At 39.0% G+C, this 72,089-nt stretch overlaps 1 protein-coding gene across 1 annotated transcript; it reads left to right on the top strand.

The window, feature by feature from the left end:
• Window positions 1-14,001: 14,001 nt before the first annotated feature.
• On the top strand, window positions 14,002-69,092 carry GRIN2C (glutamate ionotropic receptor NMDA type subunit 2C; the record flags this gene model as incomplete). The annotated part of the gene is made up of 12 exons (XM_081316963.1): window positions 14,002-14,409; window positions 21,925-22,520; window positions 25,115-25,229; window positions 30,144-30,355; window positions 35,798-35,966; window positions 37,846-37,999; window positions 52,805-52,930; window positions 56,796-57,025; window positions 58,728-58,888; window positions 60,265-60,452; window positions 63,443-63,675; window positions 67,545-69,092. 12 exons carry the CDS (start codon window positions 14,002-14,004, stop codon window positions 69,090-69,092), a joined length of 4,140 nt encoding a protein of 1,379 aa, XP_081173089.1.
• Between the last annotated feature and the right edge of the window lie 2,997 nt (window positions 69,093-72,089).

The following is a 72,089-nucleotide window of genomic DNA, read 5'->3' as shown; positions in this document are numbered from 1 at the left end:
ATAGCATTACTGATAAAGGTAACTCTAGAAGCTCTGAACAGTTCTAAAAGATATTAGAGAACAGGGAAACTATAGAATTGATTCAGTTAAAAGAGCATTACTGCTTCTATTAAGTAGCCAATAAACTACAGGGCTGGACTGCAATGAAATAAAGCATACAGCATCCCAAATAAACACAAATTTCAAGATAACATAAGGGACAAAATTGTACTTTAATAACAGTAAAACACACCTGGGAGGCACATCTGCAATCAGAGGGATTAAGTGTAAAGCAATATCATTTGTTCCGGTCTTCCAAAAATGTTTCTGACCCATTCTGGTAAAAGTATGGATAAGCTGTTAGACAAGAAGAATCTGCTTGGGTTGCCACTCATTTGTCTTTTTCAGTAGCTGTTTATATTTTGAGGTTTCATTAATATAAATAAAATTTTATTATAAAGAGAGTTTGTCCATATATTTAATTGGCACAAGCCATTTCTCATAAGGCGTACAATCAAATGGAAACTAATAAATTTAACATGAGTAGTGAGTTATGTCACTACTTGGTGATAGAAGACATGCTTTGCATGCAGAATGTTCCAAATTTCATTTCTGGCCTCTCTAATTACAAAGATCACAATAAGCTGCCAAGCCTCAGACCTTGAAGTTCTGTTGCACGTCTGAGTGGACAGTATTGGTTGGTTCAATTCATTGGAAGAATTGTTAAGTTATGTGTTCTAAATTAATCAGTGAGAGCATTTACTCATCACGCTAACCATCATGTATTTTAGTCATGGGTTTTAGTGGTAATCACAAAACCTAAACAATGGTGTTCACACCACAAGTTATTCTGGGCCAAGCAAACTACTTTATGCAGTAATTCATTATTTGAACTATAGCTAATCTGATATGATATTTAATAAGTTTACAATTCTCTTCTTAAGCCAGGGATTCAGTAGTTCTGAGCTACAGATGTCATTCCTCATCTTTAATCATACTGTTTGGACTTGGTGAGACTTGTGGTGTTATAACATCTGCAGATGCTACTACAGATTCTCATGCTGAGGAAGATCTCAGGCAGGAAATATATTCCATGCTGGAACATCAGCAGTGGTGTCTGTGGAGATTCTCAGACATCCAGGTGTGGTCCATCTGCATCTGAAAGACAAAGCTCATTCTTTTGAAGACAGCAAAGTTCACATTTTGGATAGAGAGGACCATTGGTTTGAAAGATGGGTAAAATAATCCATCTGTGTTGGAATTGAACACCCCTTCCTCAACAGAGGGGGAAGAGTAAGACACCTCCTATCTTCAGTTTACAACGCAGCCCATGCAGAAGTTCCAAGATTCCACAACCAATTACATTCTGATTCAGGTGACCCTGAGAGTACAGATAACCCCCCAAAGTGTCCTCTACAGCTCTCAGAGAGTGCTAACGACCAGATGACTTCAAAAAAAAATACAATCCTTTCCAGTTTTTTTTTCTAAAAAAAAAAGGTGCCAGAACTCTCATCTTGGCGGGCACAGGAGGCGGGGGGGCACGGTGCTGCTGCAGTCACAGGGGCAAGGGGTGTTGGCAGCAGGCTGGCACGGCTGGTGCTGTGTGAGCAGCGGGGCCCACTCTACACGGTGGGGCTGCATGGGGCGAGGGGCGGAGGCAGTGCGGGCCAGGCGCTGCAAAGCGGCCACTTAGGCATGCAGGGTGAGGTGATGGTGGTGCAAGTCCAGCACCAGGTAGGCCACCAACCTGGCTGACACGGGTGAACACAAGGAAGGAGTACACATGGACTCCGCAGAACCTATCTCCCACTCCTTGTCCTCTCTTACTTACCTAGTTGAGATGGTGTAGTTGGGCAGCAGGGAGGGGTGCAAAGTTCCTGCCAACTCATCTTCACTGTAGACAATTTGCCTGTGCAATGTTTGCCGGCCGGGTCTTTTGGCGCGCTCAGCAGCAATTCCTATTGACTTTCAAAATCCAATAGGCTTTTGAAAGCCAATAGAGGGAGTAGCACAGCTTGTGCAAAAGCTTTTTTTGTGTGTGTGCAAAAAAAGGTGCCAGAACGCCGTTCTGAGCGTTCTATGAGAAAAAAAGCCCTGATCCTTCCATTCCCCCCAACCCCATCCTATCGGAACCTATCCTTCCATTCCCCCACCATCCAGTCTCAACTGTCAGTACCTATCCTTCCATCCCCCCACCATCAGAACTGATGAAATTTTGGATGAGAAGTGAAACATTTTCTTTTTTCTCTCTCAAGAAAAAAAAAACCCAGTCCAGTTGCCTTTTGAAGAAGATCAGCAGTGTGGTGGTTGCAGGAAGAGAACACTCGGACGATCCCAGTGAACTGATGGAATCTACTCTGCTGGGACATTGTCATCTGATCAAAATTCAGATGCTTGGCAACTGGTTCATATTTATGATAGTTACAGTGTCCTGGGATGATGTGGTCCTCTTTTGCAACCTTCTGACAGGCAAAGCCAAAGGGGAATCCAGATTCACTTAACAACTATGTTACTCACTTAAGAGCTGCAGTGATTCACTTAATAACTGTGGAAAGAAAGGTCATAAAATAGGGGAAAATTCACTTAAGAATTGTCTCACTTAGCAACATAAATTTTGGGCCCAATTGTGGCCGTAAGTCGAGGACTACCAGTATGGGCTGGTGGGATATGCTTAGTGAACATCAGTCCTGGCAGAGACTGGAGGGAGGGACAGAAGGTGCTTGGAAGAGCAGTGAGGAGCAGGCCAGTGGAATGTGCCATGCTGCGGAGGGAAACCTTGCGCTAAGCCCTATCTGTATTTGATGTCATATGAACCCTGAAATCACCATAGCTTTTCAAGCTGTAATTCTGATGAACCATGGCTGATACAGAAAGATTCACCAGAAATACTGGAATCCTGTAGTTTTGGTAACGGCTTGAAACAAAACATTTTCTCAAGCTTATGCACATCTCTACTCAAAAGTATTTGATGAGGGACTTTGTCAAACTTTTGGCATGGAGATTGATTACGTGTATTTGTCGCCTGGATGCAGGTTTGATTCAAACCTTCTCAAGACATTTCAGAATAAAATGTAAATCACCCAGTAGATTAGCTCATCTATTGTTGGAATTCAAGTTTGGAGGCACAAGTTATTTCTACCCATAAACCTATGGATTACTAGGAACAATAAATGTAGGGATAATTAGCTGAGGGATTCTGTAAATTTAGCGCTTTTTCCCTTGAAAGTTTTGCTTTGGATGCCACTGTGAAATGTGTCTCCTATTGCTTTGATGATATTCTTAGGGCTGCCTTTACTTCTTTCTTCTCTTCTGCAAATGTTCTGACTCTGACTTATACAATTTAAAGACTGATTGGGTTTTTTATTCCATAATGAAGAATAACACAGTAACACACTCTTACAGATAGAAACATTTAAATAATTTAGGCTTTCTTATCACCATGTTATTTCCTAAATACAACTGAATCTTCATTTCTCTTTCACACAAGCAGTAGTCTCAAAAATAATACAGTATACTCCTAATTTTGATGTTTCTCTCTGCCTGCATTCTTCCTCCTGATTAATTAACTACTGATCTATGCTAAAGCAGTTAGAATGCTGTGTGAACCCAGGCATTGATTTTGTATTGTGTGAAAATCAGGCCACTGTAATTCAGGAAACCTACATTTTTCAACTTTTGAAGGTCTCTGTGTCTCCTCTTAATTTTCTACCAAGCACTTTTATGAAGTTACTGTTACCTTAGATTAAGTGGCAACCCAAAATTGCCATTTGAAAGCCAATAATATAAACACGGTAACAACTCACATTGATTAGGAAAAGCGTGTTTATAGCTTTCAGTAGGAGAGTGATATTGCTTACAGTGGGCGTATACATTAATCTGTGAAAAGAGGGATACGAGGATCAATTGGTTTTGATACAGATTTTTATCTTTTATGTTCCTCAGGACCAATTGAGAGAGAGGGAAAAAGAGAAAATATATTCTCTAACTGATCATTTATAGATTTTTTTTAGTCATCATTTGATGAATGAAGGCTCTTCAGCTGTGGCTTGACATAGACAACATGTATCCTTGTGGCTTAACTGGTGAAGCCTGAAAGGACCAGTCAGCTAAGGTGGAAGGCCATTGCTCCACATTACACCACTGCCAGCTTCTACCATCTTGACCTGTGGGCATCAGAGCAAGTAAGGCACTTGTGGGAGAGACAGCCAGGAAGACTGAGCCATAGCAGCACTATGGTCATCTTGCCTGCAATCAACACACTGAGGATCTGTGTGGAAAGTGAATCATTTGGGCTTCAGCCTGCCATCGTTATGAATCCATCACTTGAGGTAAAGGGCTTACTTTGCTTCAGGAGTTGGCCAGCCCTTAGGCCAGGGGTAGGCAACCTCGGCTCTTTTATGACTCATGGACTTCAACTCCCAGAATTCCTGAGCCAGCCATGCTGGCTCAGGAATTCTGGGAGTTGAAGTCCATGAGTCATAAAAGAGCCGAGGTTGCCTACCCCTGCCTTAGGCTCTTCAGTGCATACTTAGGACATACCTATCTGTTATGATTGTTATGGGAAACAGTGAACTTTAATGCTGCTGTTTTCTGCTGCAAGTATGTAATGCAAAGGTACAAAAAAGCAGGTTGATGCCCAGGACCACCTGGGAATTCTACAGTTAGACTGGGAAGTCAAAAAACATCCCGGACAATAGCAAAATGAAATCACTCCTTTACCGCTGCCAGTAAAATTGCATAGATGCATTTCCAGAGGTCGAATGCACTTAAGGATGTCTTTTTTATCTGTACATGCCTGTAAGATTTCCAGGTTCATGAGCATGTGGATTTTGGTGCATTGGATGTAGGAAACACCACTGTAATATTGCTGTTTTCTCATAACAATTTCAGCCCTCGGTTGCAGTGCCTCTGTATGAATTGCTTGGATCAGGGCCCCAAACTAGCTGAAGAATCCTTTTCCAAACTTGTTTATATTTTGTATACCCATGATTGGCAGCTTCAAGTGCTGCATTCTCCAAAGTTATTAAATCTAATTTCTTTCCCTTAAAGTGCCTTAAATTTTTTATTATTGCTGCTGCTTAATCTTTCAGTTGATGGAGTTGAAGGTACCTATTAGGCTGTGAAATACATCTACTCAGACATATACAACTGAATGGAAGTCAGGCTGTGCTGTGGCAGCTGACACCATGGGAGACAGAGGAGGAAGGGAATGGGAAGAGGAGAGACAGCAGTAGTCCTCCACAGCTCCACTTCAAAGGATGTAAAATTGCACAAGGGCATGGAACTCCTTGGAAGCAAAGGGCAAGTGGGGAAAGAAGGAGGAGCTATGAGAGGGAAATATAAATGCATACATGCATTATCTATCACCTATCATCTCTTTCTCTCATCTATGATATAAAAAGAAAGGGATTTTAGCACTCAAAAAAATGAGAAGCGTGTGTATGTAGGTGAGTGAGAAGGAAGGAAGGAAGGAAGGAAGGAAGGAAGGAAGGAAGGAAGGAAGGAAGGAAGGAAGGATAGGTGAATGTGTTATCGGAAACAGAATATGTCACACTGTTTCAAGTCACATTCATCTACCTGTGTTTTGTTGGGTTGTAAGAAAACGTGGCTCCACTCTGTAAAATGTGGAGCATCTTAACTTTAAAATAAAAACTCAGAGTCCCTAGTCCCCGTAGAAGAAAATTTTGAGATATATCTGTTCTTTTTCCCCCAAATGATTGCTTTAGAGAAAATGCCAAACCTGATACTATTTCCCACCCACTTGACTAAAATCAATTTGCCTAAATTTTATCACATTTGATGGTGGATATGATTGTTTGTGTTAATGGGATTTGAGTTGTCCATATATAGAATTCAAAAGTGCTTATTTTTTTCTCTTCATTTGAACTTTAGCAAGATATGTTTTTCAAATGAATTTTTTCCTTTGTTCTTTCCTGTCACTTTTGAATTTTTCTGTTAGCCTAGATTTCTTCATGCTTTCCAGATAGGTGCAAACTGAAAGAAACAACGTCTCATTTCTTAACTTTCTTCCTTATCCTTCTTGATTACTCCCAACATCGATTTAGTACTTTTCATTTCAGCAATTGCCCTGGATTTTCTCATTTTTCTCTAGCAAATACTATTGCAATCCATCCAATTTCACCAGATTATACCTCTAGGTTCTTGGGTTGTGAAGTAGGAAGAGTGGGGGAATTCTCAATTCTTTCTCAGGGTTAAAAACCAAAAAGACCAGATAGAAAGAAAAATGAAGAGCAACAAAGATGATCAGGGGACTGGAGGCTAAAACATATAAGGAACGGTTGCTGAAATTGGGTATGTCTAGTTTAATAAAGAGAAGGGCGAGGAGTGACATGATAGCAGTGTTCCAATATCTCAGGGGCTGCCACAAAGAAGAAGGAGTCAAGCTATTCTCCAAAGCACCTGAAGGCAGGACAAGAAGCAACGGATGGAAACTAGTCAAGGAGAGAAGCAACCTAGAACTAAGGAAAAACTTCCTGACAGTCAGAACAATCAACCAGTGGAACAACCTGCCTCCAGAAGCAGTGAATGCTCCAACACTGGAGGTTTTTAAGAAGAGACTGGACAGCCATTTGTCTGAAATGATATAGGGTTTTCTGCCTGAGCAGGCGGTTGGACTAGATGACCTCCAAGGTCCCTTGCAACTTTATGATGATGATGATGATGATGATAATGAAGGAGGAGGAGGAGGAGGAGGTGGTTGTGTTGCACTGAGATAACTATTGTGGCTTGGGACAGAGGGTCTGGAATGGGACAACTTGGTGCAGCCAACTCGCCACAGCCAACTTGCTGTGGCCAACTCGCCATGGCCAACTCACCACAGGACAACTCACTGCGAGACAATTCAAAAATTCAAGTGTTTAAAATAATTTAAAAATTATTTTAATTTCTGTCATTCACATTTCATTTTGTCCCTCCTTTTGCATCCTTTTTAACAATGATTATGTTCCACCGTTTCTTTGATATTAGTGTAAGTTTTGTCCCACAGTGAGTTGGCTGTGGCAAGTTGGCTGTGCTGAGTGGGCTGCACTGAGTTGTACTAGACCCCAGAGAGCCAGCATGATGAATGGTATTGTGACAAAGATTATGGGCCAGATTCTGGAAAGAGACAGACTCAGATTTCAATTGGCCAGAAAGCTAATCACTCTCAGTAGCCTAACCTACTGTAAGTCACATAACTTTTATAAGATTAATATCTTTGTTTCTCTGGGAAGAATAAAACAATGCAAATCATCTTGGAAAAGACAATATGAAATTAATTCATTGATATCTTATACTGCTCAGATTAATTAATTTTAAAAAGAACACAACCAGTAATCAGGAGCAGAAGAGAAGAAAACATGCAAAGAGATCTGTAGTGGATTCTTTGAAATAAATCAAAGCAGCATGTTAATCACATTTAATATATATATACTAGTAAGATTTTGTTGCTTACTTTGTGGAAAACATTTTCCTTTCCCCACAGGAGTATCTTACTTCTTCCATTCAAGCCAATGGTAGGAAAGTCATAAAGCATGTATGCCTAGCTCCATGTGAAAATTTTAATATTGTAAATGCCCAGAAGTTTAATAACTTTTGTGGCAATTCTATTATGTTTCATGGGTATCCTAAAAACATAATTTCAGAAATGTTACAATAGATGGACAATCACTTTTATGTACCCACCTCTGTTAAAGCATCTGCAAGCTATTCACTCTTCATTATTTTCCTTAGGAGGAAAAGATATTTGCATGGATTTTACGGTGGTTTAGAACATTTTAATTTGATGAATCAGTCATTTAATTTCTGTGTGCAGAAAATATATAACTGTAATATGTATCTTGCCAGCAAATATGGGTGCTCTGCAAAATTTAGACTCTACTTGCTCTATTTGTATTATGGGCTGCTGAAATGTTTCCAGATAGCCTAATGTGGATGGCAGATGGAAATAACAGGAGGGCCAAATCCAGTCAGGACTCAGATCTACGTCCCATGAAATGACAATAAGGTACATTGAAAGCAGGTTCATCCCAACCCCTCCCCCTCTATCTCTTCACCCATTCCAGGCCTCTCCCTAGCTGATTTACATTAAGAGGTTATTCAGGCTATTCAGCATAAATCATGTAGATGTTAAATCCAATCCACCATCTTTTCCCAGATTTTCTTCTGATCATAAAGACAACAACCTGTAGAGGTTTTTTTTTTAAAAAAAATACATCTGCGATAATCCAGAAGACATGAGCCCTGATGGATTTAATGGAGAGCCAGCTTTATCATGAAGCAAACTGAGGCAGTTAGATGGATGACAGGTATGTGTGTTTATGATCAGCTGGTTTAATATTATATTTTTGGTTTTAGAATTTGTGATATTAGTTACTTTAAACATTTAGGCAACATGCTGAAAAGAATATAATCATTTTAAACAAATAGCAGTTTCCTATATTTCCAACAAAAAATTAAGCTACAAGAAAATATGGCAGAAGATGGCAATATAGTAATGATGATAATTTATTATTATACGTTATGACCTACACTATCTGAAATAGCAAATCTCTTCACATAATTTCCTTCCAATATTCCATTGGGCTGGAAAAAATAACAAAAAAAGAGTCTGGATTTTAACAATAGAAATATAAATAACTTTCAGAAGAGAAAAATAATAAATATAATAACTGAATAGTGAGGAATATACTGTTTATAAAATTAAAACAAAGAAGTAAAAACTCTTTCAGTATTTCAGAAGCAAGAAATAGTTGGACAATGGGATAACAAGGGAATACAAGGATTATAAGTGAAAATTACATAGGATTGGCCTAAACTTATCTTTCTCTTCCTCTTAGCACAAACGACTTTGTGGTTTTTCCCACTACTGTCACATTCCCTGCACAGCGCTGCTGAAAACCTTTAAGTTGCCCACAAATTTTCTTAACCTATAACCAACATTTGCCTATATGTACTCCAATTTTGTTCTCCTTGCCTTTCTCTCAAAATATCCTACTTATCTTTCAGGGCTTTCTGCATATTCGATCTGCTGCAGCCCTCTAATATTTTTCTTCTTCATAAATTTCTACAAGGGGATGGAGGGTTATTGCTTTTTATTGTTTTTATCCTTATAAGTTGCCTGGAGTAACTGAGAGTAAGTTGAGTGATCATATACATTTTCTTACATATACATATATATCATATGCATTCTTAAATTCTGACATCCCTTAATCCCAACATCTAGTGACGAGAGAGAGAGAGAGAGAGAGAGAGAGAGAGAGAGAGAGATTGGTCATAAAAATACTAAATACTTCTGGTTTGCTTTTAGCTTCTATTTATTCTTTTTCTTTTGAACAAGGGTACAAGGAGGGGAATAAATGTAAAGGAGGAAGGAGCTGTTGTTCACCACAGGGTTTCCTCCCTTAAAGAGGAAATATAATTTTAATTTATTTTGTTTAATTATATATTGTTTATTTCCATTGTACAACACTGAGCCATGTTATGTTGGTTGGCAGCCATATCAATACTTGAAATAAGTAAATAAATTTAAACAAATAAAATATAAATACATTTAAAACTGTTACTTATGATTACTGAACTCATCAGAAAATAATGTAAAACTGCTACCATGTTGAGGGAAGTATGGAAATTTTCTCAATATTACAGTTTAAGTTTAGTTAACAGCCATCAGGACATAATCCCGTATCCTCTAGAACAATGTCCTCAACCTTGGCAACCTTAAGATATATGGACTTCCTTCCAGAATTCTGCAGCCAGTACACTGGATGAGGAATTGTAGGAGTTGAAGTGCACAGATCTTAAAGTTGCCAAGGTTGAGAAACACTGTTCTAGATTATTCTCATGCATTGGGCTTTTACATTTGTATCCCTGCTAAAAGAAAAACATAATTCAGCAAAAGAGGCTTCATTGGATATTAATGTTCCCACTGATATGAACTAAAATGCACTACTCTTCCCATCTGCACAGAAAGAGTTTAACACTCCAGTGAACTGGGTATTTACCTGGTGACAACACTACCATTCAGAAGTGTTATCATTGAGATGAATAAGGAAATATTGTCTTTTACCTTAAATATGTACACTTTATTCAGTGTACAAAGCATCAGCCAATTTATCCTCAAGAACTTTGCACTGGGTGAGGTGAGTGAGAGAGAAAAAGGCTTCATAGCTGTAAAAGCATCATAGTAGCCAGGATAAGGATAGGGAATAAAAATGGACTGCTTAATAGTTCTCGGAAAGAATATAAAGAAATAAAACATGAGCTGAGTGCATTGGTTCAAAGGGATTGTGAATCTATAGGAAATTGTACAAAGAGGAAGCTTCGAGATTGGCCACTGAGTGGCAATAGAGGGAACTTGAGAAGGGAAAGGATTCAAACTTAGAAGAAGAAAAAAGGAAAAAAAGCTAAGTTTTTTTTGTGTGTGTGTGTGTTCAGCCGTATGAACTTTTGTGAAAGTAATTTAATCAAATATTTTGGGAAATAAATGCAGACGTTCACTACTGCAGTGGGTTTTGAATTTTTTTTTTCTTGACGTAATAATTGTACCCAGAGTTCTGTGACTTCTTTCTTTCCCCATTGTTGAGTGCTGGAGTTCTGTTGCTGTATCTTTTTGTTTGTGTGTGTATCTGAGAGAAGAGAGAATAGGCAGCCTAAATGGAGGAAAGGGAGAAGATTAGTCAGCCTAATTTTTACTCTTTTTAATGGGGGGATAATGAAGTGAGTGAAAGATTATCCTGGGAGAAGTCTTCTCTGTGCATCCATTATAAGCCATTCTCTATTTAACCATATAAATATGCACAGCTTAATTTTTAAAAAAAATAAAAGCTGTTCTTGTGTGGCTCAGTGGGGATCCTTTCACAGGTCATCAGAATAACAATGTGAGCTTTTATTCAGAAAGAAACTATAGCTAGCTCTATTCAACCATTTAGGGGGGGGGGAGACTGAAAGTTTCTCTTGCATAAATGGACCCCAGACAATAGAGAAATAGCACCAGCCCCACTTGACCTCTCCCTATTTTATCAGCTTAGAAAACTGTTACCAGGTCTAATCTAGCCAGAGAAAAAGGCAGACAGATAGAAAGGAAGGAGGGGGAAGGATAGAGAGATGCAACAGTTTCACCCACTACAGCCACCAGCCTCACCCCTGACCTTCCAAAGAAAGATTCTGGTCAATAGAAAAGAATGTTTTCTCATTTGACTTGATGGATTATTTTCCCCCCACAGAAAAGATGTTTATGAAATAGAAGAATAGAATTTTATGAAATTCTTCTGGGAGGATGTGGGAATGTGGTGCTTAATAATACTTTAAAGCATTTGTCCTGAATGATTCTGACTCTGTCAGACAATAGTTTGCCTTCCTTGCACTTTACCACACAACAGACACCCTCTCGTGGGCCTTTTTTGGATCGTAAAGCATGGGCAGCTGTGAGGGTGTTCAAGAGAAGCATAACAGGAACAAGAATTATACCCTTAGAAAAAAATATTTGTACCTCAGGGTTGAACTGGGGGTCTTTGGTGCTCTTTGAGTTTGGTGAGGTGTTTTTTTTTTTACAGATGTTTCATTACCAAACTAGGTAACATTACCAAACTAGGTAACATCATCAGTGCTAGCACTGATGTTGTTACCTATTTCGATGTTACTTAGTTTGCTAGTGAAATGTCTGCAAGAAAACCATCAAGCTCAGAGAGCACCAAGGACTCCACAATTACATCTTCTGACACCTTCCAACAATAAAATAAGCTTAAAAGTATCACAAACTAGAACTGGATTTGAAGTTCGAAGTACAGTGAGAAAGTGATAGCTTCTTCAATAGACAAAGTGATTTTCAGAATACAAAAAGGAAAAAATTGGTGAAGCAGTAGCCAAAATATGAAGATAGCGAGGCAATTGAGGGGGCAATAGATGTAATGATGTAATTGTATAAAAGGTGGCTGTAAAAGAGAATACAGAATGTCAAGAGGCCCTCCATATCTAGCCACACGTCTCACCAAAGGTGACTCTGGGTAGTGTACAAAAACAAATAAAACCATAGATAAAACCAACAACTATAAAAACATAAACATCATTTAAAAATAAATAGTATAAAAAAACAGAAATACAAATCCTAGGGAAGAGAGGATAAGAATAGCCAGCTCAGCAATGGACCCATAATATAACCAGGTCTTGAGGGCCTTGGAATAATGCCATGGCAGAGAAGGCACATCTCCTGGGACCCACCAAATGAAAGTTCCCAGCTGATGGTACTGATAGCATGTCTTTTCTACCAAATCTCTTGGGACAGGCTTATATTACCAGGGAGGGGCAGTCTCTCTGATATCCTGGCCCCATGCCATGAAGGGCCTTATAGATCGAAACCAGCATTTAAATTAGACATGAAAGCAAACTAGCAACCGATGCAGCTCATGGAGTAGAGGTATAACATGCGCTGTTCTAACTGCCCATGCTGCCACATTCTGTACCAGTTGAGGCTTCTTGATACTCTTCAAGGGCATTTCCATGTATTTATTTATTTATTTATTTATTTTTATTTTTATTACATTTATATCCCGCCCTTCTCCGAAGACTCAGGGCGGCTTACAAGCTTAGCAGTAGCCTTCATTCTATGTATATGCCTGCTTGTTAGGGCTTTCACACACCCCCAAGCGGCATTATTACAAAGTCAGCTTAATTGCCCCCAACAATCTGGGTCCTCATTTTACCTACCTCGGAAGGATGGAAGGCTGAGTCAACCTTGAGCCTGGTGGGATGCGAACCTGCACTAATTGCAGGCAGCTGGTGTTACTTAAGGAGGCATTAGCCCACTGCTCCACCAAGGCTCTTGTAGAGTTCATTGCAATAGTTCAACTGAGAAAACAAAGGGAAAGCCTTAATAAGGATGAATGAAGGACAATAAGGGAAAAAAAAGGCTATTGCTAAGCACATTGGTTTGTGCTTAAAATTGTAAGCCGCCCTGAGTCTTCGGAGAAGGGCGGGATATAAATGGGATTAAATAAAAATAAATAAATAATAAAATAATAAAATAGAAATGGGGGAGGGAAATGTGATGAACAGAGGACATGCTTAATTATAAAGCAGGGATGGATGAGGCAAGGGTCTCGGATTAGGAGAGAATTGGAGTCAGTAGGGTTGAAATGCTAGATAGTTCAAATGTTGGGCTAGGATTGGGAAACAAGGTTCACTTCATCCATGAAAACACTCTGTGTAACTTTGGACTCTCCCACTCCAATTGACCTCACAGAATTGTTATTGTAGCATAAAATGAGGAGACATCCTTATGGAAGACCCCTTGAGAATGGAGAAATGATGGGTTATCAATCTCAGAAGCAAAAAGCTTAGTAGTATTTGATAGAATTTATTTCTCTATAACTCAGGACTGCCTCGCCTATTACATATTCTTAGATGCTTATTTAAGACTTTCTCCTAAGTCTACAGATAAAACTATAAGTGTCCAAATAAGAAACTATTCAATGTTAGAAAATCTTGATTACAGTTTGATCTAGTGTATAAGGCACCAGACCAGAAATTGGGAGATCGTCTGGTCCTATCAGGTGCAAAAAAACCAGACCTGCACATACAGAGTTTAAGCTAGCTACTGTTGTGGTTATGCAGTGACTCCAGGCTAACTCTGTGCTTGATCCCTGCTCCCTGTCAGCCTGGGTGCTTCTCAACAAGTCCTGTCTTAGGCATGAAAGCTGTATGGATGACTCTGGACCAGTCACACTCTCTCAGCCCAATCTACCTCACAGGGTGGTTGTTGTGGGGAAAATAGGAGGAGGAAGGAATATCGGTATGTAATAATAAAAACAGGATATAAATCAATAAATGTGCTTCTCCTAGAGCTGTGGTTGACTCTCCAGGTTCTGTATGCTAAGAGGTGTAGATAGGTTTCTTGAAATACACTGTGTAAAATGGTTTCCCAAGATCCAACTAATAAAACACATCTTCTGTATTTCCACTCATTCCTCCCTTGGATGCTTTCCATAATTTATCTTTGTTCTGACTTTCAGGGGCTCCTTAATGGCCATGGACAGAACATTGGCAAACACCCTGGTGCTGTCTATGGTGCTGGGCTGTTCAGCTGCCCTAATGGATACTTCGGTGCCAAACTCCAGGGAACCTGTGGTAAATGTGGCTGTGGTTTTCAGTAGCTCTTCATACTCTCTCCATATCCGGAGCCGACTAACATACCAGAGCTTCCTGGACATGCCTGTAGAGGTCCATCCAGTCACCGTGGTGGTCAATGACACTAATCCCAGCACACTCTTGACTCAGATCTGTGACATGCTCTCCAGCACAAAAATCCATGGAATTGTCTTTGAGGACAACATTGGTACAGAAGCCGTGGCACAGATCCTTGATTTCATCTCATCCCAGACCTATGTACCTATCGTTAGTATCAGTGGAGGATCTGCTGTAGTCCTTACACCTAAGGTGAAATTTCATTGTTATTCTGGGAAATTGAGCTGGAATGGGCCTGTAGATTATTCTCAAATATTTCATATGTATTCATTTATTTATCTATTGTCACAGTTTTCTTCAAGATCATTTGGGATATAGATTCTCTTAACTTAAACAGTGGTATAATTCTGTTGCAGTAAACAACCAACAGTAACTGCTGTTCACTAAGAATCTGCCTTTTTGAAACAATACTGAATTTTGTTTATTCTAGACTTGGGTCACACTGTGCAATTAACACCTGCAAGTGCAAGTGCAAATTGGGAGGTTCACTAGTTAGTTAACTGGACAGGAAGGCAAAGCTTGGCAAGGGAAGCTGACAACAAAAGATTAAGCAAAGACCAGGGAAGACAGCCATGCAAGCTCCAGCCATATATCATGCAAGAAGTTAAGTAGATTAGGCTAGGAAGCATCTCTGCAAGGCAAGCTAGGAACCTTAGACCAAGGATACCAAAAAGGATGTTATTTTGGGAACGCTGTCTTGAATACTGGCTGCCTTGGTGGTGCTGCATACAATATTTTGTACATTTACTCACTGATGACAAATCCATGGTCATGTTGTTATGCTGTCTGCTCAATTATTTAGAACCTATTTCTACCTACAGCCACTCCTTGCAGTTAGAGCACTTTCTGTTTTCATTCAAATGGTCTCTTTTTTAAGAATGCCAACTTTTTTTTTAAATGAACTAGCACTTGTGCCTATAACCACAGTGAAATGAATAAGAATTTAAAATGGAAAGGAATTTAAAAAAAATCTCCCACCCTATCTACCAGGATGAAAAGAGCAAGACTTTGGGATTTTACCTAGAGGACAAGTTTGCCAAGATCAGTAAGGAGAAATGTGGAGGTGCTGATGTGAATTAAGGAAGTTTATTTCTGAGTGGTTAAACAACAGTCTCTTCCAATCGGATGCCTCCAGATTTGTTGGATTACAAATCCCCTTCTCCTTACCAACTGTGAGCTACTGTGCAATAAGTCCTGTTGAATACCACATTGACTGAAAGGCTGAAATGGGAAGGCATCTCTTCCCGTTGAGAATTTTTAAAATGGGTGTGGGAACATCTAGGCCTCTGATTTTGGCATATCTATAAGAAGGAGAATGTTTCTTTTCTTCTTTTTTATAATATTTACAAGCGCTGGTAATAACATTAATGGCAGAGTGGCTCCCTATACTTGGAATTTCTTTTTTTAAAAAAAGTAAGGTTCTTGAAGAAAATGTATAGAAAATAACAAAGCAATTAAACAGCATTATGATAAAGGTCCTTCAATCATCAAGTTGATCAATGAATCATTAAGCACAAGTAATCTAGTCTTTGGATGAGCAACTCAGAGAGAACATTTCAATTGCATTTGCAGTTCGGTATCTTATCAGACAGGATTGCTACAGTCCAACATGAGATCTACTAAGTATCTATAGCAACATTAATTCAGCAGGTAGCTTTGCTGAAAGATTCCTAACCTGCAGCCACCTCTGATACGATGAACCCCACCCCACAGCTGCCCTCCTGTTTCCAAGACCCCACATCCGGCAATCTATCTAAAGAGTTTCGGTTCCTTTTGGGGAGTTGCAGTTCTGATAGTGAAAGTGGATTGATCATTTATCTGTGCATGTCTTTGTAAGGGTGGGTGATATGGGGATTCTAAGCATAATCTATATTGTGAGTAGTTTACATAAACTATTTAAAATCTAACTTTTTACTCTCAGAATAAAAAGGTGAAATCTATTCTTTAAATACCACTTCACTCCATATGTAAGCTAAGCCAAGTCATAGCCTTTATGCATGATTTCCTTCCTTCCTTCCTTCCTTCCTTCCTTCCTTCCTTCCTTCCTTCCTTCCTTCCTTCCTTCCTTCCTTCCTTCCTTCTTTGTAAGCCTATTTTTTATGGAAAAAGTTGTATTCTTTTTATGGAATTTATCAAGTTTATAATGTTATGAGTTATGAATTATGAAGGTTTTAAGGCTATTCTTTTAATGGATAAGTTTGTAAGGCGATTCCTTTATGGCAGCGGCTCCCAACTTTTTCTATAACCCACACTCCTAGAATGCTTCTGATATATTCTCACACCCCTTAGATAAGTTTGAAATAACAGCAATGAACTATGCATATAAACTATAATTTTGAAAAGTTTTCGCACCCCCTAGAATACCATCTCGAAAACCCAGGGGGTGCGAGAACCCCTGTTTGGGAACCCCTGCTTTATGGAGACAAACTATAATGTAGAATTATGGAAGTTAAGGAAGAAGGCCCAGTATTTGGACCATCACTTCACCAGATTATTCAGAATTCTTACAATGTGTACGTAGAAACTAATATTTTTGGCAGGCAGGTCATCCAGTGTTCATTGAATACTGCTAAAACTATCATAGCAAGAAAATAGAAACTAATAAATCTTGCAGAATTATGGCAAGCCTTTTGATAACTGTTTATATTGCTGAAACAGGCAAAAAAACTAGACGTCATTAATTTTCAGGAGTGGAGGAAAGTACAGTCAAAGGCTTGTCAATATGTAACATCTGTTTATTGATTTCTGGATCAATAAACCTGTATCCTTGGGATGCAGTCATGTTGGCAAGCACAAAACCCTGTCCCATGTTTTGTTCTAGAAAAGCTGTACTTGTGTCTTAAATCATTAATTTAGGGCACATGCAACTACATTGCAGAGACTACTATAGGACACACTGAAATTTTTTGCAGATGAGCCCTGCACTTAGGTAATTATTTTTAGCTTGCTCACCTGTCACAAGTGTCAATGGTGGTTACTGTCAACTTCTCACAGGAAAATAGGGTATGTTTCTCTGTGCCTTGTTAGCAGCCAACACAATATGGTTTTATTTGTCTAAGATTGATCCTAGATCATTGTGTTACGTATAGGCAGAAGAGCCCATTCAGACATGATTAGAAATAATGAGGATATTCTTCAGCCTGTTCCTCTGGCTTGGCCTGATCCCTGTTAATAATCTTTCCCATATCAGAAAGTTGGCCCATAAAGTCATATATAGGACTGTGCAAAGGTAACTAATGACAAGTTCTTGCTCTCCAGTCAAAAAAAGCTTTAGGTTATTGAAAGGAAATTTCTAACTGGAAGCAATTTATCCATAGCAGCTCAGCTTGGCTGGAGATGATGTGTTTGTGGCAGTAAATGGCAGAAATATTAGGTATACTGTCCACTTGACTATTCTAAAGAGCAAGCTTGCTGCATGGAAGCAGAGAATGTAACAGCCTTATTTAATTTGTTATCTTCCAGATACATTAGGCTTTGGTTCAGATATGTTAATATCTGACCAACCATAAGTAACTAGGCAGCATGAGTATTGGGCTGAATTAATCTACACTACAGAAAGTCACCAGTTTCTTAGCAGCTGTTCACGTTCATTAACTCAGTAGATCTTTGTCTGTTTTGGAGATAGTTACAAAAGTTCCTTCTTGGTGGTCTTTCTCATGTCCCACCTTACAAAAAAGTTTTGTAGAAATGTGCCACATGTTGTGGATGGTTTTTGAATTGCGTTAAGAAAGTATGCTGTTTTATGTAGTCATGAATATATTTCTGTGGCTAGTTATTTTAGGGAAAGAAAAAGTAAGTCATCATAAAGATTATCAATTATGGCAATATGGTGGCATCAGTGGTAGGTAGAGGACTTTTGTTCTGCCCAGTTGTGGAGGAAAAATCCATTTCCTCTCTTCTAAGCAGGCCACATTGCAAATGACCACACTTTTCTCCAGGCATGCTAACAATATAATCCAAGTGATGCCTTTGACTGCGGATGGGTAGAATTCAGGCTTGTGGTATTTACTTTAAGATATTTGCTGGATAATTAACATACAGCAACTGTTTGCATAATAGCTCATTGAGGCATGTTAAAGAATGAAATGTTTGATTTAAGTCTTGCAGAGATTTAAGGCACTTGAAATTAAGAAAGACTACATAGTACTCTGAGCATATATTTAATCCCAGAATATGCCAGAGATGGGCTCTTTGTTTTTTCAATTAAAAATCCATTCTTGTTTCACCACAACTTCCATTTCATCATCATCATCAGCATCTAGAGGGAGACATGTTTATGATCCATCTTATTTAAAAAAATACTTTGCTTCCAAGGATCACATGGAGTATGGTTACTGATGTTAGGATGTCAATGGGGGAGAACCATTTCAACCTTTGGGGATGGGTGAATATTTTTAGTGCTTGAAAGGATGAAATAGTGCCTGAAGCCAATTCTTTAGTCCTGTAAACCAATTGGAAAAATTGGACCATGTCTTGTTGCTTTTCTGGAGTTTCAAGGAGATGAAATAAGTGACTCTAGTTCCCCCTTAAAATCCTCAGGTAGACACAAAAAATCAGCCTCACCTACTCTGGGAATATTCTCAGGGCCACAGAAGTGGTGTTGAAGAACTACATGTGGCCAGTGCTTTAAGACACAGATTACATGGATCTACTGTCCATTTTTATAAGGGAAGGTTTAATAGATTTATGAGCAAAAGAAAAAGACTATATCAAATTCAAGTTAGACCTTAAAATATTGGGCATCTATTCCATTTTAGGGAACAAAAGAACTCAGGCTTAACTTGACACTAAGTTTGACTTTGTTTGACACAATAATCCCAGCTAAACTGGGATGTAGTCTTCGCTTGTTACAAACAAGAATTCCTAGAATTGGTTATGTATTGTATGATGTAATACCATTCAACCTTTCTATAAAATTAGCTGCTTTCTCTCTCTCTCTCTCTCTCTCTCTCTCTCTCTCTCTCTCTCTCTCTCTCTCTCTCTCTCTCTCTCTCTGTGTGTGTGTGTGTGTGTGTAACTAAGCTTTGTCAATCTTTGGGGATGCAATTTCATATCTGTTTTGCCATTATCATTTCATTCAAGTATTGTGATAATAACTGTGCCACTTGTTTAAACATCACCAATGTTGTGAAGAATTGGTTGTATTCACACAACAGGCTCCACTAGGTCAGTTGCATAGCTTTGCTAGTTTTAATTGTTTTATGTATTCATCTCTATGTGTGAATGGTTAATGTGGATAACCTCAAGTTAGTTGCTCCAATGTATTATGAAAAAAAAACCAAAAAACAGAAAATGGGATAATTCAGTAACCAAACTAAATGGACTGTATTTAGGTGCCTATGCTTAAATTTCACTAGAATGTGTATATTTCATAGATAGGAAACTTAAATGTTCCCTACAACTCCTAGATATTCCATTTAGGTAGGTGCATAAGTAGATCTCATTTAGGTACTATGGCTATCTATCGCTATCTACATATGCACGGAACCTGCATTGTATGGAGAACTGAAGATTATATGGAGGTGCTTTAGGTCAAGTCTAATTAAGACTCCAGGAAGCTCAAGAATATCTGCACTGCTTGACAGCAGACAGGTGGGATTTTGATGCGTGCCTCTCTGTAGAGGTGGAAAGGAGTGCATCTGGTTCCTTTTGTCATGCAAAGCATATGCAATACTGCTGAACTATATGTCTTCCCTAAGGAAGATGGCTGCAATTCTGAACCAATGATTTAATGTTATTGGCGTGCTTATTTTTAAAGGAATAAAATCTTCTTCCAGGTCTTAGCTGGCTTATATTGGATTGCAACAATATGTTTTGTTCATAATCGTTACCTTCATTGCTAAATTAATTCGGGAATTACAGAACAATGACACATTCCTATTCTGAAGAGATACCCTTTTTTTCTGTGAGAACAATTTATTCCCCCTGCTATCTCAGGTCCCCTTTTTAAACAAAATACTAAAAGTTTTAAATACAATAGTAAAAGATAATACAAACCAAAAAGGGGGGGGAAAGAAAGAGAGAAAGAAAGAAAAACCCTAAGAAAGCAACTTCACACCCTCATCTTGACAGGTCTAAAGAATTTCCCAGTCTCTTTGCCTCCTCTTAATTAACAGATACGATGCTCTTCTTCCCATAACTCATCTCTTAACTATAGGCAAATCCAATAAGTAATGTTCTCTCCAATCCAGGTGTCGGCAAAAAAATCCAAACAGAGTCTAAAAATATTAATTAACATATATAAAATGCAACACTCCACATCTCAACTCTTATGCACATCTCAACTCTTATGCATATGCACATTTAGGAGGCATAAAATGGTCCCACTATCCTAGTTTGAAGAAAAGACTGAAATTTAACATGACAAAGAGGAATAATTTCTCCTTTAAAGAGAACAAGCTCACAAAAAAAATCCTCACTTTAAGTGAAAGGACAGTTAGAGACAAAAGCAATTTAAATACTGTCATATTAGGATACATAAAAGTACAGTAACTGTACTTAAAAAGGCTTAAAAATCTTGTTAACTGTAAGCTTGCTGTTTTAGTTTCTGAGACAGCTTGTCTCCCACCTTCACTGCCAATTTATTTCATATTATATCTTTGATTTCTAATGGTTCATTTGGCTGGGATTGTTTTAGATCTCTCTTCTTTTAAAGAAAAACAACACAATTTATTTGGAGATTACAGTAAGTTGCTCTGAAAAGTTATGTGGAGCTTCCATTTGAATTTCTGCCAGCAACATAAGCATACCCCCCCTCCCATTTTCTAAATGATTAAAAAATAAATGCACATATATTAAGGGCTTAATTACCATATGTGTATTTTAAGACTATAGCTTTTACCATAAAGAACAATATACCAAGGATAAAGATTGATATACTATCTTGGCCAATTCGTTTAGAAAACTATTAAAGTTTGATAAATGATCTTTGTAAAAATTGTTACACTTAACATTCTTAAATTTGGGAAGGAGCAGTGAAGGTTCATATTTTGTTTTAAAGTTTATGGTGCATTCAGTTGCTGTGTGGTGGCTTATTCAGCAGTTCAGGGTTCAGGAAAATGATTGTTTTCTCTACATGGGTCTTCTATACATGCATGTTTTGTCTACATCCATATTAGGGGGAAATGGTGTGAAATGTGATCAAACATAAAGAGTGGGAATTAGGAATTAGAAAATGCACAATGAGTCAGAATACCAGATACAGGGTTGCTGAAGCAGACCTAGTAGGTGATGGTTAAGAAATGATTACTGTAATTTAAGTTCACAATAGATTTGGAGATTGTAGTGGTGATAATGCTTTCTGTTTGTACTTGGAAATGACTCTATCCTATGGAAGTAGATATCCTGATATGCCCCATTTTTATGAAGCAAATAGATGGCAAGGCTGAAAACCACAATGAATTTTCTGACTTCGTAGCTGTGACATGCTATACCGGTACTCAATTTGAAAACGTTAGGAATAGTAACAAAAATGTTCATCAAGGCCATTAATCTGAGAAAATAGCTAGGATGGCTTTCCCCAAATTTCCAAGTAGGTCGCGTTCACTTGCATAGAGGCCATGCTGATTGAAAAATTATCGAAACGGAAGTACAACAGATCTAGCAAGCACCAGGTTAGGGGAGACTTAGTTAAGATATCAAGAAATATATATTGTTTGCTGAAATCTTGCTTATCCTCTTCACTGATTCTCTCTCTCTCTTTCCTAGGAGCCTGGCTCTGCCTTTTTACAGTTGAGTGTCTCTATTGAACAACAGATACAAGTGATCTTCAAAGTCTTGGAGGAATACGACTGGAGCTCCTTCGCTGTTATCACCAGCCTCTATCCAGGATATAGTATCTTCCTGGATGTGATTCGGTCCTTCACTGACACCAGCTACTTTGGCTGGGAGATCCAGGATGTCTTGACCTTTGAGATGTCCCAGGATGCAAGCACCTCCAAACTGCAGAAGTTGCTGCGCCAAATAGATGCTCAAGTAATGATCGTCTATTGTTCACAAGAGGAGGCAGAGTTCCTTTTCCATGTGGTAGAGCAGGCTGGTTTGATCGGCCCCGGCTATGTCTGGATTGTGCCTAGTCTAACAGTGGGGAACATGGATGTGCCACCTACCTCTTTCCCTATTGGCCTCGTCAGTGTGGCCACTGAAAGCTGGAAAATGAGCCTGAGACAAAAGGTCCGGGATGGAGTGGCTATCATTGCTATAGGAGCTGAGAGCTATTTCAAGGCCCACGGCTATCTCCCCATGGTGGGCAGAGACTGCAATAGCAAAACCCCTTCTAGCGCGCCCATGAACACTTTCTATAGGTCAGTACAAGTAACATTGATGTGGCTTAAGCTGGCACTTGTGAGTGTGTTTTAGAAATCAGAATTTGACAACAATGTTTCATCATGGAATTATGGGTATTTTGAGTTATGTGAGAGGCAGTTTAGCAGCAGTCATAATAAGGATACTTAGATTTGTATAATTTAATAACTAGCTTTAAAAATCAACACACGTCTCTCAGCAGAATTTCTTATACCCAGATATTTGCATGTTCTATAATGAGAATTCTTCAGACTGAATATATATATAGTCAGAATTTCTGAAATGGTGAAAAGGCAGGTTTATTAAATGGAAGAGTGAAGTCAGTGCAGAAGAATGCAGCCATAGCAAAAGAAGCCTAATGATTTTAGGAGCAATTGGAGAAGTTATATGCATTGTGCACATCAATCTCAAGAGCCTAAGAACAAATTCTTGTTTCTGAATTCTGGTTTAAAATAGATAAGCTCCGAATGAGTTCAAGCTTTATAACTATTGATTAAAAAACATTTTCAAGAATGCCTCAAATTCTATCATTTCCGGAATATAAATAGAGACTTTGGGAATGAATGACATTCTCAATCATGCTGCTGATGAAGTGAGTTGATAAAGTGTATCTGCCATGATAACTTTTTAATCTTAAAGGATGACCCAAGTCTGTTATTTCTGAAATTCAGAGCACTTGGTTTTGTAGGAACTAGGACACATTTGACATCAGACCACTAAGATAGTATAAGAGGATCCTGGTTCCTTTCTCTTCCATTTCAAATAAGAGGAATTATAATTACATGTAGTCCTTGACTTGCAACAGTTCATTTAGTGCTGGTTCGAAGTTACAACAGCCTTGAAAAAAATGACTTATGACCACTGTTTGACAACTGTTTCATGTTTATGATGGTTGCAATGTCCTGAGATCATGTGGTCACCTTTTCTGACCTTCTGACAAGCAAAGTCAATGAGGAAGCCAGATTAACTTAACAACTGTGTTACTAACTTAGCAACTGCACTCATTTACTTAACAACTGTGCCAAGAAAGGTCATAAAATGGGACAAAATTCACTTAAAACCATTCTGCTTAGCAACAGAAATTTTGGCTTCAAATGTAGTTATAAATTGAGAACTATCTGTACTACCAAGGGAGTGAAGGAAGAGAGGAATACTAGGATGAAGTATGTGTCACTGCCATCCCACCCAACACTGCTCTCTTCTTGAGATCAGTCACTCTAGAAAACTTCATCTCCAAGAAGTGGTGACAGTAAGAGAGCAGCCCAGCAAACTCCTGAAGCTATGCTATGCTACAACTGATGCACCTCTGTTGAAAAGGTGAACTCAGAATGTAATTAACAGAATAACAGAGTTGAAAGGGACCCTTGAGATCTTCTAGTCTAATCCCACCCCCTGCTCAGGCAGGAAACACTATACCATTTCAGATAAATGGTTGTCCAATATCTTCTTAAAAACTTCCAATGTTGGAGCATTCACAACTTCTGGAGGCAGGTTGTTCCACTGGTTAATTGTTCTGTCAGGAGATTTCTCCTTAGTTCTAGGTTGCTTCTCTCCTTGATTCTCTCCATTGCTTCTTGTCCTGCCTTCAGGTGCTTTGGAAAATAGGTTGACCCCCCTCTTCTTTGTGGCAACCCCTGAGATATTGGAACACTGCTATCACCTCTAGTCCTTCTTTTCATTAAACTAGACATACCCAATTCCAGCAACTATTCTTCATACGTTTTAGCCTCCAATCCCCTAATCATTTTTGCTGCTCTTCTCTGCACTCTTTCTAGAGTCTCAACATCTTTTTACATGTAATGAAAGCTGGATGCAGTATTACAAGTGCTGTCTTACCAATGCATTAAAAAGTTATATTAACACTTCACGTGACATTGGTTCTAATTGCAGCATTCTTGAGTCTATTTTACTTTAGCATTATCTTCATTTTAAAATTTGTTCATCATCTAAAATTAAGAGCTGCATTAAAAAAAACAGCTCTTCCTTAAGTGTGTTTAAAATATAGACCACAAAAAGACAATGTCGTCTGTAGCAATTACAAAGTCTGGGAGAGGCCCACTGAGAATAAGCAGACCAATATTTGCTGCTGGTACTGGGCAGTGCCACCAATCACAATCCACATGGTGATTGTGCCCCTTTTTACATAGGGCAACAAATGGATGGCAGTGCCACTGAGAACTGGTGCCAGGGCAGTGGATGCTACTGGGTTGGCATTCTCGCTTGCTCGTGGTAATTGCTGGGTGGATTTTCCAGCCCAATTCGCTTTGAAGGCCTATGGGGCTAAATGTGGAGAAGCTCCCTTCCTGTGTGCTGCCTTGAAAATCAAAAGATCAGCATACAGCTTTAACGAATAAATGCCTTCTCCATAGCCAAACTTGCAAAACATTACATTAAAACACTTTCTCCCATACATTGGAGACCTCAGAGTTCTTAGCTGGCAGCAAGGATGGGCCTTGGTATAAAGTGCCCATTTGCCATCTTACTTGTACAAGATAAAGCCAGGATGTAAGGCCAAATTTGGGGGCATTTTTTTTTTAAAAAAGAATGTGTTATACCAAAACATAAGATTGATGGCTTTCCTTATTCTCAATAGGCACTTACTCAACGTGACATGGGAAAACAAGGATCTCTCCTTCAACAAAGGTGGTTACTTGGTGAGGCCCACCATGGTGGTGATTTCGCTGAACCGGCATCGACTCTGGGAAATGGTAAGGTCCTTCCTCTGTCCCTCCCTCCCTTCCTGCCCAACATCTTGTCTTAAGTGCATAGCCTCTTAGAACTATAGTTTCCTTGTTCTACAAATGGGTTTGTCTATAATTCACCCCCGCCCACCCCGTTTTAAGCTTACAGTGCAACATCCACTAATACCTATTAGGGCTATGAAGGCTTTGACAATGATTGAAAGAACTGCTTTGGATCTAATGCACTCCTAATTGTGATACATAAGCAGATGAAGCCAATCTGGCTTCATATCATTTGTCTACTTTTATTTTCCAGTTGAATTTACTTGTGACTGGAAACAGTGGAGGATAGCTACATATCTGGGAAATCTTTAGATTAAGATACCGGCAGCCCTCCCTCAGATACAGAGAGACCATGTCTATCTGAATTTCAACCAGCAAGACCACAAAATTAACATTTTTCAATATGCCAAATGGGAAAGACTGACTCAAAAATCTCTTAGATCTTATTTAAAAACCCATATCTCTTATGGATATTAGGGCTATGCACAATGATTCGGAAGAACTGCTCTATTCCTAGGTCAAACAGAGGCAACTCTCTGGAATTCATTAAAACAGCCCTATTTCCTTCTGGCTTTTGCAACAGAAGGCTGGCAAGTCTAAGAATTCTGAGCAAGAATTGGCAATTAACTGTCCCCAAGAGTCACCTCCTATTGTCCTTCTTTACTTGCGCAGTGCAGTCTTTTTTTACCCTGCCATTAAAATAAATAATTTCATTCGATAAACAAATTGAAGCACCATGAAATGAATTTTTAGATTCATTTATTTTGTATGTTCACAACTAATTTGTTAAACTTGCAATGGAGGTTTGATGCATCACATGCCATAAGGCACATAACTCAGTTGGATGAATGCTCGTGGGCAAGATGGCTTTGTTGCTTTTTTCCAGTCATTAAAAATTGAATTAAAAAAAATAAAACTTGACAAATATTGTGAAAGGAGATTGGCTTAAACTGCTTATGTACTAGAGACTAGGTACATGTAGGCATATTAGAAAGCTTGCCAATAAATTACTGTCTTCCAAAAAAAAGGATAAATTTTCATTAAGAGTCAGCCATAGCATCATTAATATCAGTGTCAATCCAAAAGATAAAGGACCAGTGCTTTCCAAATTGCCCTTTTTCTTCAGACGAAAAAGAATTCAATGCGAGAAAATTGTTTAGATATTTGGCTTCAAAGTTCTGCATTTAATTTACATTTTTATATCACATATCATATCCATGTTTGATGTAGCCTATGCTTCACAAGAGTTGGTCGTACCATTAAGCTAAATGAGGAAGCCACCATAGGTCATTGGTATTCATTTATGCTGAAGGGACAACAGTAATTGAATTAAGTTCTATCTCAAGTAGGAAAGAATCTTTACTTATTTTTACTTTATGAATAACCTTTCATGTGCCAAAGACTCCACGTTATGTTATAGGAGTAATATGCAATTGTCCCTTTATTTTCTTCCTCACAAATCAGCCCAAATGATCACATTTTAAAACAAGGTCACCTTAAGCAAAAGAGGGACTATATTTATATGAAATAATGTAATGCTTTGTTTGCTGCTCCATCTCAAATAATAATATGTCCTGAGCCCACATTAATTTCTGCCCTTCCAAGGTCATTTCATTTATTCTGACCAGGTTTTTAATGTCGAGGAATGTTCCATATTTGTTAGCTCTGGAGGTCTAATCCCATTTACCTAGAATGTTGCAGAAAACTGGAGGAATATTAGAATGATTCTAGCTAGCTGGACATTTAGATTGCACCATCAATTTTGTTAGAATCTATCCCTGCAATTACATATTTCTCTTAATGAGAGAATATTGATGAGGTTATTCTCTTGCTCTCCATATGCACAAATGAACATCTAAGCATCTGCAATGTAATTTTCTATATTGCAACTGGCAAAAAAAAAGGAAAACAAATTGCTTGTGGTGTCTAAGTATTTCTCCAATTTTCCCTCTTTGCGGATTATCTAAATATATCTGATTGGGTTTTATGTTATCTTTGGATAATTACAAAAATAATCCAAAAGAGATGAACGCTATTAGTAGAAAGATATTGGTGTTAATTAAATGAGCTACTTGTATAATTGCTTTCCATTATCACTTTTCCTTTATGATATGACTTTCTCTGTTCAAGTATTTTCCATATGTCATAGTAATTTATTACTGAGTTTTCAATAATTCTGTTAGGAGTAAAGAATACAATTCTATTCAAACATTTAAAATTTGTCTGCATTTGCAACTTTAGGATAAACTGCTCTTTTAGCTGCTTTCAATACTCCGTGAAGGAAGGGCTTAGGAGACATGCCGGATCACAAACAACCCCCCCCCACTTTATGTTAACTTTTCTTCCTTATATCATAACAGTCTATTGAGTTGCACTGACAATAAGAGTATAACCAAATTTGAAAGGAATTGTTTAGAGGTCTCAGATCTGAAATTTGGAAATTTCACAACCATTATAAATGAATAGAATTTGGCTTGAAACGTAATGGGGAAATGTAAGGTTTAATTCAAACTTTTTTAAAAAATAGGAGAAATGTTTAAAGAATTTCAAGCTTTGGGAAGGGACATCTGGAAGAGTAATATGTTTTGAGAGCTGTGCTTCAAAGGCCCTTGCTGTCATATGCAGAATGTACACTAACTAAGGAAAAGGCCATATTTGCACCATGCTGCTTTCTTCAGAGAGAAATCATCTACATGTACTTTAACGTTGTGTAGCCACTGAAAGAAGGCCTTTTGATTTTTGCAACATTCTAGTGATGTGTTCAATGTCCATTTTTCTTTTTTTCCTCAGTAGATTTAAAAAACCAAATTAGAAAAGGGGACATACCGGTAATACTCAATCTATATTTAAACTAAGATTTGTGAGTCTGGTAATCACAAACAAAATGTTCGTAAATGCTTCTTATTTTCTTGGGCCATGATAATGCAACCAGTTTTTTTATCATTTTTATTATATGTACATGTATATATATATATATATATATATACAGTATATATATATATATATATATATATATATATATATATATATATATATATATATATATATATATATATATATATATATATATATATATATATATATATATATATATATATATATATATATATATATATATATATATATATATATACTGTATATATATACTGTATATATATGTATGTATATATATATACTGTATATATATATACTGTGTGTATATATATATATATATATATATATATATATATATATATATATACATACAGTATATTTATATATACAGTATATATATATATGTAAATTACTAACAAAGAATTAAGGGAGACTGATATGCATTTCAAACTTATTAGTTTTCATCAGTCAGCCATACCCTTCTGAGATTCGAACCTGGGCTGATTGCACATTAGGCAGTTGTTTTTACCTCTTGAGCCACAGGATCTCTCTCGCTTTGTTAGCTTTAGAAGCAAGGGGAGATATGTGTCAAATACTTGTTAACTATTTAGATTACCTTGCTAGGCCCCAAACATGGGGCAAATTTTTATTTCCTGTTTCAGCCTATCTTGAAGGCTATATATATATATATATATATATATATATATATATATATATATATATATATATATATATATGATGCATGAACTCAACTATAACATAAAATACATACACATACATATTAGCAAGAAATTAGCAAAAATTTTAAGAATATTAAGAATGTTTTAAAAGCTTGAAAACATCCTACTTCCATTTCTGTTATTTCACAAAATCCAGCAAGGCCATATTATAGTGTCTTTTATGTTTTTACAACTTTGATCTAGCCAAACAAAGACTTGGTCCCTCCTTCCTCACTCACTCCCTCCCTTCTCCACATTCCACTATGGGTCTCAAATAGGATTTATCAGGGGGATGACTATCCTAGCATATTGATAAATTGATCCCCCCCTTGCTTTCCATGCATAAGAAGAGTGATTATTTAACCTATGCCTTGATAATATCTTTTCTTGAACAAGTGTTTCTCCAGTAAGGCAAATAATATACTAATCCTCAAGTTTTCTGGGATGATACATTACTCAGTGGTTGGCTGCAGTTCTAAGTAAGAAGAATACAAGTGACAGAGCAAATGGAGAGCAGAAGGCCTAATGAAAACAGGCTTAATGGCAGGGTAGTCCATTTTATAATTAGTTATTGGAGTTGTTCAAATATTCCCGGAACAACAACAACAAAAATCTGTACCCATTATTCCATTTGAAATCCAAAAATTTTCTGCTAGAAATTACATCACATTCATTTCCAATCTTTGAAAATAATTATAATTACCTAGACTATTTCCTCAGGGTCATTTAAAAATCCAGCACAGTTTAAAGCTAATATAGTAATATCTATTTGTGAAGTGCTATAGCTTAATGCCATTTGCAGCATGAGTGCAAAAATGATCACCATCCATGAGGATAACAGAAATAAAAAGTCTGGCTGCTGTATCCATATAAAACAGATGGAACTTTAATAGTCTCAGATCACTCATTATTCAATGATTACTGTCAAACTGTTTGGCAAATTGTTCTAGATTATGACTACCCAAAGGCTATAGATATTTTTCTGGATAGAGCAAAGGCTGTCAATGCTATCCAGTCCCAGAGCTCTAGATGCTGTCCTGGTATATATTCTAATATTGTATAGACTTCAGGGATCACTTCATGCTGCTTTAAACTATAAAGTAAGAAAGAGAGTTGGCTGTTCTTCTGTATGGTCTTCTCCTCCTCTGATGTTGTTGACGATGATGGTGATAATGATTCTCAAGGAGCCCTGTTTACATATCCTACTGACAATAGTATATAAAAATCCAAAAGCACTCTATTTACCTGGTTCAAACAGCATCCCTCACTCTTTGCTACTGCACAGGTGGGGAAATGGGAAAAGGGAATTATCCGCATGGAATATCCAGTGTGGCCACGCTATGGATCCTTCCTGCAGCCTATGTCAGATAATCGCCACCTCACAGTGGCTACCCTTGAAGAAAGACCATTTGTGATTGTGGAGAACACAGATCCATCCACTGGAGTATGTGTCCGCAACACAGTCCCTTGCCGGAAGCAGACCAACTCCTCTGTCAGGTAAATGAGAGGGAAGAATCCAAAGGATGGAATAGGAGAAAGCAGTACTGGAGCCAACAAAAGGTTGGCTTGCTAAAGGGAGGGGGGCTGGTTTCCAATGTATATCTTTGTCCAGAAACCCTAACATGTTTTCTAATGTAAACCAGCTGCATTAATGTTATTCCTAAACCAATTGCTTTCTTCACTGCCCACCATCATTCATTTGGTATTTTTTACTTGCCTTTTGTTTCATCATAAAGTGTTTTACAATCTGGTGTCCTTCAGATGGGAATGACAACTTCTCCAGAATTCCAGATCATGACATCCCTCAGTCCTTTGATTGTGTTGCCTAGGAATTATGGGAGATTTAACCCTACTTACCTGTCATAGAGACAGAGGCATAATCTATTAGCTTTATGGTTACGATAGTGAAATTTGGGACCCTGATGTCCACTTTCCATGATTCACCAAGGGAATCAGATAAATGTTGAAGCAGCTTTAATAATTTAGGTTTAACTCATTAGGTTAACTGAAACTAAAGGTTATCAGCCAAGTGTTTCCCTCAGTAGCAGAACCTGTTTGTCACTTATGCATTTGTCTGTCCAGTATTGTTGCTGCCTCTATCTTCTTCTTATTGGCATCCTAATAAGATGGAAATGTTTATCCAACTTGGGTGAACATCTGAGAGAGGGTGTCCTTGGAACACATCACTCCTTCACTCTGCTGGATTTTCCCTGAAAAAAGTAATAGTGAGAAAGCCTGAATAGTAGCTGCTCCAAGCTTTGAAACCTTTTCAAATTAAAGGATGAATTCAGAATCTAAAGCACGGAGTGAATGGACCAGGTTTAGCATTCAGGCATTCAATTGAATGGCTTTCAATTCAGCCGCATTGCCCAGAAGGAGCTGCTGTGCAGGCTTTCCTAATGTGCTGCCCATCAGATGTGTCGGATTATAGGTTTCGTCCCTCCCAGCCCGCAGGGTCAAAGAATGATTGACACCGGTAATATGATAAAATTTACTTCCTAGTGCCTATTCTGTACCTCTCTGTCTGAAACAATATGAATCCTAATGGAAGCATATAAAGAGCAGGATACCTGAATTGAATTGCTATATTTTAATTGATCTCACGCTGTTAACTAAATTTGCATAAAATGAACACAAACATGATGGATAATAGGTCATGGATGGAAGAATAGTTGCCATTTGTTTGGAATGCCATTTGTGCACTTCCTAAGGTGATACTGGAGGTAAAAGTTGTTTTGATTGATGAAAATGATTAACGGTCAATGGAGATCTCAATTTTGAAACATTTAACAGGGAAAATTACTCATGTGTGCCACAGTCAAAATGGTAGTTAGCTACAAACTGTTCCTACTCTTACCAGCCTTTTCCCCCCTTTTGGCATGATCTAGGGCCTTTAAAATTGCAAGTAAGAAGGAAATACAAAATAAACAAAGTTTTCCCATTGCTATATCTACATGTTAGGACTATTGTCCTTTCTTGGCTTCAAGTTCAACGTATTTTACACCAGATACCACGATCCCTTTGAGAGTACTTCACATAACCATGTTTTTTAAGGGAATATTCATTTTAGATAATGAGACTGAAGTTAACAAACAGTTTTGAAATCTAGAAGTCATATATTATTTTGTTGCATACAGTATACTGTATGCCTTGTCAAATTAAAAGCTAAATTTCAATTATAGGTTATGAAAATGAAGGGTTTTTTCCCCCCATCCTAGTTCATGGACCCCGTGAAATTTATTCATGGATTCCCCATGAGTTTGTAGACCCCAGGCTAAGAATCCCTGTTTCATATTAATAAAAGTAGCTGTAATTTTGTAGTGATGTTTGAAAATAAAACACTGATAGTGTTAGATGAGCAGAAAATGTAGGGGAATAACAGATTACTCTTTTTGTCCCCAAGTTTTAAGAGAAAGGATTGGGAGTAATAGCAATTTTAATTTGCAATTAAATTTGCAATTTAAAGTGTATTGCTCCTATTTTGACCACTATTTCCTGAAATAGTAAGAAACCATGCTATTTTGTGGTTGTGCCATCAGAATTCTGCAATGAAATTCAGGTTCTTGGGATTGCAAAACTGAAATTCTCTAGCTGTGATTTAAAATATCAAGGAGTTTGAAGGTGGATTTTCTTGGTTAGTGTTGAACAGAACCAGGAATAGGTTCATGTTTCTGCTTCAAACTGAGCAGTGAATAATCAGTCATGATTCCTGGAAGCAGTGGTGGGATTCAGCCAGTTCACACCACTTCAGCAGAACTGGTAGCTAATTTTTTGTTGCCCAGGCCCAGAATGGACTTCCAGAAGCGGCATCCACACAGAGAACCGGTTGTTCACATATTTGAATCCCACCACTGCCTGGAAGCATATAGGGCAAAACCTGGTTTGCAGATTAAGGGTTTTGGCTGGTCGAAGGAGGTAAGTGGCTGGCGCTAGCAATCAATCTGCATTCATACATGTTGGGACCCAGAGACTGAGCTTTTTAATAATTTGCCTGTTACTCACCTCTGCAGTTCTCTAATCAAGATTGTGTCATCAATGTTCCTGCCCAATGAAGAAAGTTACTTTCTGCCCCTAATAAATTTAAACTGAAAACTAATAGAACTTTCTGGCTTCGTTCTTCAAAGATTCTCTTTAATGTTTCTGATGCTATAATGTTTTATGTCATTTTGTAAGTCCCAGCTTTAACTGACATCATGAGCAGGCTTATAATTGTTTTCCTTCTGCTTAGAATCTTTAGTCTCCTCTAGTGTCCAGTTTCTAATAAAGTAATTTATCTTTGTTATGACCTAACCACAGCCAGGATAGCTAAAATAAATCTTGTTTTCCACAAGAAGCTATTTACTTTTTATAGTTAATTTCAGCATCTTATACTGTAGTAAAAATAATATTCCAAACTTATCTGGACCCTTATTCCATTTATAATTTCTTCATCCCATGTACTGAAATCTGTGGGAAACTGCTGTCTTGCAGTCTCCCCTTGAGAAGCAGCCATCTGGAGCACAGGTGGGTGATCTCTCATCCTCTCCTTATCTGGAGAGGTTCCAAGGAATCAGCCTACTCACCAGTTCCTTGGTCTTTACCGCGCTCATTGGTTCTGCTTTCAGGAAGTTTACCACAACTCCCTCAGAAGTCTGCAAAATGGCCCATTTTCCATAGCAAAAATAAACATGAGAATGGGAAGGGGATTCCTCCTTCTCCCAATCAGGAAGTAAATTTGAAGACAATCCACACAACAGTACTAAAAATGTGAAAACAAACAGTATTCAAAGCTTCCTTGTAAGAAAGAAGTTGTGAGTGCTTCCTGTTTAAGGAGTTTTATTTGCCTGGTAAAATTTCCCACCACTGCAGGAGCTCCAATCTTTTGTCTTTCCTATGATCTCTTCTCCTGTTGCTGGATAGTGTGCTAAATGTCATATGATTTCTCCCACTCCTGTTGATAAATATCTTGGATACTTCTTTTTTTTTATTGAAAAGTTTTTCAATACATTTTATCTTTAACAATCCCTCCCCCCCACCCCCTACCCAACCCTTCCTAACCCTCCCTAACCCTCCCCCCTCCCCTTCCCCCCTCCCCATCCCCGACTTCCCAGAGCTAAATACAAGGTATAAAAGTAAAAACAATCATAAACAACCATATGCTAACAACAATAAACTATTAAGTCTATCGCACTCTAGCTCGTATAAAATGACTACAAGCAATACTAATATCACATCAAAACTTATACAAATGCTAAATGAAACTTTTTGGTCCCATATTTGTTCTGGATGTAATCAATCCACTTTTTCCACTCCACAATATAACGTTGTTGCGAATGGTCTTTCAAATAAGCCGATATCTTTGCCATTTCCGCCAGGTCAGAAACTTTTAAAGTCCATTCTTCTATAGTCGGCAGTTCCTCCTTCTTCCAATATTGACCTAAAATGTCATATGATTTCTCCCACTCCTGTTGATAAATATCTTGGATACTTCTGTTGTTTACCTACTGGGTGACACAGGATACTAGATTCAATGGCCTGACCCATCAAGGTCCTCCGTATGTTCTTTCCTCTCCTCTTGGGTTCATAAGCTGTCACAGATGTTATTAAGAATTGTCTTGATGATAAAGATAGCATATCATCTCCTTAAGAGTTTATTGCAATGTACTTTGCAAAATTAACAACTTTTCCCCACCTGAAATTGGATTGCTTAGGGAAAACAAAAAATGGGTGATTGTGTGAAAGGACTAGTGAGCTTGGTTCTATTACCAACCCAAAATTCTCAGAAGCATCCTGATTCTGAATTTTTGGCAAATCCTTTCCCTTGTGAGACATTATTTGCCACTTTGCTCCAAATGGTGAATTTTAGGATTTTTGTTTGTTTGTTTGATTGATTTAATTAAAGTGAGCTTCTTTGAAGGAATACTGAACTTCTTTCAATGGAGGAATGGATTGTAAAGATATCAGAGCTAGGTGAGGAGATTTTTTATAATACCAAGAGGGAGAAGGAATAATGAATATTTTTATAACTATTGAAGTTGAAGGTCAGAAGTAGCATGTTTTTTTTCTTGTTTCTTTAACTAATTTCTTTCTTATTCTGCTTTGCTTTTGCACTTACTTTTCTTTCTCTTTATTTCTTTCTCTTTTTTCTTCATATTTTTTCTTTACATTTGCTTTTCTGTAAACCTTAAAAATATATTATGGTGTGTTGCACAGTCAGCCAGATGTTCAGATTGGATTTGGTATTTTTATTCATCCATCCGTCTGTCTGTCTGTCTGTCTGTCCGTCCGTCCGTCCGTCCATCCATCCATCCATCCATCCATCCATCCATCCATCCATCCATCCATCCATCTATCTATCTATCTATCTATCTATCTATCTATCTATCTATCTATCTATCTATCTATCCACCCACACGCACACACAGTTCCCAAAGACCACCCATCCCTGGCTTAGAGAGTAATAATAGAAAAAGTACATGTTGACAGCTGGAGTGTGTGTGAGCATTTGTGTATAGGCATCCCTGCCTTCTGTAATGGCTCTCACACCAAGGAGATGCTCCAGAAAGTAACAAATGTGGAACATTAGCCATTCTAGGCACTGATGAAGTTACACAGCTCATTTACAATGTGTCATATCCTGTGATGGCATGCCCATTATTTAGTGCCATGCTAAGCTGGCAAGCTGATTATTTATGACTGTGTTTTTCTAAAGACAACAGGACTATAGATAGCAATAAGAATACAAGATTGCCACATCCTAGTAATGGTTTAGTTATTTTTACTTTGGAACAGAGGAATTCGGCTAGTGACTATAATGTGGCTCTGAGGAAACATGCCAGGGTCTAGTGATTTAGGTTCAGGATGTCTCAAGGCTTTGATTTAAGCAATTGTACATAGTCCTGACATGGTTTGCTTGGAGGACACAGAGTGAGTGTTGAGTGCCTTCTCATCTTTTTCCAGTGGGAATGAACCTATGGACCCATATACCAAACTTTGCTGTAAAGGTTTTTGCATTGACATCCTAAAGAAACTAGCCAAGACTGTGAAGTTCTCCTATGATCTCTACCTGGTGACAAATGGAAAACATGGTAAAATAGTGGATGGTTTCTGGAATGGCATGATTGGTGAGGTAAGGAATTAGGTATCCTAAAAGTCACAATGTTTGGATTTTAACCACCTACCTACAGGTTTGATGCACTGGTATTTGTCAGAAGTTCTCCATGTAGAGAAAATGAAATCAGACATGCAGCTTTGGTTCTCTTCTAAAGTTATGCGATCCTTCTGAACTGTAACACATGCCTAAAGGCTGACTTAGCTTAGACCAAAGGCAATGAAAATTCTATACCTCCAAGCACATCTCTCAACTAGAAAGAAGACCCACCACTCAGTAGTCCCCAGCATTGTCTGTGGGATCCAGCCTTAAGAGATGGCAACTTTAAGAAAATGCCTTTACAAATAGGGAGTTAGTCTCTTTCTTGGGCAATCTGTGGAATGTGAAATGGAGCTAGAATCTTATTCTCAGGTTGGCATTGGGACATGCTAACCTGGGAGTGAAGTCTCTTGTCTTTGGATAGTCATGTGTAAAATGCATACCTTCCATTCCATGCAACTAACACTAAGCCTGCTGCTCTGTGATTAGGCCATCCTTTGAATAAGATAACAGGCTGGTTGAGTGTCAAGAGCCCTACCTCTTGGTGCTGATTGGGATATTTAGACTGACTCCTAATCTGGCAGCCTACTTTAGGATTTCTCACCTAGGTGAGTGGCAGGGGATAGATTTCTCTGTGCTGCCTGAAAAGAAATAGAAAAATTGAGATGTTACACTTCAGGGTTCTCCTCCTGTTTTGTCTTAGCCCCAGAAGAATAGCAATGGCACTTAGACTTATATATGCTTCACTGTGCTTTACAGCCCTCTCTAAATGGTTTACAGAGTCAGCCTATTGTCCCCAACAATCAGGGTCCTCATTTTACTGACCTCAGAAGGATGGAAGAATGAATCAACCTTGAGCCAGTGAGAATTGAACTGTCAAACTGTCAAACTGCTGGCAGCTGGCAGTCAGCAGAATTAGTCTGCAGTACTGCATTCTAACCACTGCACCACCATGGCTCTAAACTCTAAATCCTTCTGAACTGGATGTCCACTCAGAAGCATTTCAAGAACTATAGTATCTGTAAGAGAAAAAGGGCAGAGTTGTGAAAGAATCAAGCGTCCCACTATTTCTGGCCAAATCTATTTCTTGCTTGTGTCTCTGCTGAGAGGACATCAATGGCAATCCTGACACCCAGAGGAGAAAATGGGGTTGGGAGAGCCATATATGGTGGGAAATTGTTTCTTGATGGTGCACAAACACATTTTCAAGGGCTGGACTCATCCAGGTATAGAAATCAAGAAAACAGTCTTCTTAAGTACACTTGATCTGAAGTAATGATAGTATCATAGTATTTGTACAGTTGCCATGCAAAGAGGTCCCTTCAAGGTACAACCTTGAAAATAAGTCCTACCAAGTTCTGTGAGGCTTATTCCCAAGTAAGCCTGCATAGACACAAAGGCTTATTCTCAATAGGGGGCAGCACCTGGCCAATTTTGTCTGTGTTTGGAAGTTAAGCAAGTCTGGGCCTGATTAGAGTTTTGAACTGGGAGACCTCCAGAGAAAAACAGGGGTGAGGGCTACATTGGAAAGTTTTAAAAAAGAAGTTGTGAAAGAAAACAACAGGAAACCATTTGTTTATTTAACAGAATTGTATGGCTGCTCATCTTGAAACACAACTCTTGATGGCTCCAACATAACCAAACCATGTCCATACTGTTTCCAAAAAAACCATAGGGATGTATTCTCAAAGTCACCAGGAGCCAAAATTGACTTCACATCATATTTACCTTCCATTCTTTAATTTGCTAAGGGATGCAAAATGAAAGCAAGCAGAAATTTATTGGTATCTATTTAGTGCTGGTTCTGTTGAATGACATTATTATTCATGTCCTCTCTTTCTTTTCTTCCACCTTCCAGGTATATTACAAGCGAGCAGATATGGCCATTGGGTCTCTCACCATCAATGAGGAACGCTCCCAAATTATTGATTTTTCTGTACCTTTTGTGGAGACGGGCATTAGTGTCATGGTAGCCAGAAGCAACGGGACTGTCTCACCCTCTGCCTTTCTAGGTGAGAACAAACGAACATATGCCATCAATACTTTTTTTAAAAGTGAAATTTGCAACAGAATATGGCCATGTTGAATGCTTCTGTGTTAGTTGGTTACAGATTTCATTTCATTTCATTTCATTTCATTTCATTTCATTTCATTTCATTTTATTAAATTTGTATACCGCCCATCTCCCGAAGGACTCAGGGCGGTGAACAGGGCATATATAAATAGCAAATACAAAAATTAAAAGAAAATTAAACAAGTGCCCAGATAAAAAACAATAACAATATAAGAAACCCATTAAAAACCCTAACGTCCCCCATCAGGCCAGACCAGCTTGTTCAAATAAATGGGTCTTCAGACCGCGCCAGAAGGAGCGAAGGTCCGGTGCCATCCGGAGCTCAACCGGCAGTTGGTTCCATAGAGCCGGAGCGCCCACAGAGAAGGCCCTCCCCCTGGGGGCCACCAGTCGACATTCTCTGACCGGAGGCACCCTGAGGAGGCCCTCTGTGGGAACGCACAGGGCGGAGGGAAGTTGACGCCGGCAGCAGGTGGTCACTTATGTCCTTTTCACCTCATTTCTTGACTGTTGTAATTAATTCTACATTGGCTGCACTTGAAGGTCACTTGGAATCTACAACTGGTTCAAAATGTGGCAGCTGCTGTGGTCATGGGCTCTCTCCGTGTTACCCATGTGTCTTCTCTGTGGCAGGAGTTTAAGGGTTACCAGTTGACTTCTAGATGCAATTCAAAGATAATTATTACTTTTAAACCTTATAGATTTGGGCCTGAGTATCTTATGAGGCTGCCTGCTCCAATTGTTTTCTGTCCATCCAATGAGAATTACTAGAGGTGTCTCCCCTAAGAATGTCAGTGATAGGCTGGTGTCCCCCTTTCTCTGGAACAGTTTATCCGGGATATGGTCCCATCCCTGTTGTATTTCAGAGACCTGGCTCTTTTGTAAAGCATTTGAGGATGTCATAGATATTTGAGTTGCTCCTAAGGGTGAACGAAGATGCCAGTTCTTTGGCTTTTATTTGACTGTTGTTTAATGTTAATTTTTAATGTTTGTAGTTTAGCACTATTTAGTTGGGGAACTGCTAACTACTTAAAATCTCAGGATAGGAGTTGCCTATAATTTCAAGCAAAGTAAAATGAAGAAGAAAGTAAATAATTTATGCTCTATACATTTTCTGTGTCTGTTTTCTATCCTCCCTTTCGTTTACTGAGCATGTTCCGTCCCCATTGGACTGTTTTGAGATTTTTAAATCACTTTTACCCAGGCATTTCTAAGTATTTTGGGTGACCTGCATAATTTATATTTTAATTGCTTAAGGAATATCACTCACACCTGGCAATAAAAAAAAGGGAGGAAATGATTCCCTGATGTAAATTTGCATGAGGTGAAGACTTGCAATATCAACATACAGTTGGATGTTTATTATTCTCTAGTTTAAATTTTCAGTGTGAAAATTGTGACTTGGGGAATAGAAATCTTTTCTAAAATACTATGTTTGAATAGGCCATATTTTGGGCATTAATGTTTAAATAATATAACAATGTTCATTTTTTGCCATCATATTTGCTGTTATTGCTTCTAAGCCATTCTTTACTTGCTTCATAAAGTATTAATATAGGGTATCTGGGGACTGGGAATTTGCATAATGAATGTGATATCAAATGCTGCATACCTAATGTGTTTTGGCTATTTTTATTATGGTCACTGGAAGAAAATAAAAGTTATTGACTATAAAGGCACTTTTTCTTACACATAATCAGGTATCATACAGCAAAGAGCATGACAGGCAGTGCAGCATAGCCCAACCTTTGATTGTGTGCAGCTATCGGTAAATGACTTTAACTGAGAACGAGAAGAACAGTGTCAATGAAATGAACACACTGTCAGATATTTTTTTAAAAAGTGTTTTGAACCATTGCTAATAATAATTACACCCCAAAATATAGTCTGTCTAAATCCAGCCAAACAGAAGACGTTCTGAACATTCTTGAAATGCACAGCATCCAATCCTTTGCATTAGAGAATTGGGCAAGAGTTACAAATTAATATTTTGAGCTGATGATTACAAATATGGAAAAATCAGTTAACAGAACAAAGCATACTATTGAAAGGCAGAGCCAAGGTGATACCCTGCCTCACAAGGTATTTTCTGCCACTTTCTTGTTCAGTTTGGTTTATAAGAAACCAATAAGGTCCATAATTCCATTATCATTGTCACAAGGTTCCTTCTTCTAGACCAGGGATAGGCAACCTCGGCTCTTGTATGACTCATGGACTTCAACTCCCAGAATTCCTGAGCCAGCTATGCTGACTCAGGAATTCTGGGAGTTGAAGTCCATGAATCATAAAAGAGCCGAGGTTGCCTACCCCTGTTCTAGACCGTTGCTTGAATGTCCATCAACTCTTCTGATAGGTCTTCCTTGGAAGCAAGATGATCTTGACTGTTTACTCTACAGTAGTTGGCTGGTATTTAACAAATGCCTCTGTTCAATCTCTAGGCACAAAGTCATAATCACTCTGGATCTGGATGAGGAATTAGTTATTAGCTCAGCATATCTGTTTGCATTGGCAGGTGCTGTAAAGGGAGTGGGGGGGGGGGTTTGGTCATTTTCATTACTGCTGAAAGCAACAGCTTCCTGGAACAGAATGGGATAAGCACGCTTACTGACATCCTGAGAAACATTATCTTTTGTGGTATATGGGGCAGGGATAGTATTTGGAAGAAAAACTATAGAGAACCCTGGCATTGGTGTATCTATTACTTCTCCTGTTCTGGGAACAGAAGAATAGACAACTAAGCTACCTGCTGACCATTACCTTGGTGGAGCCTTGGTGGAGCAGTGGGCTAATGCCTCCTTAAGTAACACCAGCTGCCTGCAATTAGTGCAGGTTTGCGTCCCACCAGGCTCAAGGTTGACTCAGCCTTCCATCCTTCTGAGGCAGGTAAAATGAGGACCCAGATTGTTGGGGGCAATTAAGCTGACTTTGTAATAATGCCGCTTGGGGGTGTGTGAAAGCCCTAATAAGCAGGCATATACATAGAATGAAGGCTATTGCTAAGCACATTGATTTGGGCTTTAGATTGTAAGGCGCCCTGAGTCTTCGGAGAAGGGCGGGATATAAATGGGATAAAAAAAAATACTGTCACTGTTGCAAAAAGCAGACTTTCTGTCTCTCAATATTTCCTGGAGTATCTCTGGGTGTAGCATCTTTTCTCCCTGGAAAATAACTTGTATTCTACCAACATGGAGGTTAAATGCCTATCTGCATCTGTCCATGTTCTTCTGGAGGCTCTTCCTTGAATGTGTCATGATGCAGGCCTTTGCTGTGATCTTTTTATCTGAATATCTCTTCCCCTCATCAGAGACTCCAGGTTCATCAGTGCCAAACAAAATTTCCCTCAGTTTCAGGTAATCAATTGACATTTCTAACTGGGACTATTGGCCTTGGGCTGAATAGAACTGAAGATGGCTTCCCCAGCTCTCTGTTCAGCTGTCTAAATGGCATCTCTCTTGTCAGGCTGTCTGACTCCAGTCACCAGAAGAAGGAAGTGGCTCTGTCAGTCAGAGCTGGGATCGGAAGGTTTTTTGTTTTTGGAACAGGAATCAATGAGGTGGTTTGGAACAAAAAACGGATTGATGACACCAGGTCCCTGGTTGCTGTCATCACCCTCTGAAGTCTTGCCAATGCTACAAGGAAAAGGCTTGTGGGGGGTGGGGGGAGAGGGAGACAGGAAAGGGAAAGGACAAGATATAGATCTTTCTCTGCCCGGGTGTGTTTGGCATCTTCTTTGTTTCTAAAAGTGTCTCTTCACTTCTTCATCTTAATGGTTATTCTTTTCCTTGCTGTTTCGCTCCCTCTCATTTTTTTTGATTCTTCAGCCTAAAATAGAACCAGGAGTAACCCATTCTTTTTCAAGAGACAGCTAAGACTAACACGGAGGGGTTAGCCTCTCTTGGATGGCAAAATTAAAAATAAAATAAAATAAAAGTTGAAGTTTGCCTTCCAGCCAGAAGCCTGTTGGTTCTGTCCTTGGGTGCTTGAGAATGAGCACCTATTTTTTTTTCTAGAAGGGTTGTGTTAAGTACTAAGAATTCTTGAATTCCTGAGAGGTGAACCAGAGCCACCTTCAAAGTCTTTGATCAGACTATAGATGAAATCCTAGTTAGCCTATATTCTAGTTAAGAATGTTTACAGTATAGCTAAGTAGTTAATGAGTTTCTTAAAAAGCCACTGAAGGCTGTTTTTATAACTGTTGAGGTATGCGTGAAACTGAAGCAGGTTAGGTGCTAAGCCAACTTATTTTGTACGTCTGGCTTCACATGCCTAGTCTCTCTTCATCATCTGTTATTTTTCTGGTGCCTTGATATGTAAATTTTTGCAAGGTACATATTTTACGTTTCTTGCCTTCATCCTAATTTGCCAAAGGATTTTACAAAGCTAAGATTCAGTCATTTTCATCACTGATTTTATGAATTATTTAATGCTTCTTGGAGAAAAGATAAAAATTTATTGCTCTGATTATTCATTCTAACTGATCATTTTGCTGCACCGTATTTGTGTAGCTGAACCTGATGCCAGCTCTCAAATAAAGCAGTCCCCTTCTGTATTCTTAAGAGTGGTTTGGAAAAGGCATGAAATGAAAACTAGGGCAAGTTTTAAACTAGGAAGTCATATCATCTAGATTGGAAAAAGTTCAATTGACAGAAAAAAATAAAAGCAAGACTTGTTTTTCTCATGCTTGTTAGCATTCCCTCAGGGCTCAGGCAAAATCTTTGTTTAGTGTTGATAATCCAATGCTGCTTAATGGCCTCAGTTTACAGTACTGTATATCAATATATTTTTTATTTCAGTGTTTCTTTTTGTTTGGGGTTTATTGGAGAAAGAGAGAGAGAGAGAGATAAAAACCTGAAATAATATACTTGTTATATGTTAACTAGAACATATGACAATGTCAGTGACTTTTATTGGATAACTGTAGAGAAGGAATCCTTTTCTTTTTCAAAGAGACTGGTGGTTAACAGCCCAGAATGGCTCAGTTTATGGGAGCTATTTGTTTGACCATTTCCTGATATAACATCTCATTGGAAAGTTGTGACTGAGAGACTTGTTAGAATTTGAATAAGGCACATCACTTTCCCTATAGCAGGTCTGGGAAATAGATGGAAGGTAGTTGTGTCATGGTTAAAGATGCTGCACTCAACCGGCTGGAAGGTTGGCAATTTGAGATCCTAGTATTATGTGACGGGGTGAGCTTCTGTTCTTGCCTTAGCTCCTGACAACCTAGCAGTTTGAAAATATGCCAGTGCAAGTAGATAAATAGGTACCCTTTGGTGAGAAATTAACAGCATTCCATGCACCTCAGCGTATTGTCATGACCACAGAAGCATCACCAGCTCCCTTGGCTAGGAAACAGAGATGAACACCTCCCTCTAGAGTTGGAAATGACTGGACAGGGGAATCCTTTAGCTTTAGTTGTGTCCTGCAACAATTATTGTTAACATTCACAAGCCATAGTTAATGTTCACCATGGTTTAGTAATAGAGTGAATGAAATGCTGTGATATATTTACTTCAAGGCCTACTTCGGTAGTTCATCCTCAGGGCCTATGACCCTGATCTCATCTGATAGCTTCTTGATTGATAATCTGGCTTCTGAACTGAACAGGGTCTCTGGTTTATTGGATGTTGCAGAAACAAGGACTTCCTATGGAGTCCTTGATGCTCTTTGAGTTTAGTGGTTTGCTTGCAGCTGTTTCATCTCCTGAGTAACATCGTCAGTGCACAGGAGCATCATCAGTGCACAGGAGCATGTGTGTAAGCAAACAACCAAGCTGAGAAAGCACCAAGGATTATGCAGTTCAACCCTGAGCTACAGATATTCTCTTTTACTGGAAGAGAAAATCTTCAATGTCAAAAGTAGCTGCCACATTGACAAAGTCAAAAAGATTCAGGCAAATGGTCAGAAGGAATTTAATCTTCAGCTGAGACTGATTAGTGTGAGAGGCAAGCTGTGAATCCACCAAGATCTATGCACGTGCACCATGTGCATATAAATAAGTGACATAAAATGCCATTTCACAATTATGTCAGTAACTTCGGAAAAGTTTAGACCTATTTTAGGAATATGTCAGAGAGTGGAAGAAAGAAATGGTAATAGGATTCTACTGAATGGAAAGCCACAAAGAACAACTTTCTTTCTTCCTAGAGCTGTTAGACAAGTAATAAAATCATTTCTCCTTCAAATAAGATTTGGCTGCATCTATGTAGGTGTTCCCTATTCTTCCTTCTGGGATGTTTTTTCAACTGTCCAGTCTAGTCCACAGCCTGAGATTTTCTGATAATCTTCCATCCAGACCTGACTCTTCTTAATTTCTCAAGGTCAGTTGGCTGCATTGGGCAAAGACTTTCTTAAGAAATAACAGCATTCTCACTCAAAATGAAAACTCAGTTATAGCCAACAACTGATGTTATAAACTGCTACAGACATTGCTCTGTGGGTCTTTATCCTTTCTGAAATGGGTATGTGTATCCCACCAGGCTCAAGGTTGACTCAGCCTTCCATCATTCCGAGGTAGGTAAAATGAGGACCCAGATTTTTGGGGGCAATTAAGCTGACTTTGTAATAATGCCGCTTGGGTGTGTGTGTGTAAAAGCCCTAATAAGCAGGCATATACATAGAATGAAGGCTACTGCTAAGTTTGTAAGCCGCCCTGAGTCTTTGGAGAAGGGCGGGATATAAATGGAATTAAAATAAAAATAAAAAAAATGTGTATGTGTATTATGCTTTTGTGTGCGAGAGACAAAGGACAAAAGAGTTTCAAGAAAAATTCAAGAAAACAACCTTTGGTTGTAACATGCTACAAAAACAGTAAGTTATGTCTGTTCCAAAGGGAACCATTAACTATGGAAACATGAGAAAGAAGAGCCATGAATAGCATCATGGTCTGTCTCTCAAAATTTGCTCCAAGATATGGATTGGTGCTTGGTAGGAGTGCAGATTGCCTCTATTTGCATTTTTTTAAATTGAGCAAATAATACAGAAAAATAAAACTGTGAGCCTCTAAGTGAAACCGCACTGTTTTAAGAACTTCTAATGCTTTTAGGAAATGGAAAATATGAAACTGTACTCAAACAAAGCTTGACTCCTCTGGCATCGCTATCTTATTTTTTAGAAAACCATCCAGTGATCTTGCAATCGGAATTAAAGTAATGATGATGATTCCTTGTCTCGTCTTTCGCTGCCCGTTCCCACCACTACCTTTTATATTGCAACTTCTTATTCAGTCTCTTTCTGGAGGAGAACCCTTTCCTTTCCTTTCCTTTCCTTTCCTTTCCTTTCCTTTCCTTTCCTTTCCTTTCCTTTCCTTTCCTTTCCTTTCCTTTCCTTTCCTTTCCTTTCCTTTCCTCTATCACTGCCTTTCTTTCAGGAATTCAGAAAAGCTGGCAGCGTTCCTTCCCCCCCACCCCTCCGTTTCTTATTCTTGCAACAGCAACCCTTTGAGGTAAACTGGGCTGAGAAAGGATAACTAAGAGATGACCCAAAGTCTATAGCAATTCATGTGATGAATCTACAGCTCCTCATGATTGTATCTCACTTTTCATCAGCTGTATCTTAAAACCTATCACACACAAGTACAAGTTAGTATCTCATTGTGTTCCCAAACAAGTGAATGTCATCTCACAACGCTGTCATTTTCCTGAAAGAATTGAAATGCTATCCTTAAAATGAACAGCTGTGTTTGCCTTTTGAGCTGACAAGTGATTCATTGGCCTAGAATGTCAAAAGAAGGTTGCTTGACAATTGAGTGGACTCTTATTATTCTCCACAATGAATCTTTTCACATAAAGACAGCATGTCTTGAGAACCTGTTATGGGCTAATTCCTGGATGAGTCGAGATTTCATCAAACCAATTCACACTCACGTGCAAGTTCGATGAACACGAGCAACTGGTATTTCTAGGAAGAAAAATGTAGACTCCCTAGGCTAGGGAATATTTTGTTTAGAAATTATAATGTCAGTGGGATAAATAGGTATCATGTCACCTACTGAATGAATAGTTAGGGATGCTTGAGGGATTTGCTCTTTGTAAAAGAGAGATTGTACAAACTGACTTGATTCGCATGTTCCAGATCAATATACACTATCCCTTTAGAGTTCTTTTATAATTCCAGATTTTGTGGAAAAGGTATGCAACATGCTTTCACAAAGTCAGAAGTATTCAAAATAGTACTTTTACTTTTGATAATAGAGGAAGAGCAGGGCCCCTCTTGGGTGAGCATCAGCTGCCCAGGGAAAATCTCTGGATGAGGTGCAGAAGATTTTCGCTCTGCAGCAGAAAGATTTTTGGTCATCTCAAACAGGATTAACTGTTGCAATTCATATACCAAGGGGTGCAGCTGGCATTCAAGGTGCCCTTGTACAGAATTCCATTAGTGTCCCAGCAAGTTTTTAAATCTTCCAGCTGCGTGAATGTGCACTGGCTTGCCAATAAAAACATATTTTAATATTCTAATTAATATCCCCACTTGTCCATTGTGAAATCTTTTCCATACCGTGCAACAGGTGCCTCCCTCCCTTGTGTGGCACCTTTGTGCAGCACAGGTTGTGATGGTCTTTGGGACAGTGACTTTCTGTGTTTAGCAGAGCATATCCCAGTTAAATGGAACTAGGACTCCGGCCTAAGAGTATTTAAATGTATGCTATTGAATAGATATACTATTACAGAGCAATCTGTATTCATATAATTTTTCCTTCCCATGGGTTCTTTCTGAGAGACAGACCTAAGCTCAATAGAAATCTGGGACTCTTCTTGCTATTACAAAACTGCCTTCCCTTCCCTTTCATCTGCCTCTCAGTATGCTAATGAAATGCATCTGATGCCATCAGATAAAGTTTATGTCCTTTATGACAGGAAAGGACAAGCTGACAAATGGGTCTCAGTGATGGTATTTGGGGGGACTGAATTAATCCCATTCATTATTCAGTCTGCCTTTAATGCTGGAGCTCTCAGTGTCTCTCTGTTGCTGCCAACATCTGAAAATGGCCTGGTCTCTCTCTGTCTCTGTCTCTCTTTCTCTCTCATTTTCTTCATTCCATATATTTTTTGTGATTATGTGATTTTTCTCCTATATTGATCATGTCCATGTGGCTATTCTGACACTAATGACACAATCTCTCACAACTGTCTACTCACCACAAACACAAGATGGGAGTCGCAGCCTGTATGGCCTGGTGTGCAGAGCTGGCTTTCTCTCTGTCCCTTGAAAACCACAGAGCTAATAATCATCTATTTACCTCTGCCCCATCCATTTCCTCTGGCTCCTCTTCAATCCTTACCTGTCAGGGTAGCACATCTGGAACCTTGGACATTGTCCAGAGAAGTGGGAAGTGTCAGAAAACAGTCATGGATTGCAACCCTATCTGCAATAATCTATTAGGCACACTCTCCAGGTGACAGCATTACAATTGTAAGGTACTCTGAGTCTCCTCTAAGCAAGATTGAGCAGCATAAAAAGTTAATCATAAATAAAAATAAATTTGTGAAATTGTTGATCTGCTGTGATATTGATAATCCCATCAAAGAAATATAGGTTCAGTATGACTCAAGCAAACACTCCCACCAAAAAAAACACACAAGTCTAAGTGACTGGAGGAGCTGATATGAAGTATTTTTATGGTTATTCGTGTTTACCAGTGGGAATACTGATCCCATAGAAAATACTGCTTTCATGAGATCAATATTCCCATGTTCAACCTCCCCTTCCTGAAAAAAGAAAAAGAAAAAATAGGCTGCATAAATGAGAAGTCTGGACTCTCACAGCCGCAATTAAGTAGTTATGATTGGACAGGAGTGGGCATCTTACAATCACTAAAGCAGAGTGGATTTCTGACTATATTTCTGACTATAAGTGTGTAGTGGGGTGCCCCAGAGCTCTGTTCTGGGCCCAGTGCTCTTCAACATCTTCATCAATGATTTGGACAAGGGGATAGATGGGGAACTCATCAAATCTGCAGATGGCACCAAGCTGGCAGGAATAGCCAACATTCCAGAAGACAGGCGTAAGATACAGAAGGATCTTGACAGATTCCAACACTGGGCACTATCTTATAAAATGAAATTCAATGGTGAAAAAACTAAGGTTCTACATTTAGGCAAGAAAAACCAAATGCACAGGTATAGTATAGGTGGTACCTTGCTCAATAGTAGTAACTGTGAGACGGATCTCGGAGTCCTATGAGCCAGCTGTGTGCTGCAGCTGCCAAAAAAGCCAACACAGTGCTAGGCTGCATTAACAGAGGGATAGAATCAAGATCACGTGAAGTACTAATACCACTTTACAATGCCTTGGTAAGGCCACGCTTGGAATACTGCATCCAGTTTGGGTCACCATGATGTAAAAAAGATGTTGAGACTCTAGAAAGAGTACAGAGAAGAGCAACAAAGATGATTAGGGGACTGGAGGCTAAAACATATAAGGAACGGTTGCTGGAATTGGGTATGTCTAGTTTAATGAAGAGAAGGGCAAGGGGTGACATGATAGCAGTGTTCCAATATCTCAGAGGTTGTCACAAAGAAGAGGGAGTCAAGCTATTGTCCAAAGCACCTGAAGGCAGGACAAGAAACAACAGATGACAGTTAGAACAATTAACCAGTGGAGCAACCTGCCTCCAGAGCGGTGAATGCTCCAACACTGGAAGTTTTTAAGAAGAGACTGGATAGCCATTTGTCTGAAATGGTATAGGTTTTCCTATCTGAGCAGGGGGCTGGACTAGATGGCCTCCAAGATCCCTTCCAACATCATCATCACCACCATCATCATCATCATTATTAGTATTAGTATTAGTATCATTCGAAGCCTCCTTGAGATGTGAATTTTATATCAGGGACTTTTGAATTGGGATAAGAGGAAAACATCCACTTTCATACTGGAACTTCTTGAACAAATGTCAGAATCCCACAGCAGTGGCTAGCAATGAAACAGACATATTTTCTAAAAATATGTTATCAAGGTCTCTTCTTACCTCAATAAATAGTATTTGAGGGTGAGCCTATATTGTTACTTTAACAATATTAACTTGTGCTATATGTTTTATCCTACATGATCCTCTATCACCTGGAGGTTATAATTAAGGATTTGATTTCATTTCCACTGTGTGGTAGTCTAGCTTGTGGCTGTTTCAGGAGAATATTCTGGTTTTTTGGTTGCATTCCCATCATCCCAAACCAGCAGAGCCATGTCTATGGAGATTCTCAGTCATCCAGGTCATGGTTGTCCCAAAGTACTTTTTTCACGAGGCAACTGTACTTTCTTGTTTTTCTTTGAAGATGTTTCGCTTCTCATCCAAGAAGCAAAACCACTCTTAGGCCACTCTTTGAAAGACAGCAAATTCCACATTCTGAACAGAGACGACCACTGGTTTGAAAGAGGGGTCAAAGAGGCCATTTATGTCAAAATTGAACAGCCCTCTGTCAATTGAACAGCCCTCTGTCATCTATCTCCAGTCTACAACACAATCCTTTCAGCAGTTCCAAGAAGGCTCCACACCCATTTGCAATACTCAGGTAACCCTGACAACACAGATAAGCCTCCAGGTGCCATCGACTCGCTAAAAGAATGCAAATGACCAGCTGTCTGCAAGGAGTATAAATCCTGCCATTTCCCACCATCCAGTCAGAGCTGAAGAAGCTTCTTGGATGAGAAGCAAAATGTCTTCAAAGAAAAACAAGAAAGTCCATTTGCCTCATGAAAAAGCATCTTTGGGATTACTTTAAGAATCTTCTAGAATATGAATATGAATCCTATTCCAATATTTCTTTGCTTGATCACATGTCCACATAAATGATAAAAAGTCCCTTCTTTACATCTGCATTTCCAGCATTCATTTAAAACACCTTTATACATTCTGGATAACTTATCTGATGTTAAATACCAATGATATGTCATTTTATAAAATATTTCTTTTAAATTGTAATTTAATGTAAATTTTAAACCTTCCATCCACATATTCTCCCATTGTTCAAGCTTTACATTATATCTAGAGTTCCCTCCAGAATCATGCAGTGCTTTATATATTCACTTTCCAAATTCAAATTCAATAATGTTTTATAGACCTTAGCAATGATATGTTCATCACTACCACATAGTAGGATTTCCAAATCATTTTTAACACAGTCAAAGCCATAGCTCTTTTTGTCTAATTTAAATATTTCTTTCAGTTGTAAATATGTAAACCAGCAGCAGGACTATGGTTTCTTTTCTATACTATCCTTTTGTATGCTTCACTAAAGCAATATTTACTTCCCCATTTAGTCTATCTTCAGGGTTCTTTGCAGAACAATACTAAAATGACTTTGGAGCCTCCTTCCCTTCCGTCCTTTTTTTTAAAAAAAATTGGCTTTGATTGTCTAAATGCTTATGAAAATGTTTCAACCTTAGTTCCTTGACTGCTAAATGTTAGTGACAATCTTGTGCCATCGGCCTATCTTCCCTCATCCCTTGCATACATTTTTCATGTTTATCTGCAGAGTAACCTTTTAGTGAGTGAATGTTTCTCCTATTGGGTAAATCTCTTGTTCTCTCCTTTTTGTTCTCCTATCAGTTTAGGTTTTATTTTTTTCAAAAATGCTATATATAGCAGAAGTGTAGCAAAGGTCTCTCCTCAGCGGGTGCATAAAATCAACCCAGATATGAGGTTGATATATGTCTGATTTGTTCTGATTGGAGCTAATGTAAGTACACACCCCCCCACACACACACATGTCACTTTCTTTTACTTGAATTTCTTGTAATCTGGATTCCCTGCCTTGAGTTTCAACAGAGAAAGGGTGAGGATAGATTCAGGTTTAGCTTCCTCTGGGATTTAACTTCCACTTGTGTCTTCAGGGGCATGCCTCTTCTGTCTTGGAGATGAGGGATGTATCTAGACTGCCACATCTCACAATTAATCATGTGGGACATGTGAGCGCAGCAAAAAAGTATGCAGCTACAGTGTAAATGCTTGTTTTTTTGAAATGGGAGCCTTCTGTGAAATCAGGACCTGCATATCAAGCATCATACTGGCATCCTTCTGATTGTGAGTGACAGCCCTCTGACAGCACAGGGAGAAGAGAAAAGAAAGTTGGGGGGAAAAGGGAAGCTGGGAATTCTAGGCTCTCTTGGGTCATCATGAGCACATCTATCACAGCAAACCATAGCAGCTGTACTTGCAACATATAAGTGAATGACGTTACATCCACCAGAGTCTTATGTTAAGAGTATTCTAGCTCAGTCTTTCCCAAAATTATATCCTGTGGATTCATTGGATGGGGAATGTTTGGAATTGACTCCCAACCTATTGGGAAGACAGCAGAGTAAAGAACTCTTTCTCTCTATATAAGTGGCACTGCTCTAAGTTTGTGCAGAGGCTACTTGGGAACTTAGGGGTAAATTTGGTCCCTCCTGTTTACTTGAGTCCATTCTGGTATTCAGTGGATAGTTTGGATTTTAATGTTGCTTCTGCCAACAAACATACTTTGAGTTTGTTCCTGGAGAAGCATCAATTCATGAATTAAAAAGGCACTTCTCTGTTATATATATGCAAGTCCTGCTTACTGTCTGACTATCATGTCAAGGTAAAATTCTCCATATCCATCTAATCCATCTAATCCATCTATCTATCTATCTATCTATCTATCTATCTATCTATCTATCTATCTATCTATCTATCTATCTATCTATCTATCTATCTATCTATCTATCTATCTATCTATCTTCTTTCTCTCTATGCTCTATATCAGACATGTCAAACACAAGGCCCGCGGGCCGGATCCGGCCCGCGAAGTGGTTTCATGTGGCCCGTGAAGCCATCCTGGAAACAGTGAGGGAACGGCCCCCCACTGCCTTGGCCCTGGCCCAGAGACCCTCCTTCTGCCAGAGACCCTCAGATCTGTCCCACTCCTGCCCAGGCCCCCATAGGCACCCTTGATGCGAACGATGTAGAGCTGGCCAGGCCCACCCAGTAGGCCATAGGCACTCTAGCCACGCCCACCCAGTAGGCCATGCCCACCCTGGCCACACCCACCCGGACCCCTGAGGGCAACCGCAATGCTGATGCGGCCCTCAATGAAATTGAGTTTGACACCCCTGCTCTATATCCATTTATTGTACAATCTATCTATATCCATCTGTCTAATTGTCTATCTGTCTCAGTTTAGGTTCATACCGGTAGGAACAATCTCTATTGATTCTTGTCACCAACAATGTTTTTGAGTTGTTTTTAATTTTGTTATTGCCAGTATTCAGAAGTAAGAAGAGGTGCATATAAATAAATAAAATAAAAATATGTTAATTATGCACAAGAGGGAGACATCAGCAGATATGGAAACACCCACACACCCAATACAATTTGGTGGTGTATAAAGAAAATCCCAAATTCCCAAATGAGAAATTAGTATACTGGTCCTTCAACACAGTTGACAGCAAGGGGTTATGAGGGAGAATGGAAAAGAGGGGGAGAGGTAATAAAATAGAGTATGTGGGGAGGTCATGTCAAATTGCTTGGAACAATAAATTGCAACATTTTTGTATTCCTTCCACGTTACAGATCTCATTGTTCACGATGATGTAAAGTTATAAAAGATGTGATGGGAAATATTTTTTTTTTATCTCAGTAGACGTTGCATATAAATTTCAGTTCCTGTTCCTTGGGTTAAACTTTCAATAGGAAGAATGTATAGCTTGCGGTAAGAGTGCATAAACAAATGATTTCTCCTAATCAATCCTGTTGTCCTGAGTTAATTGGATTCCTCTCATCTTATAGAGCCTTACAGCCCGGCTGTGTGGGTGATGATGTTTGTGATGTGTCTCACGGTTGTTGCTATCACAGTCTTCATATTTGAATATTTCAGTCCTGTTGGCTACAACCAGAATTTAACCAGTGGCAAAAGTAAGTTTCAAAATGGCTCAGTGTGTGAGTTGCATTACTTGGGTAGTGGGGGAGGTAAGACAAAAGGCTGGATTATTCTTTTATTAAGCATTTTCCTAGCAATAAAATAGACCAAAGAAGTCCAAACGTTCTTGCCTATTGGCCTTTTTCAACCACCTCAAGAAGAATGATAGCCCAGACTGAACAGAAAGATTTGAAGTAAGCATGGAATGGAAAAAATATAGAGCATGCTGTCTTATGGTAATCTATGAAACCACAGGCGGAAAAGAGGAGCTCTGCAACTGCAAAAGATATTAGCTTATAAATACTTTCTCTATTTTGCATGGAACCCATTGCAGTTCCTGCCAATGAAGAGTCATACATATCTGCTCCTCCCAGGATCCCCTTTTGTCTGATTCCCAGGATAAGAGCTCTTTGGCTGTTTACATACAGGGATGTGCAGCTCTTCAGAGCAAGTGTGGACTTACTATTGGACCTCTGCATCTTGGACATCTATTTCCCTGAGATTGTGCAACTGCCATGTAAGCCTAGGCAATGGCACCATGTTTTGAAGGAGGCACCAGCAAATGTAGCATATCTGCCAATACTTATTCTGAAGTGCTGCACATGCCTAGTTAATAGGATCATTTTTCACCCAGTGGCAAAGCAGCAACAAAGCAGTATATGACATTAATTTATTTGTAATTGTTCCCAGATTTGTATATCGTAAGTGCAAACTTGGCAATTACCATTGATCTCTAATACTTCAATACTTGAAGGGCTACCACAAGGAAGACGGGCCAATTTATTTACCAAAGCACCTGTAGACAGGGCAAGAAACAATGGATGGGAACTAACCAAGTAAAGAAGCCACCTAGAACTAAGGAGAAAATTCCTAACAGTGAGAACAACTAACCAGTGGAACAAATTGCCTTCGGAAATTGTGGGTGCCCCAACACTGGAGGCTTTTAAGAAGAGACTGGACAATCATCTATCAGAAACAGTATAGTCTCCTCCAAGAGCAGCGGGTTGAACTAGATAATCTCCAAGGTCCCTTCTGACTCTGTTACTGTTACCTCATACACACATGGGTAACAGATAAGGAAAGAAGAACTTACACATTAGATTAGAAGTCTAGCAAATCTTGGGTGAGAATCTAAAAGTTGTTCAAAAGCTTAAAGTTATTTTTTATACCTCATTAAACACTGAACATACTAGATTTCAAGAGACCAAATCTGTTACGACTGAGTGGATTATTTTTTTAAATGAAAAGAGCCATCTAAAAGCCTTTTGGGCAAGCTATACAGACCAATGAAATGCAAAGAAGAACAATGTTCAAATGCATGTATAGAACTGGAAATGTCAGAGAATGGCTTTTCTCACACCTGTATGATTGCTGCAATATCTCCTAAAATTCTGACCTCTCTACAATAATTTAAAAATTCCTCTTTGAATCTTGTAAGTGGACCTATAAACACCATACCCTAGAGACTGTTTTGATTTAATCTACAGTGAAAAACAAATCACATGGTAGCTTGTACTTTATTTTTTTGTCATTTTGACCCAGGCTGCTGCTAAGCCTTGTGTGAAAAATCCCTCCATTCTAGGCCTGGTCAGTTCTTTGACAATATCTTTGCCCCTGAACTGTCATCAGCAAGCTAGATTAGCCTGATCTTCAAAGGTGCCTGTAGGTTTCTTGAGCATGGTTCTCCAACTAATAGGTCCCACTTCTTAGAGATGTGGAGAGCTTTCTCACTGCTGCTTTTAGATGCAAGCTGCTGTTGACCTCTATCCTTGATAAAGCTTATATGTCCTGACAGGTGGATAATGAAAAGGGTATGAGTGGGATGAATTCCTTCCGACTGCCCATTGCCACCTTTGTTCAGTCATCTCACCTTCCAGAGATTTCTCTGAATTTCTCACCTTGGAAAATTTGCTGTCATTCAGAGATCATAGTTAAGGATGCTGGAATGATATGGCAAACTAATTAGGAGGAGATAAGAGCCCAGAGTGAAAATAAGCAATCTTTTTTTAGCTTCCATCATGTTCTTTGGCAGGGTGAGGGACACCTGGATGCTCCTGATTGCTTTATTGGAAAAAACTCTCTCTCTCTCTCTCTCTCTCTCTCTCTCTCTCTCTCTCTCTCTCTCTCTCTCTCTCTCTCTCTCTCTCTCTCTCTCTCTCTCTCTCTCTCTCTCTCTCTCTCTCACACACACACACACACACACACACACACACAGTATTTTGCATTTTCAGATTGTTGTTTTCTTTGTTGCATTCTTAATTTAAAGCAAAAAAGACTATCCTAATACAAGAAAAAATGAAATATTCAGAACTTGAGCCCACCACTTTGTTTCCCTCCTTCTTAGAAATTGAAGGAATCTCCATACCAAAAATGTCCCATCATGATTTTTCAAGACTGCCTTCCCTCCTGCAGTTGCATTTTGGCTGTGTGTGTGCAGAGAGGGATATCACTTTCTATATTACTCTGGGTTGCATGTACGCCAGCATCATCTCTTTTCCCCCCTCTCTCCTCTGACTCTCAGTTCTCCTTTGCTAACAGTGTTTGCTGTCCAGAGACTACTCCAGGCAGCTGATTATGGTGGTCCTGCTCCTTCACCCTCTCGGGGGACTCCAATGCATAGGGGCAGTGGTAGGGTGTGTAACACCAGAGTAGGGGCCTGGCTCAATGCTGGTCAAAGGGAAATGGCAAAAATGTAACCATTAACTTTTTTAAAATTTAATATATGTATGTTTAGTGGCATACAGAGTACCATTAAGGCTAGGCTTAGAGGATTTCTATGGTTCATGTATTCAAGGACTCAATGGCTGATCTCTTGGAATACTTAATAAACCCTTAGGCTTAGTTATTCCAAAGAATTTTGCAAAAATGTTCCATTATTATTGTTTGATCAGAGCCACATGTATTTTCACGGTTGTAGATAAAGCTACCTACGCTTAAATACATTGGAGAAACTTCTAACCACAGTTCCCCCTTTTTAGGGCAGCATGACAACCAAATGTATGAAAGCAAAATCAATCCAATCTGCTTTTACTAAACAGCAAGCAAGCAAGGGACACTGAGTCAAACAACAGGCAGAGATCTTATAAAGAGGATTTCGTCTCTCAAAAGTTCAAGGAGATTATCAAATTGAAGATTCCAGTTAAGGGGCCAACTGGAATTCTGATCAGATGTAGAGCTAGAAAAGTTGGGGGGATAATTAGAGAGAGGGTGGGCACATGTATCTGGAGCACAGCCACAATCTTCGGTCCTCTCCACACACCTGTTCTTTTTATCCTCTTGTGTCCCAGCAGCAAATCTCACCTTTTCTGATTTAGCCTTTCCTGACTGACTCTGTGCCTTCCCTCCTTTCCCCCTCCTTTTCTCCAGAATAGTCAGCTTGTAACCCACAAGATTGATAAGTATAATTGACCATCCCAAATAGCTAGGATTTTTTTTCTCCATATCACAGCTGAATTGATCTTCTGATTCTGATGTTCAGTTCCTGTTCCCTAGTTTGTCTTTCTTTTGCAGCTGCTAAATATTTCTGGTAATTTCCCATCAGCTAGCAAAGATAAACCACAACGTTTAGCTTTAGTTCTAAAGAGGCATAGTTTTATTTCCAAAAATGTGCCTTTAAGTGTTAACTTGTGATGAAAACAGTACAGTAAAGCAATTCAAATTCCAAAGTACACTACTAAAAATGCTCATTTTTAAAAATTTTGCATCAATGAGTGAAAAGTCTTCAGTACTGCAACCCTCAGGTGGCACTTATTATACTGAGGATGAGAACCATCCCTTACAATTTTATTTTATTGCTAACAGATCTGTTTCTTATTTGAAGAAAGCTTGCAAGTCATTCATTATTTATGTTCCTTCTTCTAGAGTCTGGCGGGCCATCCTTCACTATTGGCAAGTCGATCTGGCTACTGTGGGCTCTGGTTTTCAACAATTCTGTTCCCATTGAAAATCCCAAAGGCACTACCAGTAAAATTATGGTCCTCATCTGGGCCTTCTTTGCTGTCATCTTCTTAGCCAGCTACACTGCAAACTTGGCAGCATTCATGATCCAGGAGCAATATATTGATACCGTCTCTGGGCTGAGTGATAAGAAGGTAAGCAACAGTGATGATTTATTAATATGATATGAAGGTGGTAACCAACATTAATAACCTTGGAGTAAGTTACCAGAAAGGTCAATGGTAGCAAGTTGATGCCTTCCATTAATCCCCAAATCCCTTGTTATCGGTCATGCTCCTTGGAGGTGTAAGTTCAAAGTATGGTTTTGAAGTTTATTGTTTAGGTCATGGTTTAGGATGTCGATGATAATCAGTGAAGGTTTGTGAAGTTGGATTTGGTTTGTCTCCAGACTCATTTTGATCAAAGGTCTAGGCAATGTGAGGCACAACAGCGATAACTGCTCTGCTATCTTCCTGGGAGCTCACAGAGGCTCATGCAACCATGGGGCTGGTTAGCAGCCCTGAAGACCCATCCCCTTCTTTTAATTAACATTGGATTTTAATCGTCTTTGCCTCTTTTTAAATGTTATTTAAATTGATAAATAAATCAATAGTACAAAGAGCACACTGGTTCGAAATAGATTTCCAGATGTAATTCAAAGTACTTGTTATCACAATTAAAGCCCTGCATGGCACAGAGGCAGGTTACTTTTGGAATAGCCTGTCTCCAGCAGTTTCAACCAGGTCCATCAGGGTGGGCTGACAGAGTCAGATGAAGAGGTGAAAAGAGGAATCAGCCTAGAATCACTATATAGCCACAAAGTCCAACACTGCCCCCCTTGACTGTCGTTGATCCTTATCTAACTCTAAGCAGACGCTGATCATTCGTTGAGAAGATTCACGTGCATAGGCTTTTAGCAATAAATCAGTTAAATTGAACATTCAGGTGTAGATCTTTCACACCTGACAATACCCTCTCTGAACCAACTTCATCTTATGGGACCCAGGAGACATGTTTCTCTACTTCAGCGCCTGCCCCTTGGGACAGCTTTAGTCCTGAGTCCTACAGATGACCAGATTCTGCTCTAAAAGGACAGGATAACCTGGCTTCCTCGGGTATTAGGGCCAAGATACTAAAGCCCAGTATATATGACAGTGTGTGAATTGCTGATAATGTGTGAATTCCCTTGGTTATATTATGTTTATATTTTATTATTATTTAATATTTTATTATTGCATTCTATATAGCTTTTTTAATCAGTTTTTATGAACACAGTTTTAATGCATTATTTGTTAGTCACTCAGATTTAATTTTTTCAGATCGATGGCCGTATAAATTTTCCAAATAACATCACATAAATAAAATGGGGGGAAAAAGTCAAAATGCAAGACACATGGAGACCACTCAGTTGTCTTTCATAGGCATGATAATTGTCAGAACCTGACAATTACTAGCTTTTTTTAATCATAGGAAACTAGTCTTTGGAGAACAGCTGTGTGAAAACTCATTTTTGGATAACAGCAAAAGTTACTAAAAATAATGGTCCCTGTATCTATAGCACAATAAGCAATTTTCTGGGAAACCATTTGTGCTCCTATATTTGACTGATGTGAGTGAAGATAGCAGTTTTTCTTTCTTCATTTCCTTGAATGTATCATGACTCTCTGTAAAAAGTAAATGGAACAGTGTGGCAATTTAAGTTATCAGCTAAAATAAAATAAATGTGTACATAACCGCCTTTTTCAACCTGAGGTTATGTAAAATGGAAGGTACAGAAGTATGCACATAGCTCTTTCTGGGCTAGACTCAGTGCTGAAGAAAATACACAAACTATTTTCTTTTGGTCTTCCTTTCCAGTTCCAAACACCTCAAGAGCAGTATCCTCCATTCCGATTTGGAACAGTTCCCAATGGTAGTACAGAAAGAAATATCCGGAGCAATTACCATGACATGCATTCCCACATGGTAAAATACAACCAGCGCTCAGTGGAAGATGCTCTCGTCAGCCTCAAAATGGGGTAGCTTTCTGTTTCTTCATCCTCAAGATTTCTCTGTCCAATGGCATTCCTAACCAGATCTGATTAGGACAAGATTGCTAATCCTTTTGAAGTAACACCAGCATTGATTTTTAGGACTTAGTCCTGTCAAATTGTAGTAATTACTTTGTTTCGGTGAGGAAAATTTACATAGGCACTCCAATTTGAGCAGGCTGTATCTACAATTACTTTCAAATAGTAGGTACATTTATTGAGTATAACACCATATTGGAAGGGGCAGCCTATGGTAGTCTCCTCATGTGCTAAGAAAGTCCTTGATGCCCAAACTTTCTCTATATATCTCGTGTTTGGGGCATTAAATGCAATGTAGTCTTCAGCCTACAGATTGCATTTTTGCATGCTGTCGTATGACAATCTTGCTCCCTTCCCTGTACATACATACAGGGCTTTTTTTTGTCATAGAACGCTCAGAACGGAGTTCCGGCACCTTTTTTGGCGGGTTGTATGACACGTGTGAGTTCCGGCACCTTTTTCTTTTACAAAAAAAGCACTGTATATATATCCTGAGATTGAACTGTCAAGTCTTTGGTGCTGTCTGAGCTTGGTTGTTTGCTTGCAGACATTTCATTACTTGCTAGGAAACATAATCAGTGCTAGTGAGTGTGGGGTTTGCTCCCTATTTATATACAAGAGCTTGCCTATCAGTATTGGTGAGCATGTGATGTTCTCCTTGGTAGTTCCTTGATTAGGGTTTTGGTAGTGCCCTGAATAGGATTAAATAATAATCTACAAAGCAAGAATTAATTTACAATTAAGTCTGGTGGGAAGCCCAACTGATAACATATTTGATGAAAATGCTAATGGGATGAAAGATGTCTTGATGAGGTTCATGTACTCACCTGGCCTATGGGTCACTCTTTCTATGTGAAGAACGACCCTGTAGTTCTGTAGTCCAGCTGAAGTGGCAGAAAGTGCACCCTTGATACAGGCATTCTCTGATAAGTTCAAACCCAGCAGTACCTGATCTGCAGCAGGATTGTACATGCTTTGAAAATGACTTGGAACAAGGGCTTTGGACCTCACCTGAAGACAGGTGTTCGTTAACACACACTGACTTTTTCCCTGGCTTTCAAGCCAGCCTGAAGGAGCATTGAGGTTGCCTTGAAATGTTGACGTGTCTGAGAAGCCTGAAAACAGGTTAGACTCCCTTAAATAACAGAGACATGCTAATACCTGGTCAAAGTACAAAGCACTTCTTCAGAGTCATTTTAAAAAACGGGCACATGCCTATTGTCTAACACAGCCTTTCCCAACTTGGATGGAGTCCCTAGTTTCCTTCCTGTTGTGTTTCATAGCAATTGTTCCCTAATCTGCCTTCTCTGTGTGCTTGATTCCAGAAAGCTGGATGCTTTCATCTATGATGCTGCAGTGCTCAATTACATGGCTGGCAAGGATGAGGGTTGCAAGCTGGTAACCATTGGCAGTGGGAAAGTCTTTGCCACCACTGGCTATGGCATTGCCCTCCAGAAGGACTCAAAGTGGAAGAGAACAATTGATTTAGCTCTCCTGCAATTCCTGGGAGATGGTGGGTCATTTTCTCTCTTAGTTACACATTGCTAGCTAATATTTGGGATAAATTATTGCTGCATCCTACTTGTTTCCTTCCAGGGTCACAATGATTTGCCAAGTTCAGAGTAGAGCTTTCTCTTTATTATAATATACAGGGGTAAAACAAAAACATAACAAAAGACCAAACATAAGAACCAAAGGAAAAAAGAAAACAAGATATTATATTACATATACTGTAGACAGCATGCAGTCCATTTTTTAAACCTTGATCACATGGAATAATACTGATGATATTTTTTCCCATTACACTAGTCTGTTTATAGGTAAAAAGTGAACATGTATCACAGGTCCAAGACCGTAACCTTGAAACTGCAAGGAGCCAAAATCTAAGAATAAACTTTTTTGTTACACCTCAAGCTTGGTAAATCCATTGGTCTTCATATATGATAAATTCCAATTTTTTTTACTATAATTGAAAAATACCTGCAGAACTTTATTATTTATCTTTGTGGCATATAAAAGTATGGATATTGAATTAAAATGGAAGCTAGTGAGACATGCCTGTAAGAGGATATGAGTAAGTGTCCTCTCGGTCCTTCCATGCCATGATTTGTCTTTTTTACACTTGCATTTCCCAACTCCTTTGACAGAAACAAAGCAGGTTTAAAGCAGCATCTGCAGCATAGGAAGAGGGCGAATACTTTCCCCAGAAGACAAATGGCTACTCCCCACTCTTTTGGCGGTCATTTGCAAATGTTCTGTTCAGATACAAATTAAAATTGAATTATAAGATGGAAATAAAAGTAGCTCCAAAACTTCTGCAAAATGAACTTCATTAAAATGGAAAGGAATTACCTCAGCTATTTTTTTTCTATTACAGTAACACAATGGTTATGAAAGGCATCATTAGTTCTTATTTGGAAACCTAATATATGGGCTAAATGTTGTCCTAGACACCAACATGCATTTTGCTCATTCTGTATTTTCCTCAAAATTCTGGTCCTGAATGTTGATGACGAATTCCTTAGTCATTGGAGAAAATGTTGAAAAGTTTTTGGAAAGCTGTTCTTCTCTGTGAAGACTCATATTAGATCAAGCTGAACTCCTGGCAGTTCCCTGAAAAGGTCTTTCTCTTCACTTCAGGAGGAGTTAAATTTTCCACTACTTCAGCAGCTTTAATAAGTGGCTGATATACTATAAGTAAGCAGGCAAGCATGTGGTTATGCATTAGAACTGGGAAAGTTTAGGGGATGTTTTTTATTTACCAGATGTAGAAGGAGACTAAAAAAAGAAGAAAGTAAAATAAATATGCCACCTACAGGAACTGCAATACGTTAAGAAACCATCTTGAGATCCGAACAGACAGAATGCATCTTTCTCCGAAGAGCTATTATTTAGCTCATATTTACTGCCTAAAAAAAATTAAAGTATTCATTTTCACATATGAATATGTAGTCCTCGACTTATAACAGCTCATTGAGTGACCATTTGAAGACCATTGAAGCACAGGCAAAAGTGACTTATGACCATTTTTCACACTGTTGCAGCAACCCCATAGTCACATGATCAAAATTTGGATGCTTGGCACCTGGTTCGTATTTAGGACAGCTGCAGTGCCCCGAGTCATGTGATCACCTTTTGCGACCTTCTGACAAGCAAAGCCAAGGGGAAAACCAAGTTCCCTTAACAACCGTGTTACTGATTTAACACCTGTGGCAAGAAAGGTTGTAAAATTGGGGCAAAATTCATTTAATAACTGCCTCACTTAGCAACAGAAATGTTGGGCTCATTTGTGGTCATAAGTTGAGGACTCTTTATATGGAGCCAGAAGGCATCTTGATCCGAATGGAATCTGAATGGAAGTCCTATTGCAATTCCTGTTTCTAGGGTTCTCACTTGCCCACTGTGCAAACACAGTGCTGAACCAGGCCTGCCTTTAGATCTAACCTCTCAGGGTTCTCTGACCTGGCAAGCATGAGCACTGGGCACATTCTAGTTATCAGCAGTGGCCTATTCCAAATAATAATAATAATAATAATAATAATAATAATAATAATAATAATAATAATAATAATAATAATAATAATAATAATAATAATAATAAAAAAAATCACTGACTCCTGCTTGCTTGGATGCCATTCCTGTGAAAGAGATACCAAACTAATGTAAAGGAAAAGATAGATTTAACAAACACACAATGCATGCGCACAAGTGACTTTTATATATTCAGATATGTACTTCAGCATTTGCAGGTTTTACAGACATCTCTGGTTGAAACTATAGCTTTGTTAACAGACTGAAGGATTCCATACGGAATGTGCTCCAGAAAATGTCTGCCTTGGAAACTTAGAGATTTATTCTAGCTCATTCTAATTGTCTGTCAACTTAATTGAGGGTACCACTACATTTGGGGCACAGAGCTTCATGTGTTTTGCTTTTAATCTTCCGATTTGAATGAGAAACCGGCAGTCAGGATAATGAGCTGGTCACTCCCCACTCATGCTGTTCCACTGATCTAAATGGCTGAACCCGCCAGGTGCTTGGTGGTTGTGAACTCCATGGGAGTGAGAGAAGATGATAGCTGCACTCTTGTTCCGTTGATCACTTGCACCGCCTGGAAGTTAAAACACGAAATCATCATTGTGTTTTGCCTACATCATTAGTTCAGCCACATAAATGCAGAAGTAGAAAAAACAAAAACAGGAAAATACGAGGCACTGTAGGAGAAGAAGCTACTAATAATTTTTTTCCCCACCTCAGATCTGGCTATGCTAAAATGGTCACTTTGCACAGACATTTAAAAATTAATAGCAAAAAAATGTTTTCAAAACAAGACTATACTTCCCCCCTCTCTTTTGTGTGAAATTCATCCAAACATCTTTCCCCCCCCCCCTCAGAAATGTGAACAGTTGTTTCTACGAAAGGGGTGATGTTTGATATCAGATGGTTTCTTTAGCTAGAAGTATACCCACTTCTACCCTTTGTCTGTTGCGTGCTGTTTTGCAGGTGAAACCCAAAAACTGGAGACTGTGTGGTTGTCTGGTATCTGCCAAAATGAAAAGAATGAAGTAATGAGCAGTAAGCTGGACATTGATAACATGGCGGGGGTTTTTTACATGCTGCTGGTGGCAATGGGGCTAAGTTTGCTTGTCTTTGCTTGGGAACACCTGGTGTTTTGGAAGTTGCGGCATTCCGTGCCCAAGTCCCACAGACTTGATTTCCTTCTAGCTATAAGCAGGGTGAGTAATGCTCCTGCACGGGCAGTTTGTTTATTTAATTATTTATTTTTATTGCATTTGTGTGCTGCCCAAATGCCATCCCTTCTGAGGGCTCACAAGTGAAAGCATCATCATCATTATTATTATTATTATTATTATTATTATTATTATTATTATTATTATTATTATTATTATTATTATTAGTTTGTATTAATTAATGAATGGTGCAAATGAAGGTCAACACCAACTAAAGAACTGGCAGTTGTGATTTCAAATTTTGGTGTACAGATAGTCTTCAACCTACGACCACAATCAAGCCCAAAATTTCTGTTGCTAAGTGAGACAGTTGTTAAGTGGGTTTTGCCCCATGTTATGGCCTTTCTTGTCACAGTTGTTAAGTGAATCTGACTTCTTCATTGGCTTTGCTTGTCAGACGGTCGCATAAAGGGATGCCATGATCCCATGATGCTGCAAATGTCATAAATACATTCTAATTGCCAAGCATCCGAATTTTGATCATGTGATCATATGGATGCTGCAACAGTCATAAGCATGAAATGGTCATAAATCACTTTTTGCCACTGTAACTTTGAACCGTCACTAAATGAATGGTTGCAAGTTGAGGACTACCTGTATATAAAAATAAAGATTGGCAAAGATAACAAGAACCAGAGTGGGATGGAAAACAAACAAATCCACACTATTCAAGGAGAATTCATTCAACCTCGGCAAAGGCCTGGGAAAAACAGCTGACTGTCCAGGTCTTAGGTGTGGATGAAAGTGCTGGCCTGGAAACCAGAGAGTTCTGGTCTTCTGTTAGGCATGAAAGCCAGCTCAGTAACTTTGAACCATTTACTCTCTCTCAATCAGACCCTTCTCATAGAGGGGTTGTTGTAGGAAAATTGGAGGCGGGAACATTATGCAAGCGGCCTTGAGTTGCACAAATAAAAGTGGGATACAAATCTGATGATCATCCTAATCATAATCAAAATTATTCTCCCATTCCCCAGGAAATACTCTGCATTTTTAGGGCTACTCTTTTGTATAAATGTTGATTAACAAGGACAATTTAAAATGTTAATTCATTCATTAGATTTGTGTTCTGCCTACTGTTTAGTTTCTCCAGCTGCAACAACTATTCTGAGGCTGAGTTCCACATACTGCACTAAGCGGTAATGTATGGACTCGGCTGCTGTGATTTATAAAACATGGCTTATAGTTCAAGACTTTGAATGGACTCCACCAACTGTAGACCATGATTAAAACATGGTTTAGCATGAGGTGTAAAACCACCCTGAGAGATAGATTAAGCTGGATGAGAGCAATTCCTCCAGCATACCCGTTCCCAGTTCCATAGCCTCATCACTGCATGCTATTTTCTTGATTTTGGGGGTGACATCATCTTACAGAAGGTAAAGTTCTACGCTAAATTTGACTCTGCATATTAACTATCTATATTTTAGGGGGCTTTTCTTCTTTTCAACTTTTATAATAATATAGAAATGGTTTTGCATTAGGTCCCAAAATGTATACCTATATGAATTATAATTTTGTATCATGAAAACAACTCAGTGTAATCTGCTTGCTATTTTTTTTTTACTAAGGACATACTGAGCGCTGAGGTATAACTTCACTAATTAGCTACCATTTGTAGATACTATATTTTTTTGAAAATACATTTTTCTTTTAAATGAACATAAAATAAGTATGTGGATGAAAAAACAATTTAAAAATTGGCTCTACACACCAGGGCATCTAGCAAAACATTAGTGGCATCATCAATGTGTTCAAATGCTCTAGGCTGTGAGTTGCCAAGACATTCCCTCAGAAAGCAATTTTGTGGCTCTTGCCAATGGGAGCTTGTAAAGCTTGCCAATGGGAGCACATATGACACTCTGTTTTTCTCTTTAAAGGGAAATTAATTTTTACTTCTCATATTTCGATTAAAACATTCTCACATCATTGTGTGCAAGAGATAGGAGATTTGTTTTTTCCCAGAGAGATCCACAACAAAGAAGGTGATATTGAATGCACTAAGGGATAAATTTTCAATAGTCTGTCTGGATTGGAAATTGTGATTAAAACACCCAAAGATCCTTTGGAGCAGAACTGGCTGGGAATTCTGGGATAAATTTATGGCAAAATGGGTGGTAAATAAATTTAATACAGTAAATAATAATTTAATGATAAATAATAATAAATTTGTTTTTCTCTCAGTTCCTTTGTCAAGTTTGCAGCTTTAGGTCTGTCTAGTCAAAGTGCTGCTATAAATCAATTAAACCCAGCTTCAGCTAACTGATGCATAAGAGGCAAGCTTATTTTGTTACTCAATCATTTGTTCTTCCCACATAAGGCCTCCTGCTCTCTGTAGGTGTTTTAAATCTTATTAACCTTGTGACAGCTTAACTGCTTAGCAAGAGTTCTCAAGAAATTGTGTGAGTAATAGTAGTCTGATTCCAAACAACTCAGTCATTCTAGTTACCTAGTAGGTAGGAAGATATTTTGGCTGTCTTCACTCACAACAACATGTGTTGAGGTGAAGAGCTTCAAATTATTTGTGATTGTTTTAAGGCAATACAGTGCTTATACAAACTAAAATGATTGCTAGTTCAGATGATGTAGTAAAATCTGGAAGTTGACTATGAGAATTACTTCTGTGCATATAAGACTCAAGGATTTTCACTGTTTATAACTCATATTTTTAAGAACAACTTTTTCCATCCACTATTTCAACTCTGGTTATTCTGGTTTTCATACTTGCACCAATCAGAGCAGTAGAGGGTTCTGGTGTTTGGGCAAGTCCCAAAATATTTATTCTAAACTGCTTTTGGGGAGTTTTCAGTCTTACTAATAATCCCCTTCTAACAAACATCCCTAGTATAGATTCATGAGGTGGGATCTGCTGTCAGAATTTCTAAAAACAAATTCAGAAAGATGCCATTAATATTAACTTGTGTGAAATGTATTTGAAAATAAAGCAATGAGAAAACAGTTTCCACAATTACTAAGAAAGAAAACAATCATATTTATTGAATTTATTTGCTTGTTGAGTTCTATTACATTTATATTGTGTGTGCATTTTCATGTCCTTCTCTCTTTTGCATTATAAACACCTTAGCTAAGCAATAAAAACACAATAAAAATACTTATGTTTCCACTCATGCGTGAATAGAAGCCAGACAGAATATAACTATTCATAGAATTTGAGTGAGTTTTTGCCTATTAAAACATACATTTCCTGTTATTCTTAAATGCTTTAATGCCTAAATTAAACTCATGTATCTGAGAAGCATTTTCTGAATTCTAGTTACATGAAATTTCTTAACCAGCTGCTAGATTCATTGCATCTCATAACAATCATTATTAGGGTCCTCAAGGAATATTTTGCAAAATTTAATTAAGCAGCAAATACTTTAAAATACAGAATGAAGACAGTTATGAAGCTAACAACTAGAACACAAGATTCCATACTGAGACATAAAGAGAAGATGGCTTCATTATACTACAACATCTGCCTGAATGAGCAGCTCATTGTAGAAGAGAGAACAGTTCTTTCCAATCACTATTTAGTGAGCTGTTGGATCTTCATTGTGGAATCAAGATCTTCCACATAAGACCAACAATTGAAAAGAAATTTTTTTAAAAAGTTCTGTTCAATCTCCCCTAACTAATTTTAGTAGAAAATGCTTTCTCTGTATTCCTATTTCAATGATGAAGAATCTGATAATGCAGGTTTATATGGTTTTAGCATTTAGTTTTGCTCAGATAAAGGAAATTATTCAATATTTATGTCCTGTCTGTGAAAAAAAAAGTCTAGCTTAGTATCATCATGGATCATTCCTTCCCAACATAGTTTGTCATTCTTTTCTTGTTTCATCTTGTACTCACAGGGTATTTACAGCTGTTTTAATGGAGTCCAGAACCTGGAAAGCCCCGTTCGTGTTTACAAACCAGATGTCACTGCTAACTCTGCTCAAGCCAATGTGCTTAAGATGCTGCAGGCAGCCAAGAATATGGTATCAACAGCCAGTGTTGAGAACTCACTGGAAAATGCTACACGCACTATAGAGAATTGGTCTAGTAGGAGTGAAAACTTCCAAACAACTTTCTCCTTAAGGACTCCCCAGTTTGTGATTCAGAACACTAGTGGGTTAAACAGGCCAGCTCAGTCCTCCAACACTACAGCAACTGAGAAGCTTGGGAGGAACTTTCCACCCTTGCTTCTGACATCTCAGCAAACTGTGGGACCAGCCAGTGAAAGCTGCGGAGAGACAATTGAGCACCCACAGATTCTTCATCCACTGAAATTACGAGGCAACTGCTCTGAAGATAAGATTATTCCGGCTCTTGCTGTGTACCACTCTCCACAGTATGTGTTGACCACTTCTCAGGCGAACCTCAGAAAACACATTGGAAGTTCCCTTAGTGATGCTCCTCACTCCCCAGTCAGGACTCTTCAGGAACTTTCTCCACATAACCATAAGTATAAGCTCCCCGTGTCCAGAGGCTATGGGAAACAAAAGTTCCACCAGAATGATCACCTGTATAAAGAAGGCGAGCAAAGCAGTGCAACCCAGGAGTCAAGGCTAGCTTTCCCTTCTGAGAAGAAAAAGAATTTGGAAACTCACTACTTGCCTCATCCCTGTATATATAATTCCTTCCCAAAGGACAACAAAACTTGTAGACCCTTTGCACATAAAGAATACGACCCGCTAGAGCTGAGGAGAGAAAAGGAGACCTATACAGCTAGTCTTTCAAGATCAACCTTGAAACAGCATGAACAGTTCCATTCTCTAGGCCTCTGGAAGCGTCCACCAAAGTGTTCCAGTTCCAGGGATATCTTGGACTTCTTCCCCAAAGCTAGCCTGATCCCCAAAGCAAAAGTGCTGCCTGGGATCCATCATGGAGTCCCCCACCATTCTCCTGATGCCCTTAGGCCAAGCAATGCATGCAATAAGAAATGTATGCAGGCCAGTGGTTTAAGTTGGAAAGAGAAACAGCTGCTACATTCACAATCCACAAGGCTCCCATTCTATCGAGAGGCCTGTCTACAGAACGTCTCAGGCGTACACAGGGCTTCTTCAGCTGTAGTGCAGAAGCAATACGCGTATTTGAACTCATATCCAAATCTACCTGTTCATTGGAGAAGTTTTCATCCAGGCCCTTCTCACCTATGTGAACAATCCAGTGCCTCCCAGCACTGTTTCAGTCAGGCATCCTGGCCCCCATGCAGCAGGGATTTCTTGGTCCATGCGGAGGGTCAGAGGGCCATGTACTTTAATAGCACACAGAGAGACTGCAGAAATCAGAGCAGGGTTTATCCAACATTTATTCAGATGGCCAACACAGAGAGGAGAAATACGTTGACAACCCCAAGGATGCACAGCCCTTGTGCAAGATCATGGAGACGCATATCTAGCCTAGAATCTGAAGTCTGATCATGGAAAAAGGTGGGCATTGGGTGGGATGGGGGTGGGGAGAGGATGACGCTAAGAGTGCCTGCACTTGATGCATAACTTATTGTTCCCATACACAAGAAACCACTTCTGTGGGGCACTCTAGAAATAGACTCATATGGGCAACTGACAAACCATCTAAACTATCCATCTCCTTCTCCCTTGTATAACTGTATCAAGAAAAAGTCACGGGTCTCTTCCGTACGCACAAGAGCAAGTGACCTTTCTCTCTTATCTCCTGCTGGAATTAAGATCAAAGCAACACTGAAACGCCCAGTTGAAGGCACTTTAATGACTGCATCCCAAAGTCTTCCATTGCTGAGCCCTGGAGCACTCATTTCATGCAAGAGGCTCCTGGTGGTGATTCACAGCATGCAGCCTCTGTGTGGATTCCTTCAGACCACATCGATTCCAGTGTCAAACATCTACATCACAGTGCCAGCTATTTTTCAGAGCATGCTGTCCATGACACAGCTGGAAATGGCCAACAGCAGCCTAATAGAAATTAGGACTATCTTGTTTACCCCTATGCACTGATAGAAATGGAACTATATACATGATTAACGGCCAAATACTATATATTTTAGTGTTTTACATGACCCTTTGATTCTCCGTAAAGAGTCTCAAATGCCACATCTTAAAATGTATTAACTTCCCCTTTCTGTTTTCCATATAGCTTTTGGTTGCATTGGTAAATGTTGTCTTTTACGCTATCCCTAAAACAGTAAAGAGGCTTTCTTGCCTTTTTCTTTAAGAAGTACCGCATCATATAAAAGATATTTAAAACAATAGCTGCTAGGGCCACATCAAATTTGAACTGCTGAGCAAATACAGGTGACAGAAAAGTATTAGTGAGAATATTAGTCTCTCACTATGCAGATTAACATTCTGGATTCATTCATGCATCTTTCTTAGTCCCAGAGCATGACTAAAAATTCAAATTCAGGCAGAAATATTAGAAGAAGCAGCTGCGTAGCTTCCCAGCTTCAGAAGTGGTATTTGTAGCAGCCTAGTAAAGGCTCCAGTGTTAAGGGATCACCGGAGAGGCATTCAGTGGCCCTGTTGACTGTTTTTAAAAACTGTTAACAGCAAATGCCGACTGGCTTATTGGTTTGCAAATAAAAAGAGATCACTAACATACAAGGTTTTTTTATATATATTTGGAGAATTTCAGAAGCATGCTGAAGCTTTTGGTGCAAATTAAAAGACAAAGTTTTGGGATTTACTTTTTTTAAAAAAAACAAACTAAGGGAGCCAACGAGAACTCCAGAACTAATGGGATACTGATGATAGACAGTTGAGCCTAGAGAAAAACAAGGAAACAAACAAATGAAAGCTATTTCACTCATATTGTCTGCAGACAGAATTGCCAGAGGTGTGTGAATTGCAATAAGGAATGTTATTTTTTGTTACTATCTTGTTTAGGGATGGGGTTGTATCCCTTAGATCAGCAGCCCCCAACCTTCTGGACACCAGGGACTGGTTCTGTGGGGAGAGGTTTTTCTGCAGACCAGATGTGGGCATGTTTTCATGTGCTGCCTGCATCCCGTGGATGGGACTTCGCTTGTTTGCTTGGCCCAGTTTCTGGCATGCCGCGGACTGGTGCTGATCCACGGACTGGGGTTTGGGGACCCCTGCCTTAGATCCTTGTCCCTGTAGGTAAACTGTTCCAGAGGAGGGGGCCATAAGAAAAAAGGCTTGTCCCCAGGCTCCTACTTGCTGAAACTATGCAGGAGGAGGCACCCATTGCATGCATAAAGGTAAAGGTAAAGGTTCCCCCGCACATGCGTGCTAGTTGTTTCCGACTCTAGGGGCCGGTGCTCATCTCCGTTTCAAAGCCGAAGAGCCAGCGCTTGTCCGAGGACGTCTCCATGGTCATGTGGCCGGCATGACTAGACGCCAAAGGCGCACGGAACGCTGTTACCTTCCCACTGTAGTGGTCCCTATTTTTCTACTTGCATTTTTACGTGCTTTCGAACTGCTAGGTTGGCAGAAGCTGGGACGAGTAACAGGCGCTCACTCTGTTACGCGGCACTCGGGATTTGACCCGCCAAACTGCCGACCTTCTGATCGACAAGCTCAGCGTCCTAACCCACTGAGCCACCGCGTCCCTTATATTGCATGCATAATCTGCTGGTTATTATCAGATGGGCATATGCCACTCAGAGCAGACAGTCCTGCAAGATAGCCAGTCTGAAGCTAGATAGGGCTTTGCAGAAGATAATCAGCACCTTAAGTTGTCCCAAAGGTGCTTTTTTCAAAAGGCAATTAGACTTTGTTTTTCAAACAAAGGAAAAACAAAGTCCAGTTGCCTTTTGAAAAAGCACCTTTGGGACAACTATGACTTGGATGACTGAGAATCTCCATAGACCTTTAGCACCTTAAATTGTACTTGGAAGCTGACTGACTATCAACAGCACGTCTGCAGTAATGGTGTTACATGGCTAAATCAGGCTTCACTTGTTACACTGTGCAGCTGGATTTTGAATCAGCTGTAGCTCCCAACTGGCTCTCAAGCGCAGCCCCATATAGAGCGAATTACATTAGTCTTGTTATGAAGTGACAAGAGCATGAATTACCGCAGTAAAACCTCTTTTTCCATGAAAGGCCACAACTAATGTACCAGTTGAAGCTGGAAATGGACTTTTCTGCAATGACTTCCACTGTTATTGCAGCAGGAGTCTTGAGTACAGGAGAACTCCAGGTTGCAAATTTGCTCTCCACAGGGGAGTACAGCTTTGCCTAAAGTCAATTGGATTTTCCTTTTTTGGAATCAGAAGACTTTAATTCAACAGCCATTCCATTTTGGGGGGATTAAGCCTAAGCCTGTTTCTTCCCTTCCAGGTTTTAACAGTTTACAGGCACTAGTTCAGGCCTTCTTAGGATTACATGTTTAGTCCAGGGTGTAAATATGCAACCGGATTATCATCAGCATATTAATAGTGCTTCACCCATGCCTGTGGAGGACCCCCCCCTAAG

The sequence above is a fragment of the Vipera berus genome, assembly GCF_964194415.1.
Source record: "Vipera berus genome assembly, chromosome: 2".
Taxonomy (NCBI): domain Eukaryota; kingdom Metazoa; phylum Chordata; class Lepidosauria; order Squamata; family Viperidae; genus Vipera; species Vipera berus.
This window is presented reverse-complemented; position numbering and strand designations above follow the sequence as displayed.